The sequence below is a fragment of the Elaeis guineensis genome, chromosome 15 (assembly GCF_000442705.2).
Source record: "Elaeis guineensis isolate ETL-2024a chromosome 15, EG11, whole genome shotgun sequence".
Taxonomy (NCBI): Eukaryota; Viridiplantae; Streptophyta; class Magnoliopsida; order Arecales; family Arecaceae; genus Elaeis; species Elaeis guineensis.
Window position 1 is genome coordinate 58,622,171 of NC_026007.2, and position 72,089 is coordinate 58,694,259.

At 38.9% G+C, this 72,089-nt stretch overlaps 1 protein-coding gene across 1 annotated transcript; it reads right to left on the reverse strand.

Annotated features, from left to right (window-relative positions):
* Positions 1–8,434: 8,434 nt before the first annotated feature.
* LOC105032255 (uncharacterized) lies at positions 8,435–18,414 on the reverse strand. Its single transcript, XM_010906651.4, has 10 exons — positions 18,190–18,414; positions 15,419–15,566; positions 12,113–12,184; positions 11,181–11,252; positions 9,673–9,744; positions 9,455–9,598; positions 9,208–9,288; positions 8,977–9,120; positions 8,783–8,854; positions 8,435–8,697 (listed from the first exon to the last, which is right to left on the reverse strand). Exons 1-10 carry the CDS (start codon positions 18,272–18,274, stop codon positions 8,607–8,609), a joined length of 981 nt encoding a protein of 326 aa, XP_010904953.1. The 5' UTR covers positions 18,275–18,414; the 3' UTR covers positions 8,435–8,606.
* Positions 18,415–72,089: the final 53,675 nt, after the last annotated feature.

Consider the following 72,089-nt stretch of genomic DNA (forward strand, 5'->3'; position numbering starts at 1 on the left):
TCCTTCGACTTGCAAAACTCAGCCAGTGCCCGAGAGTCTGCCTTCTGGGCCCGAGTCTTTACCACCGACAGGCTTTCCTTCAACTCCTTGGCGGCCTCCTCAGCTTCCTGCCGCTTGTCCTTTTCCTCGTTGAGGGTGCTCTCCACCGACTCTATTTTTTTTTGATAGTCGGCCTTCAGCTTCTCAAATTCCTCCCTCTCTTTCTAGGAGTCAGCCCTTAACTTCTCGAGCTACTCCTTATGTTTCTCGAACTGGACCACTGACAATGTTAACTCGGCCTAAAGCAGGGCAATCTTCTTTCAATTTTTTCTCTCCCACTCCTCAGTAGTGTGGAAAAGTTCTTCAGCAAATTCAGTCTGAGCGTGTGCAGTCTAAGCCTTGTCATCAAGCTGGGCATTGAGCCATGCAAAGCCGGTCAACACCTCATACAAAACTATCACATCGTGCATCATCTGTGAAAAAAAAAATTGATTAAGTTGTTTAGTCGACCTTGCACTATTCAGAGAATATATCAGAGAAAAATGGGTGGAGACTTACTAATAGCAATGACATGTAAGAGCCCGACAGAATCTCCATGATTGGGTGGGCTTTCCTGACTTATCAATCCATAGGTAGCATCACCATCTTCACCAGCTCCTCAGTAAGCCGGTGATTCTGGAGCACTTGATCGATTGCCTTGATGCGCAACCCCAGGGTGATGGTGGTCTCTCCGAAAGAAGTGTCTAGGCCATAGTTAGCCATGAAGGTAAGGGCCTTTCCCTCATCAACAGGGGCCTTCCTCTTATCGGTAGAGGCCTTGCCCTTGTTGGCTCCCACCCGACTAGGAGCCCGGTCTCCACTAGCTCTGGCTTGGGCCAGCGAGGCTTGAACGACAGTAGCTGGCCTTGATAGAGCCTCGATGATGACGACCTCATCATCCACAGGGGTGGCTGTGGGTCCCGAGATGGCAACTATGACGTTGGCGGTAGAAGGTGGTGGTGAAGATCGCTCCGATGGTGGTTGGGGCGGTGACGAAGGCTACGTACTCCTCAACATCTGAGGAGGAGATCCTTCTCTCGGCTTCTTCAGTGGTCGAGAAGAACCCCCAGGCTCGGATGCAATCTTCTTCTTCCTTTTGATGGCTTGTTAGAGGGATTCCGACATAACTCTCATGCCTGCAAAGCAACAATAGAAGTAGATTAGTTTATGAAGCACGCCTGAAAAGAAAGAAAACCATAGGAATTTTCAAGGAAAATTACCTAGGTGGCTGGTCGAGCTTATCCCAACATCGTATAACATTTGTTCCCCCAAGAGTTCCCACTGTGGAGAGACCAGGATGTCGAATAGTTTGTCGTACTACTCCCGATCTTCGGCTAAGACCATGTTATTTCTGTTCGGAGATAGACTGGGAGTAGTCCAACACCAGTCGAAGCCCCAAGGATGGTCGGCCGCTATATAGAAGAATTTGTTCTTCTATCTATGGATGGAAGAAGAAAGTCTGGTAATAAACTGATATTTAGGTCAGAGACAAAAGAACCACCATCTTTGTTTCTAAGGATGTTTTTTCAACATAAAAAGAGCTCGAAAAGTTGAGATTCGGGGCTCAAACCGAAGAAGATGACAAAGAACGATAAAAGAAGATAAAATCTTAAAGAAATTAGGGATGAGCTGGGTAGAAACTACGTCGTACAAGTTCAAGGCATTGACGAAGAATAAATAGATGAAGAGAAAATCAGAATCTCAAGCGAAGGAACTCCTCATAGATGGCAATATAGCCATCCGAAGGGCAGATGACCCGACCTTTTTCATCGGGCCCCGTCAATCGATACCGATCAGGGGTATGATAATAATCCCTTAGTTGGCAGATGGCTGTCTCCGACAACTCAGACCTCTCAATGAGAGGCCCAGGAAGGTTCTCGGGAGCTGGTTGATCATCCGACTCTTCAGGATCGGGATGATCCTATCGAGAAGAAACATATTCGGGATCATCTCGAGAAGTATCCTCAATCTCCCTCTGAGCAAACAAGATCCGAGAATTGTGGTCCCCCACCATGTTCTCACCCTCGGACTCTCTATCCAAAGCAGCCATGGAAGAGAAGCAAAACAAAAACCCAAAGAAGAGTGAAAGGGTAAAGGAGAAACCTTGCAAGAAGGGGATAATGACAAGAAGTCTGACAAGAATGAAGGACCGATGATGATGAAGGCCGACTGAGATGAAGACAACCGACTGTGATGGAACCTAACCTCCAGAAACCCTAGGCTCGCTGCTGGACGGCAAAGGATCAGGAGATCGGAGGAAGAGGCAAGAACTCTGGAATCAGAAGACGGCTTGAAGGTTGGGGGACCCCTATTTATAGACCTCCTCGACGGTCAGGATCAATGCAAAAAGTCATGCCTTGTGCGAAGATTTCAACACATGGCCGCAATCTCAGCTGACTACTTTTTTGGCTTTTCGATGCACCGCCGCTGAGATCATACCATGTCAGTTGGATCTGCGTGATCACAAACTGGACCAACCAATGATCAACACGTGAAAGGCTCGGGTACACCAACTCATTATTATTCTACCGTTCGATCTTCTGCCATGATTATGGAGAATCATTTCGAGCACCGCGGCATTTATTGCCGCACGACCTATGATGTGATAACACCATCGTACATACTGCGAAGCGATAAAACGATCGTTCATTTCACAAAAAGATAAAATGGCCAGATGCATCTTTCGAAATGTCATTAAATGGCAAGCCGACAAGAAAAGCAGCTCGAATTCAACAAAATACACAATTTGGATCCGTACGATGTCTAACTCTCTTCGTTCGATTAAAACTATGCATCTTTCGAAATGTCATTAAATGGCAAGCCGACAAGAAAAGCAGCTCAAATTTGACAAAATACGTAATTCGGATCCGTACGATGTCTAACTCCCTTCGTCCGATTAAAACTATGCAATCAGACTCGAGAGTTGGAGGACAGGTGTTGGGGTAAATTTTCATCGCTCAATCGACTAACCTACTTTTCTATCTCTCAACTGACTAGGTAGCTGTACCGACTAAGCTACTATGACTCAACCCGACTAAGATCAGCGAGTGCCACCCAGTCAGTTCTCCACCGATTTCTATCGACAACATCTAGCCAACTAAGGGTAGTAGACATAATCGAGTCGGCCTCAAGCCGACTAGGTTCGACATATCATATACGACGAATGACAAACGGCATATGGCCGACTATTTACTCGATGTTCGGTCGACTACGCCAATTGACGATAGGGTGCCACCCCTCGACAGACCCGCTCTACCCACTCCCATGGCAAGTACCTCGACTAACTAGCTGAGTAACAAACGTGGCCGCCATGCCATCCTGACAGGCTACATCGGGTCACGTCACTTAGACACCATATCCTAACCGGCTGGTTGTGCATCATAATATAATTCTAGGATTTAGTAATTGCACCCACAAGATTATTTATTATGCCCCATGTGTGGTAGCGTCTGTTGTCACAATTACGTGCGTGCCGAACAAAAGGCACACCCACTGTTAGAGCCATTTAAGGACGTCCATGCGGTGCCGTGCGGCTGACAGGAGATGATTGACATGATCGCCCACCCTCCCATCATCTATATTGCTCTCTCTATAAATCGAGATAAGTGGGGACCTATCCAAATACGCAACATTGGCTCCACGCTGAGACTTTGCTTCTCCTTCCATTGAGTTCCATCCTTAACTTGAGCATCGAAAGATCTTCGTTGGAGCCATCTCTGACGGGACTTGCCTTGCAGGTCTCGTTTTTCCCGACAGTTCAGCATTCCACCAAGATTCAGCCATCCCGACGTCGTGCGGAGATCGTCGCAGTGCATGCCTCCAGCTCTCGCTTTCTTCGTTGATCATTTCTGTTGTATCCTCTCTCTGGTAGATGAGTTTTTTTTTTGATTTTCTACCGCATAGTAATCCGGCATATTTACTCAGCATCAGGCCGACTATGGCCATAACAGTATCATATCACATGTTATTTGGTCCTGTGTGATACCTCTCTCTCACTTTAGTATTTTGGTGCTTTATTTTGATATGCTTCTTCTTACACTAATATATTTCAACATTTTGAGGACTTGATACATGCTGCTATCTGAGGTCAGCGTGATGGCAAATTTCATTGGGCCGCCGAAAGGAAAAAGTGCAGCTTCATAGAAAGGAATGATGCACAAAGACCTTTAATAGCCAAGACGAATACAATGGAACGGTATGGCATAGAGCTTCTCAAGGACAAGTAGCATATCTTTAATGATGTTATGCGCCAACTTTCTCATACTTTTGCTCATGAAGCCTTTGTTTTATGCTCTCCACGTCCAGGACTCCAAGCTACCACTCATGCATGATGACAATAGAAAGGGTAAAGGATCCTGGAGGCAATTATGGAACTGTTTGACTACAGCTGAAGTTTAACATGACATCGAAAGCATCCTAGGGTGATATAGGAGACAATTAAAAATACCAGAGCAAGAGAAGTTCCATAGCCACAAGATCCAACGGGGACCCAAGACTAAACCAGTTTGTAGTAAGGAGAAAAAAAGGCCGGCTTCATCCTATAAAAAGTCTAAAAAGATTAATGAATGGAAAATAGTACCTTAAAACATAGTAATTTTTTGTGCACTGCATGCGGTGCAATAGGAGTGCACCATCCAATAATAATAGGGCATGTAGCGTATTTATATGAGACAGATATTTAATACCGTTCATTTTTTTTTCCTCCAATTTTTAGTGAAGAAAATGCTTTTCTCTCTGTAAAATAAAGAAAGAACTGTATTATTACTTCCTGATGCTTTATATGATTTTCTATGAATATATATGATATCCTGAACAATATATATGACTTCTCATATCTCTATAACATCCTAAACAATATATATAACTTTTTGAAGTCTTGTATGACTTCTTGCAAATATATATGATATTTTGAATAATATATATAGCTTCCTAACGACTTTCTGTAAATAAATATGATATCCTGAATAATATATATGACTTTTTATGAATATATATATATGATATTATGAATAATATACATGACTTCCTAACATCTTATATGATTTTCTGTGAATATATATGATATCCTAATACCTTACAAGACTTCCTGTGAATATATAAGGTATATAAGGCATCAAAAAGTCATATATATTATTCAGAATATCATATATATTCATAAGAAGTCATATATATTATTTAGGATGTCATATATATTGACAGAAAGTCATATATGATATTAGGAAGCTCTATATATTATTCAGAATATCATATATATATTCACAGAAAGTCATATATATATCACCCAAGATGTTATATATATTCATAGAAAGTCATATAAGGCATTAAGAAACTATATATATTATTCAGAATGTCAAGTATATTCATAAAAAGACATATATATATTATTTATAATGTCATATATATTCACATACAAGATATTAAAAAGTCATATATATTGTTCAGAATGTCATAAATATATAGATAGTTATATATATGGTTCAGGACATCATATCTATTCACGAAAAATTATACAAAGCATCAGAAAATAATAATGATGTTCCTTCTTTGCTTTACGAAGAAAAAAATATTTTCATTACTGAAAATTGGAGAAAAAAAAATCGAACAGTATTAAATTCTGTCCTATGGTTAAGTACGCTATATGCTCCAATATAATTGGACGGTATGTTTCAGTCAATTTGAGAAATACTTTGTACACCGTGGGCGGTGCAGCTCCTCGCGTACTACCCGCGGTGATTGGCTCCCGCACGAGATCGGCGAAAAAATTTTTTTCCCCACGTTGCACTTGACCCCGCACGTGAGCTAATCACCACGGGCGGTGCGTGCGAGCTGCACCATCCGCGGTGCACAAAATATTTCTCCGTCAATTTTATTGCACTGCACGTGGTGCACAAAGACTTTCTCCTTGATACAAGGGTTAGAAATAGGCCTAGGTGGCCCAATAACTATTGGGTTGGGCCAGCAACTAAAATTAGAAATGGACCCGAGCTAGCTCAAGGCCTTTTGGAACGGGTTAGATTTCATATTAGGCTTTCGGCCAAGCCCCGTATCAAGTCAGGCTCGTTCCAAGAAGTAGGATCCAAATAAAATATAGGACGACGGATCGAGCTAATGCTAGGCCCCAAACCCGAGCTCAATGACTAGACCAATCCAAGCCCGAACAAATCTCTCTCCCATATCTCTTCTCTCCCTCTTCATTCTTTCTCCTCTCTTCTCTCTCTTCCTCTGAATCTCTCGCACCCGTCTCTTCCATCCGATCACTCTCTCCTCTCTCTTTAAAGTACTCCCACTCTCTCACTTGATCTCCTCTCTCCCTTCCTATCTTTCTCTGACCTCTCCCTTCCAATCTCTCTCTCTCCTCTCTCTTCTCTCCCCATGCTCTGTCTTTCCCCTCTCACTTGTTTTGCACCAGAGCCCGAGGAGAAGCCCAAGTCTGGAATCAAGCCGGCCTAATCGGGCTTTTGACCGGGCTTAACTCAAATTTTAAAGGAAATTCTGACCTTAGCCTGGCCTAGAGCCCTAATATTTTGGTTTGGGCCTATGTTGAGTAAAAACTCCACTCGACTCAACCTCATCCAAACCCTACTTGCAACATGTGGGCTTCAACTTATGAACAAGAATTTAAATATTTGAGCCACTACAAGATAATGGCATTCACAAAATTATTAAATTCATCTTTTATTGTGAGAAATGTAAGGGAGTAGTACATTCTTTTAATATTGCGCTGGATGTCTATCATTGGTGTTGCTTGCTTATGAAGCCCTCATACAACATTTTTTTTTTTTTGGTAAAGTAGAGTACTCATACATTCAGGGTATGAATACAACCAAAAAATTGAACAGAGGAATATCATGGAGTACATGCGGCACTTTAGCTGGCTTAGTCTACACAACTCCTCCAAAGTACTCAACCACAAAGGTGGCCATCCAATTTGCCATACTACTGGCCTCATGATAAATGTGTTTAAAGTAAGTCGAAGAGCAATCTCATACAACACATTTGGAAGGAAGGAAAAATATGCTTGCATTGCAATAATGATTTGTATATTATCCAAAGCCATGTTTTCTTTAAGTTTTATTTAGATACTTGTTATTTATTGGTTAAGGTTGAGTTCACAATTTAAGATCCCAAACACATGCCAAAAAGTGAGGGTTAAAGTTATTCCGTTAATCTTCTAAAAGTCACTTAGTCTGGTTAACTTTATTTCATGAAGTAGGAAGAAAAAATACCACAAAAGCTTTCTCTTCTCTCTCTTTACATTTTTACTTCTCCAATAAAGTTTTCACTGCAGGAATATCAACCAAATTGAAAATAACTTTAACTACTAGTTAGCTGGTTTGGGGTTGTTTTAAATGCTTAAATCTGTCTATCCCTAGTTAGATATTAAGTATCTGAACATAGACTAAGCAGACATGTATTGCACTCTTTGCTATCACCATTGTCATATGTTTGTCATGAAAACAGGAGCACATATCCATTTCGTTCCCACCCGTAGCTTCATGTCTATCCTAAAAGACAATTTAATACTTACATCCCAAATACTTAATACTTACAATGTTTATGGCCTAATGTTGTGATCCATATTCCATCTCCTTCTTCCTTTGCTATTAGAAATAGATAGCATGAAAAACCAAAAACATGGCTTAACAATCTTATTATTGTTGTTGTTCTTGTTGTTACTGCTGCTACTTTTATTCCCACTACTACACAAACAAAAGCGAAAGATATACCACCAGAATTCATTAAGAGAAGAAATAATTACAAAAGAAGGGGGGAAGGGGCGTTAAAAAAGGGAGAAAAAGAACGATAACCATGCTTGAAATAGAACCTCAACAAGTTAACTATCTCACATCATACCAAAACTTAGAAAGCCTTAGTATTTGCTTTTTATTACCTAGGACAAACCAGTCATTGGAGAGCCTGATGCTTCTAGAACCCCCCTTTCCTAAGCAAATTTGATTAAAAAGATTTTGGTTTTTTTTTTTCCTTCCAACTTGATAATAATTACAACACAAATTTGATTATATACACATCGGTTCTCTTCTGATATACAAGATCTTTTTTACAACCTGTAATGTTATTATGCTTTATGCTACAGACTGTCTTCCTTTTTCTCTCCTCTCTCTATTCGCGGGAAGGACAAAAAGAAACTCTTGAGATAAAATTGCTGAAAATGCATAAATGGGAACAGGATTAATGTCTAAAGACAGCATCTGATGAACATACCACAAGCTCGAGTGAAAATATAATCTTCATATTATCCTGCATTTTTCCTTTCTTCCTGGTTTCTCCCTTGTATAAATTTACTGATAGAAGGCTTAGCCTAGTAACCAGTCTTATCCGGGCAGGCTCTTTTTTGACATGAATTATTTAGGATTCAGTGTAATCAAGCACAAAATATCAATTGGAATTGGCAATCTGCAGACCACTCATAAAAGTTGCATGCTCCTTGAACATAATAACTCTCTATTGAATATCAGATTTATTTGGCTATATACTACAAAACATAGCTAACCATATACACAGTTTGCAGGGCTCCGGCAAAATAGTAGTGATAATCCCTCAAGAAATAAAGGATTATGTGGGGTTCATTAGAACACAAACTCGGTGTCAGCGACTTCAAGAACCTTATGAGCGCCCTTTGGCTTTGCCCCAGGCTTGAACTGGTTACCTTCAATGTACCTGCATCAAATTTACTTCTGAGAAAAAATTCATTGCATCATACAATACATACAGCACGAGAAACCCAAGACACTAAGAAGCTCACAGCTCTTTCAGGAAGGGGTGCTTATACAACCCAACAGGGATCCTCCCCGTGAATGCATTGTGGTCCAAGTACCTGATAAAATGTTTAAAAACAAGATACAGATGAGTGCCCAATGAGGAGGGAGCTATCAAAGATTTCCTTTAACCCAGATTGGACTAGAAGTTCCTAATTTAAAGTTCAGATGGCAGACTCACAAATATGTCAATCTTGGAATATCAACAAGCTTTGGAGTTACTGGTCCAGTCATCTTGTTGTATGATAGGTACAAAATTTCCAGGTTGGTCAAATTTGCAAGCTGATCCGGCAATCCACCACTCAATTGGTTATTGTTCAGGTATCTACATATCAGAGTTTCATATTTAGGAAGAAGACATAAACTCAAAAGAAATCATGATAATATTAAACATTAAGAGACATCCACTTACAAGTTGCGGAGGGATGGAAAGCAATCCCCGTTGCGGATGAGGTCTCTTAATGTTCCTGTTAAGTGGTTGTTACCCACATCACTGATGATTAAACGGTTAGCAAATTATAATAGTTTGCCAGCATAATATTGTTAGAGAATAATAAAGAGGGAAGAATCAAGGAATCTGTGGTTAGTCAGAACTTCAGATCAGTGACTGATACTTTCAGAGGGTCATATGAGAGAGAGAGAGAGAGAGAGAGAGTTACAGGTGGCGTAGGTTTTTGAGACTTCCCAACTCTGGAGGAATTCTTCCAGTAAAACGGTTCTCATGAAGATAGAGATAACGAAGTTCTGGTAAGTTTGCAAGCTCTACAGGAATTTCACCTTTAAAATTATTGAAGCTCAGGTACCTGCAGAAATATCATATAACAAACCTCAAAGAAGGAAACTAAGTCCAAGGAATGGGAATCTCTAGCATGCTTACAAGTGTGTTAGTTTCTTTAGTTCACCAATTTCAGGAGGAAGAACATCTTGTAGCTTATTCCATCTCAGGTTCCTGAGAAGCACACAATAAAACAATATTGCAGAAAAGAGTTTATTACTTGCTTAGATAGTAGTTGCTTCCTTTCAAAAAAGATATTATTAATTGCTTAGATAACAACATGTCTATTTACATTGGCTTTTCTTAATCACAATAACAATAATATTTAACAAGGCAGGTATAGTTATTTCTTGCATAAAAAAATAAAATTGTGCAAGTGTAATTTATATTACAACACAGAAATGTGAATATAAAAACATGTGTCAAAGGCTGACTTTTTTATTTGACATAGAGCCTGATGGTAATCTGAGCAGTTGGACTCACAGACTTGATTGCCCTACATTGCATGCATTACACAATTAACTTTCAATGGGAATTATGATTCAAATCAAATACTGATAGTTTAAGAAGATCATGTGGAAATTATGAAATAAAATTTTCAAAAATACTAAGGGTGATGAACAATTTTTTTACATTCTAATTAGAAATTTTTGGACTAGCTGGTTTGCAAGATGCATTTCCATGTCATGTAACTTATTAACCGGAAACATGGATATGGGATTTGGCTGTCTACCAATAATATATTCTGGCTAACATCCAGTTGAAAAGACCAGTAAACTCCGAGACTTGTTAGTTGCAAGGCTATATTTCTCAATTTTAGTGGAAGGAAAGAACCAAATCAATCTACTCAATACATTCATAAAAAGCCTATCGGCTTGATATTCTTTCTAACCATTTTTTTCACCACTGACTGCTCCTACTTGTGTTCATACTTCATTGCTTTTTCTAGCCTAGAGATAGTTTCCATGCCAATATAGCAAGAAAAAAGTCCAAGTCCAAATAGTTTTCAACAGTGGATTTCTCTTACGATTTATATTAGAATTCTTGAAAATGGTGGTAAGTATTAGCCAGGTTACTTTCATGAAATTAATACATCAGCATGTTGTTAGCTATCAAAGTGAAGAAAGAATTGAAGCGAGCAACAAAAGATTGCAGAGAAGATTTCAGATGAACAACTGCTTCGGCTTTAACATCATACTTTCACTATTGTAGCATCAATATCATGTGGAAACAAATAATTATGAACAAATCATAAAGCCAAATCTGAAACAGATGGAAACATCTTGTATTTCATTAATTTTGCTATAACATTGCTGGCGATGTTTCATCAAAATTGATAACTCCATAAAAAAAGGGTATCCTAAAAATAAGCACCAAAGATAATAACTGACTATAATTTTTCATGAAAAATAGTCTTTAACTGAAAATCCTGCAACCTGTATTAGTATTTATATAATGGAAGATGTTAAAGACAAAATCTGTATAATGTGTTTAAGGTTAATGAAATAACATGAGAAAATTCTCAAATATTTGAATGTAGAAGTATAGCACATAGAAAATAAAATAATGCAAAATGTGAATATTAGCCAAGAAAATCTGAAGAAGCATACAATATCTTGAGGTGTTTCAGCCGCCCGATTTGAGGAGGAATGGGCCCAGTCAACTTGTTATTATGGAGATCCCTGTAGTTTGAAGATGTCAAGTTGTGCAGCTGCAATGCATAGTTACACAGAATTTGAATTGAAAAAAAGAATATAGATAAACATGCTTCCACAGGAACCATCCAGAGGTGAATTTGTTGTGCTAGTATAAATTGATTATGCCCATCAGGCCCATAAACAATTCAGACATGCTCCACCATTCTTTTACCCCATCAAAGGAGGGAAATCTCATATGCCTAGAGAACCACAATGACTCATCTTAAATGACTAAGAATAAAACATTTGATATATTGAATATATTGGTAGCATAGCAATTACATTTGTGTTCATCTATTAGACTTCAACAACCCCACATGATTGAGCTTAGCATTTGAAGAGATTAACAAATTTTCAACATACAATTGAAGAGTATCAGATGTCAGCAGTACAAGCCATCCAAATTCATAGAAACAAGCAAATACCGAAAATCCATGGCTTCAGATCTATAATACAACATGAGCATGTTTATGCTTGTCACTGTTTCATTGTAGACTGATTCACTAAGCTGTCTAAACATGCTATGCCTGTGGTTATTTCAAAATCAAATTACCATTGGTGATAGGCCCAAGCTGATGCAGAAACTGCTATAGATAACTAGGAGTCTAGGACAACAGACAGACATCAATAAAATTATTTTTCTATGTTCAACTGCAGAATTGACTTATCAAAGCTCCAAGGATCAAGCATACATTCAATGTGAATTTGCACAATGCAAGTATTTATCTTATTGAAACACAGAGTCTAGCAAAGCATTACAAACAAAGAGTCATCATTAGATAACAGGCTTAGGATTTGGAGATTTCATGAACATGACTTTGATGACAAGAGGAGAGAATTCTTACAGCCTCGTCAGATCCAGTAGATTTGTCACAGCAGTAGGAAAAGGACCAACAATTGATACTGCATACACTTCCCTGCAAGTGAAATAGGATCATTATAATATAAGTTATATATTAAAAGGGAAGTTCAACATGATCATCACTTCTACTTTCTCGATCAATATCTATATCCTCAAATTTGAAACCAATATCCTTTTTAGAAAGGTGAAGTTCTCTAAGGGGGAAGTTTAAAAGAAAATTCACATCCAAAGCAACATTTCAGCTATCAATTCTCAGCAGGAGAATTAATTGCCAACATTCTCCAATGCTAAGATTATGCACATGCAGAAAGGAGAGGCAACCAGTGATCTCTTATCATGATAAATTATTTCTATGATGCTACAATGACCAAAGCTGCCAGTCAACAATGACATATAAAATCTTAAATCAAATATGTAATTCAAACCGAAAACTTCTAAGTGATGCAATACTATCATGCAAAAGATGCTCTTGGAATTGCTATATCAGCAATATACTCATTTCAAAGCATGGCTAATATATACCAGGCAATAATGGAGTACATTTTCATTCTTCCTATGGCATACCAGACCAAGAACATGTCCTATGCATGTGAGTGTGCATAAGAACACATTGCTTTTAGGTATACCGACACTGATACATGCATTGATTGCAGCAGAGATGCTAAATATGGGCATGAAAGAAAATATGGTATATTTAGGTGTCTAAGATCATCAATAGACTTCTAGCACATACAAGCTACTATTAACCAAACGTACATAAATTGAACTACAGATGTAAGACTTTCATCAAGATTTTCAGCTTCCTTTTATGATGCTTAGGCTTATCAATAGGTTAAATAAGCAGTTTAACATTCTGATACGAAAACAAGAATTGTGCATACATTAAAATGTCAGATAACCAATAACAAGTTGAATAAAATAAAGTTATTCTATTATGACAAATATGGACTTTAGTACTACGACTCATGATATTTATGTACATAATAGGCAATAGCATTGGATCTCATCTTTCTAAAGGAAATGCATGTTAGCAACATTGAACGATGTTTTAGATTGGACACTTTTCAAAAGTTCTCTTATACATATTCATATTCATAGGATGTGACTATAGTTTTACACTAGTCATCAATCTTCCCCAAACATCCTCCTCTATAGGGATTTCATAGGATATGCTCTAAGTCCTTACCTTTTTGCACTAGTTATGAATGAACTTGCAAAGCATATTCAGGACAATATTCCTCTATACATGTTATATGTGAATGGTACAATCTTAGTGGATGAAACTAAGGCCGGAGTTGATTGTAAGTTGAAATTATGGAGGAGTGACTTGGAATCTAAGGGTTTTAGGTTCAAGATGGAACACAGAGAATGTAATTTTAATGAAATTAGAAATAGCAATGAAGATAGTATGAAAAATGAGGATCATGAAGTTCTTTAGTATGATTATTTTGGTATTTATGATTGTTTATTTATAAGAAAGACAAGCTTAAAAAGGATGTTATCCATGGGATTAATGAAGCTAGGATAAGTGGAGAGGTACAACTGGGATATTATGTGATCATAGAATACCTACCAAGTATAAGGAAAAATTTTGAAGGATGACCAGCTATGCTTTATGGTACAAAATGCTGGGCAGTTAAAACCATGTGCACATGATGAGGTGTGGCTAAAATAAAAATGTTGAAATTGATATGTAGTAATACAAGGAAAGATAAAATAAGAGATGAAGTCACTCGTAAAAAGATAGAGGTAACACCAATTGAGGACAAATTTAGAGGACAGGTTACATGGTTGGAACATGTATAATATAGGTTGACAGATGCACCAGTATAACATGATTCGATACGTGTAGAAAAGGAAGGAGGATAGATGTAGGCCGAAAAGCACATGGGATGAAGTAGTATGGGAAGTTTTGATATCTCTACATTTTATAGAAATTGTGGGCTTAAACAGAGGGTAATGGAGGAAAAGGATTCATGTATCTGACCCCAACTAGTTTGGGTTAGTTGAATCGAGTAAAATTTTTCAAAGTTACTTAAAGTATCTACTCCAAGAAAAATTCAATGCTAACCAAAAATGAAAAATCATTTAAATAAATTAGATTACTTTGCTTTAATCTTGCAAATCTAGTAAACCACTCTAAGAGCCTCTTCTTTCGTTTAGGTGGATATATGACAAGTTCATCCATAAATCACATGTCTTTCATAAGATTTAAAATTGTATGTTGGTTTGGAATTGTTGAAAACATATTTGAGTGCTAAAAACATAAGTATATCCTAGTTGTAAGCAAATTAATCCTATATGCCACCCCGGGGGGGGAGCGGGGGGGGGGGTCGGTGGCACGGCGGGGGTGTGAGGGTTGGGGAAGAGTGGGGGGGTGGGAGGGGGCGCTAGAAGAAAAAAAAAGGTATTGGCATGTTAGTGTATCAGCTGCATACCAAATGGTAATCTTACATGTCATGTTCATGATGCATGCTGAATGCCAACACACTGCAGTATGTGGTTTGTGCAAACACCTAGCGAGGATAACCATAGTAGCAATATGTCACTCCTTGGTATAGAGAAATACATACCCCAGAATATAATCCTGTATTTGAATATCAATCTGCACAATCATATCTTCATATCTTTCTTATATCAAGTAAATATCTGTAATTGTTTGAGGGTACCATTAGAACCATTTTCTAGTTATATCAGTCATATCCTTCTTATATCAAGTAAATATCTGAACAGCACATTATTCACACTATAAATTAATTATTACATTTTATGTTTAATATTGCAAATTAACTTCCCTGAACCATATTTGTTTGAATGCTCAACACATAGCTAAAAGCCTTGCTTTGCCTTATAAGTTTTAGTTCAGAAGTTCCCACAAAGGGAAGGTATCTTTTACAAATTGCTCAACTTCACGTTCATATATGATCTACTTTGAAAGATCAAAGGATGTAAACTGGGCTATTGAGGGCTTTTCGTTGTGGCTCCTATATTAGCAGCTACATGAGATATAAAATAAAAGATCATATGAAATTAAAAATTCATTCTTCCATATGTCTTAATAAGAAGTGCCTTTTACTGTTTCTTCAATAATGCACTATTTTATTTTTCTATTTCATCTAAGTATAAGATGAATTCTACGATACATCTCCTTTAATATGACAAATTTAGTACTGGCATTGGCTGATATCAATAAAACTAATGACTCTGAAACTCTGGGCACTACAAACTAATGACAACACACCAATGAGAGAACAAGCAAAGGATGGAAGAGAATAGATTGCTTTCTTACAATTCGGTCACAACCCTGTAATCTCCCTGTTGAGAACATGTAACACCAGACCAAGGGGGAAGGTCACCATCTCCACAAGGATCATCTCCAACCCAAGCATAAACCACTCTCCATCCAAGTGAAGCCTTGATTTCATTTAATGCTTTTACTGCAAGAAAGCCAACTTTTAAGCCTATAAGAGAGCACAAGAAGGTCTTCCATCCTTAATTAAGATCAAATATATGAATCTCCTTATTATACTACAATAATAACAAGGCATTATGAATTCAACAATGATAATACAATGCATCGTCGGCAAGAATTCTAATCTAGTTAAGTAATATAAGTTTTCCATATATCTAATTAAGGTAATTTTGAGATATATGAAGTTTAGTTCACAGTAACAGTATTATCATCAACTAGTATGAGGTGTCCATTTCTAATGAATGACATACTTTAGATAGACCATATTTTTGTGGTCAAATTCGAGAAAGGAGAAGAGAGATATATAAGAAAGGAGAAAACATAAAGCAAAGTGACCTGTGGCTTCCTTGTTGTCCAGAACTTAGACACAGAGGTAAATTAAGAGGACACAAATAAATAACGCCTTCCATTTGGTTATTGGTGGTGTCATGGTGAATAGCATACTTTAGAGTTTAGATAGACCATATTTTTGTGGACAAATTTCAAAAAGGAGAAGAGAGACATATAAGAAAGGCTAAAAATTATAGCATAGTAACCTATGGGTTCCTTTTGTCCAGAATTTAGACACAGAAGTAAAATAACAGGACACAAATATATAACACCATCCATTTGGTTATTGCTGATGTCATGGTGTAACAACATCTGAGGTGGTACATGGAGGAAATGGTGACATGGTGAAACCAGCAACATCGCTGGTTGTCAGATGCAACGAGGGCTACATTATCTGGCACTGTGCTGAAATTACCCCACATCAATCTTGACATATGAGATGAAAGATGCATATTACAGTGCCCTACTAATCTTGATACACTTTGAGTGATTTAGGAAATATGATTCTAAGTGGACCATCAAGAAAGTTGATGACATGTCAATTTAAGAAGATGATCCCCATGATAAAGCACAAAGACCACATTGTCACTTTGCAAGTACGGGTGGTCCTACTACAAACCAGCCTCCTTCACCACCTCGGGTTTTAAATCTATAAAAGACCCATGGTTAAGAGGAATTACCTCAACTTTCCTCTTTCCTCTTCATCTTAGTTAGTATTCCTTCACAACAATATATTCTAGAAATATGATAAGGTCAAGATTAAGCTTTTGCAATGATAACAGACAAACAGAAGTGTGGTAACTATATTACAACTACTCTAGTAAGGATGGCAAAAGGGCCAATATGCCATTATCTTCACCCGCCCTACAATGGGAGACACATACCGATCCTGTGGGTATACTTAAATCCCTGAACCCATTCCACCCTACAATGCCTAGAGTTAGATAGCGCGTCCTAGGATGGATCGGGTCATAAACTACAAAAATCATCTCTTTTTATTTTTCAGTATACAAAAAAAAAAAGAATATAATAAAGATTCTAACATATAGAATTTTAACAAACCAAAAGTTCCACAATAACATGAATAACAGATAGAAATATTGTTCTTTAGAAAATCAAAGATGCCTTAAACAAACAAAAGTGAACAACTAAAAAGGTTATGTTAGTAAATACACTGGGTCAGGTTCAGGGCAAGCATACCATCACCTGCCGCTGCCCCAATCATGCAATGGGTTTTACTAAAATACTCATCCCCACCCATAAGTCTAAATAGGTCAGGTAAAACCCACCTCATTAGGGTCGGATAGGGTTAAGTACCTGAGAAGGAAGTGTAAATTGCTACCCCTACATGACTAGGCATTTCCCTGTCCTCAAGGTAATATCTTGTCACTTAAGCCTTCAAATAACCATGTTCTCAACAAAAAGGATCCCATTTCTTCTAAGAATTTATCCTCCCAGTTGGATATTTTGTCATGTCAAGGGCTTGTCAGGGGGAAAAAACTGGTACCACATCTCAAACTTCCTGCTAAAAGGTCAGCTTACAACTTTCTCTGAATTAAAGGAAAGGATCGAGCATACACTGGATGACTGGACAAAGAAACCATGTTGTAGAGGCAGCAGTCATCCAAAAGTACCGAGATAAGTTTCAGTAAATCAACTAAATCGAGGTGCAATCCTAGACTACACTGACCCTCCACGAAAGCCTAGCATTCAGACAGCAATTCAGAAAATATTTTCTGATGTAGATAACAGATAACACAAAATGTTGAATTTCTGGGGGAAAAGTGACGTTTGTTTATTAAACTGCAGCTTGTGAAGTCAACTAAATTTCCCAATGATGAGCAAACATCAAATCTCATCGCCACTTTAGCCCACAGAAATAGAAATAGTAACAACAAAATTTTATTTTTCCCATTAAAAATTGACGAAGAATTTACAGCAAAAACTGCAGCCTGATCTAAAGCGAGCAATCTATATCTACTAAACAGAAGAATAAAGTTCAGATTCGGTTAAAATTATTCATAAATAATAAACTAAAATGAGGTTCACTACCAAGGAAAACCTCAAATCCAATTTCACACTAATGTACTCCATCTCACTAACATGAACAAAAGATTAAAGAAAAACTACATATTTCTAAAATCCGACAGTATCCAAAGAAAATCTTCCCATTTCAGTACAAAATTACATGATCCAGACAAAGTAACGCAACCTTAATCTCAGAACGATTTAGAGATTGGAGTGGAGGAAAGAAGTACCGTCTCTCTTCACGGTTTTACAGCAGGTGGGACCGAGGAGAAGAAGAAAGCAGCAGATCGAAACCAAGGTCGACGAGCTCCCCATCGGAGATCTCGATCCGAAAGCGAGGGCGTAGAGATCACCTCGCGTTGCCGCGTTCCAGAAACCCCATTTTTAGCGATGCGAGCAGCGAAGAAGAGCACGAGTTAGTGGGAGGATAATTAATTAATTAAATTAATCTCTGGTCAATTATAGTTTGTAGACCTCCAATTTCTACTGGTTTAGCTCTAAATCCACTAAGTTCATTGCTTGCGACTGGGGCTAGGCGAGGAATCACAGCCATTAAAATAGAAGAATTCTCTAATTCAGATGTATCGCAGCCATCCGTGCCTTATCTCACGTGCATTGCACTGACAACTATGGAAATCGGCCAAACTCTACCTGAAAGTCGGCTGTGAGCTACCGACACCAACTACATCACCTTTTAGCCTCGTAGGGGTGAAAAATTTAGAAAGAGGAGTGCAATTATATAAACTAAATAAAATTTGGTATCTTAAAAAAAAATCTCATTAAATTAATAAGGACTACATGCACCCTAGCTTTCATGTATGCATCAATGTGGTTGTGCACCATGTCAATCACCAAGATGTATTATTTATGCGTCAATCGCTGAACAAGCGCCTGATAAATAGAATTTATTGGGACAAATCAACCGACCCCTGACTCCGACTCTACATCGACTGACTGAACATATTGCACCGACTCACGATCGGTTGACCGAACGATAGTCGACTATTATCGAACAATAAATGACTTGAACAACCTCCGACCTATGATCGTTGGCATATCAGAACTACTTACCGATAGTCGCTCGGACCTTCTACCGACATATCAATATTACCGACATATAGTCGGCCTATCTGCTCAACATATCCTAACCGTTATGAACGGTTGTCAACTATATGTCACGGTAATTAGTGAAATTAACGATCCACTAACTTCATAATTATGGTCCGATAATTTAGCATCATAAAAAGTAGGACCACGTGCTCAACGGTTACATCAGAATTATCTATAAAAAGAGGGTAAGGAAACAGCACCGGAAAGGCAATTCTGGGCCAAAGCTCTGCTACTCTAAACATTCAAATCTACTATTCACCAATTCTCTCTCTGACTTAGGCATCGGAGGATCTCCGTTGGACACAAATTCGGTCTGTGAGGATGTTATTTTTCAGGTGCTTTTCACAGACGACAGACGACACGGAGTTGGCCGCAACAGATTGATGCACCAAGAAGGGGAAGACTACAGTCAACCATGCCGAAAATCAGAACCCAACATTCAACCGGATCGGCGAGACACTCTTCCTGCTGAGAAGATGCTCCTCCCCCACCTCCAGTAGCAGAGCCCAGTTTCTCGCATCCTGTGGTCACCACAAATGCTCAGATCACTGCACTCATGCAGCAGATGAACATTTTGACAGAGACAGTCAAAAGCCTCCAACAGCAACAAATCCAGCAGCAGCAGCAGCCGCTAACGGAGCAACCGGTGGCACAGTCGGTGCCATCCAGGCACAGCCGTCATCCTCTGCAACGATCACCTTCCTCTTCTCCGAAACGATCATCTTGATGCTCCCATCGAGACGGACAACCGCAATCTCGACACTCTCACCGTGCCACCCATCATTCATGGCGTTCCCCCTCTCTTTCCCATTTACATAGTATTAAGAAGGGAAAATAGCCACGGACACCTTCTGCCTCCCCTTCGAGCTCTTTCAAGGGTTCCACCCTCGGAGTTTCTCAGCAGCGGCGGCTGGACGACTATGAACGCAAGTTTCAGAAAATTGATCGTGAGCTAGCTCGACTTTCAGGTGGGAGGTCGGAAGTCTTCCAACGACTACGACTTCCATACTGCCTAGCCTCTCTCTCGACGCATCCTCGATGAATCAATTTTTTCTCGATTCAAGATGCCGCAGATGGAGTCATACGATGGCTCCACCGACCCCATCGACTACTTAGAAAGCTATAAAGCTCTCATGATGATCCAGGAGGCAACCGACACCCTCTTATGTATTGGCTTCCCGATGATTCTTCGGAAGGCTGCTCGAGCCTGATATTTCGAGCTCCAGTCGGGAAGCATCAATTCTTTCGAGTAGCTCGAATATTCTTTCGTGATCCATTTTAGCACAAGCTGAAGGCCGTCACGAACATCCGACAGTCTCTTCTCAATTAAGCAAGGTGAGATAGAGATACTGAGAGACTTTGTGGCTCATTTTAATAAAGCCACACTTGAGGTCAGGGACCTCAACGAAGATATGGCTATATCGGCCATAAAAAGGGATCTGAGTGGATCCAGATTTACTTATTCTCTTGACAAAACTCTTTCTCAGACCTATGTTGAACTTCTAGAGTGCACGTACAAATACATTCATACAGATGAAGCTACTTCTGACTGATGCCAAACAAGTGGAAAAGGTCAGAAGAAGAAACAAAAAAAAATGAAGCTCCGACCGAATCAAGCGGACTACTGTCAATAAACGAGCTTCACCTCGACGAAGGAGTCTGAAGTCGAGTTATGGTAGGTATGACTCCTACACTCCTCTTTTTGTTCCTCATGCACAGATCCTGATGAAGATCGAAGGAGCTAACTATTTACGACAACCTCCATCGATGAAAGTACCATCGAGGAGTCGAGACAGAAAGAAGTACTGTCAGTTCCATCGTGACCACGGTCATGATACCGAACAATGCATCTAGCTTAGGAACGAGATAGAGGTCCTGATCCGATGAGACTACCTCAAAAAATATCGAAGGGATCAACTGACTCAACCTCCTGCTGATCGACGACTTCAGCCACAAACAGAGGAGATTATCATTAATCAGCCGACTGCAGAGGTGATCAACATGATCTCTAGGCGACCAAGCTGGGGGGCAACTTTCGAAGAAGAGTCGACGAAGAGGTGATGACTCGACAATGTAATAACTTTTTCAGAAGAAGATGTTCAGAGAATTCAAACTCTCCATGATGATGCTGTTATTGTTTCAGCAATAATAACTAATTATGATGTAAAGAGAATCCTTGTAGATAATAAAAGTTCGACTGATATTTTATTTTACTCGACTTTCTTCCGAATGTGATTACCGACTGATCGACTCAGAAGAGTTTCAACGCCATTGGTCAGTTTCACTAGGAATGCTGTTACTGTAGAAGGAAAAATCTCTCTCTCCTTAATTGCAAAAACTGAACTACAATAGAGTACTGTTCTTGTAACATTCATGGTTGTTCGAGTTTCTTCGACTTATAATGTCATACTCGGACGATCTAGTCTTAATGCTTTAAAAGTAGTGGTGTCGACATACCATCTACTAGTTTGATTTCTGACAAGAAATGAAGTTGGAAAAATATGTGGAGATCAACAGCTCGCCCGATGCTGCTTCTTAGTCTCCATACAAAATAATAAATCTGAAGACTCTCTATCTGTCGATAAATTGGATCAAAGAAAGAATCAGGAGAGGGGTGAACCAGCTGAACAATTAGTTTCCATCTCATTAAAAGAAGAAGATCCTGAGAAGACAGTTTAAATTGGATCGCAGCTGTCTGATCTGGAACGACAGTAATTAATAAATCTACTAAGAGCAAACATTGATATTTTTGCTTGGTCGGCTACCAACATGTCAGATATTCTTTCGGAGGTAATAACTCATCGGCTCAACATCGATCCAAAGGTCAAGCCGGTAAGATAAAAGAAAAGGCCTTTTGCTCCTGAAAGGCAGAAGGTCATCAACGAAGAAGTTGACAAGCTCCTCGTAGCTGACTTCATTAGGAAAGCTACTTATCTCGATTAGCTCGCTAATATCGTAATGATGAAAAAGTCAATAAAAATAGAGAATCTGCATCGACTACATAAATCTGAACGAAGTTTGTCCAAAGGATAATTTCTCTTTATCGAAGATTGATCAACTAGTTGATGCGACTTCGAATTACCGACTCTTGAGCTTCATAGATACCTTCATCGGATACAATCAGATTTGAATGGCACCTAAAAATGAGGAGCACACAGCCTTCGTAACCGACAAAGGCATATATTGTTATAAAGTGATGCCTTTCGGTCTGAAAAATATCAGAGCCAAACTACCAACTATATCTCGGTACAGAATCTACCTCAATTTTTTATTGTAAAAACTGACACCAATTATACTAATTTTCACTGTAAAATCCACAATACCGACTATGTCTCGATACCAAATATTTTTTGATTTTTCACTGTAAAAGTTGATCATAGTCGAAGGACTATTATACCGACTTAGTCCTAACTAAGCAGAATATTATGTCAATACGATCAAGATCGAATTGAAATCACACCGACTTAGCTATGGTCAGTCGAAGGATATTCGGCTTGTCACCGATTATCAGATGACTTGACGTACAAACCTGACTAAAAATTGAATGCAGGATATTCGACTTATTATCGTTTATCCTAATTCTTATAAGTATGTCAAATGAATATGTGACTAACGGATGATCCTACAAGTACTATTGAATGTTCGGTTCGTCGATTGATGTTTGATAGCTAAATAATTACTCTACATTACAGACATACAAAAGAAAGAGTTTATATTTAGAAAAAAAAATTCTTTCCATTCATTATCAAAAAGAGATTACAAAATTAGATCGAAGTCCAATTACAAGTATTTGATTACAAAAAGAAAAACAAAAATATTACACCGCTCATGATTCATCGTCGTCCTTATCTCTTTGCCCCGATGTAGCATCAGAGACTTAGACAACTTTTGGCACGATCGGTGTTCCAGCTTTGATCAGTGCGGTTTCTTCTTCAGCAGCTCTATCTTCCGGTACTAGAGGAATGACGCTGCTCAAGTCAAGGTTCGGATATAATTTTTCGACCGCATCTCGACCGTCTTCATACCTGACGCAGTAGAAGGAAAATCGGCCTTCGAGGTCTCTTCTTTGAATTCTTTCGAATTCTTAAAATTTTTGATTGCCCGATCCAAGGCCTCCCTCACCGACTCTGCTTCCGCTCTTACCAACTCTACATCAGCTCACGCAGAAGATGACTCCTCATCGGTCAGTGCCAACCTTTTCAGGCTGGCCCGATGTCGCCCACGTTCGGCTTCAAGCTCAAGGATACATCCGTCTCTTTCCCATCGAAGCTGGTGGATGGAATGTTTCTTATTCTTGATCTTTTACTCAAGAGTCAAGATGTTTTGATGAGCCGACTCAAGCTCGGCTCCAGAAGATTGAAGGTCGTCAGACAAGTGAGAGACTTCTTCCTGAAGCTTTGCCTCCCACTCGGCCGCCATCCGAAGTTGTTCGAGAGTAGCTGCCTTCTCAGCATCGACGGCCGCCACCTTATTCATCCATGTCCGATGGAAGTCGGCAACCTTCCCATAGCCGGCTTTCAGATCGAACATATCATGTACTAACTGCAAGCAGAAGATGAGTTAGATCAAAAAAAAAGAGGAAAGAGAGTAAAAGAAACTTACTCCAAGTATCGTCAGATAAAAGAATGAGAATATTTCGGCCACTATCTGGTTTCTTCTATTCTCCCGATCGATCAGGAGAAGAGTGGCTTGGATGAGCCGCCTGGCCAATGTCGGATTGGCCAAAGCCAACTCATCTCCAGGCACCCTGATGTCGAAGTGGACCGTGTGACCCTCCGATGCTGCATCCTCTGTCGAAACCGTTGGTGCCTTCTCCCGATCTTCTGTCGGCAATCCCGCATTGGAGAACGCAGGAAAATTGGAGCTTGACTACGCCTGAGAAAGCCCTGCTCGAGGAGCGACTGGCATAGCCATTGACTATTTGGGTTTGACCGCGGCCTCCATCTCTGCCCGAACCTCAGTCGATGGAGCTGTCGATGGTACTGTGGCAGCTCCATCTTCACCTGCCACCCCTTCTTCAGTTGACGGCACGTTGGGGAGCACTGTTGGGGCTGACAGCATCAAAATCGACTCAGGAACCGATGTAGATGGTACATCGGGTTCCCTAGTCGGTGTAGAAACAGAAGTCTGACCTTTCTTCAGTGGTCGGGAAGGTCCAGCCTCAAATGCTACCCTCTTTTTAACAGCATGTTGATGGATGTCGGCCTCGATACTTGCACCCTCGGCTGTATGGCTACAGTCAGAATGAGTCAGTACCATTCAGAAACAAACAAAAAAAAAATAAAAAATGAAAGTGACTGACTACACTATACCTAAGTTGGTGACTGAACTGAGGCTGGCATCGTAGAGAGCCTGTTCGATCATAAGCTCCCTCTGTGGTAGGATCGTCATATCCTTCAACTGATGGAAGTCTTCTTGATTGCCGACCTCCACCCGACTGTTATTGTTAGGGTCGGTCCTTGGATCGCCTCAGCATAAAGGAAAGCCCCAAGAAAGCAAGGAAGAAGTAAAAAAGAATTGGTTCTTCCATCTATGGATAGACGATAAAAGATTGGTAATGAAAGAAAGGCCTTTTCGTAGGTTGAAGAACTACTAACCCTTCGCCTTTGGATGAGGTCGGAGAACAAAAAAGGCACGAAAGAGGGAAGGACGAGGTTCAATCGGTAGTCACCAACACAATAAAACAAAGCTGATTATTAGTCAGACCGAATTTGGTGCCAGCTGGGTAGGACAAAGACCATAATAATTCAAAATATTTCGAACAAACTCCAGAATCAAAAATCGAAGATCCGTCCGAAGATCTTCAATATAAAAAGCCACCTGATCCGAAAGAGGAGAGTTCACCCGACTGTCGACACCAAGTGCGAAGAGTTGATACTACTCCAGGATGCGAAATTGCTCCTGGAGCTGCTCAACGTTTGGTTCTGAAAGTGAAGAAGACTCCACTTACGGATCTGACGGGGAGTCGTCAGTCAGATTCTCCAACCGACTATCCCGAGAGGAAGAAGCCATAGCCATGAGAGAAGAAGACTAAAGAGAACAAAAAAAAGACCCAAGAAGGAAAGACAAAAAGACTTAACCTAAAATTCAAAGAAGAAGATAAAGAAAGAAGTCTTCGAGCGCTGGGACGATCCTTCGACAGAGTTTCTACAGTAGAAAAGACAAAATGAAAAGTAAAGGCTAGTCGAAAGTGACCCAATATATATAGGATCCCCCAACGGCCAGGATGAAAGTGATCAAATCAGGGTCTCATCAGATGACGATACGTGGTAGCATCCTAACCGACCATTGGTCAGACAGTTTGACGCACCTGCTCCTGATCGTGCCACCTCACCATCATCTGTGTGAGCAGCTCCGATCTAATGTCGTTCTGACACATGGATGAAATCTACTTATCAGAATCGTACCAACTGACACCGAATCATATTCCTGAAATGACATCCGATACGGATATCCGATACGATTGTCCTATCAACATGACAGTTTAATGATATTCTGTAGCTACTGAAATGATAAAATGGTTGACTTTCGTACTCCAAAAAGACTAGCAGTCAAGTCGAGGTTCGAGGTGACACATGATGACTCCCTTCGTCTAATGTGACAGATCACATGATGATATGCATATCGGATCATCTTGAACTTGGGAGTGGGGGGTAACTATTGGAGCAAATCAACCGACCCCCGACTTTGACTCTACATTGACCGACTGAACGTATTGCACCAACTCACAATTGATTGACCGAACGATAGTCGGCTATTATCGAACAACAGATGACTTGAACAACCTCCGACCTATGATCGTTGGCATATTAGAACTACTTATCGATGGTTACTCGGACCTTCTACTGACATATCAGTATTACCGACATATAGTCGCCCTATCTGCTCAACATATCCTAATCATTATGAGTGGTTGTCAACTACGTATTATGGCAATTAGTAAAAATTAACGATCCACTAACTCCATAATTATGGTCTGATAATTTAGCATCATAAAAAGTGAAATCACGTGCTCGACGGTTACATCAGAATTATCTATAAAAAGAGGATAAAGGTATAGTACCAGAAAAATAATTTTGAGCTAAAGCTCTGCTACTCTAAACATTTAAATCTATTGTTCATCAATTTTCTCTCTGACTTAGGCATCGGAGGGTTCCTGCTGAACACAAATCCGATTTGTGAGGATATTGTTTTGCAGGTGCTCTTCACCGGTGATAGGGAGTTGGCCGCAACAGAACTGATAAAAATATATTTGGATATTGATATGATACAAGGCCATATAGTGCATATGGTGTAGAATATAATTTTTTTTAAGTATAGCTGGTCAAGCCTCTATGCATCGGTCACATAAACAAATGAAGTGATTTTTACAATGTCAAATATGGATAAGTAAGATGAAGTATAATATGTATCATACTATTTAAAGTAATTAACAATAAGTATGACACTCCATCCACTCCTATATGATGTGCAAGCAAATAATAAAATAATAAAATTAGTATATTAAATAATTAATTAAAAATAAAAGTTGATATAAACAAATCGTATGTAAATTACATTGAATAATTAATTGAATCCAAAAATATCATAATTTTTTTAAAAGGGATGGCAAAAGAATAATTATTAATTTAATTGATAAAGGAGGGGAAAAGGCCCTCATCCAGCCTTATATGATCATATTTGGGATCTCTATCATTATATTATGTATTTGGTTGAACTCCAACCTAAACTTGATCAATTTAACTAAACATGCATGGATTACACAAAGGTAAAGGAAGAAATTGGAACCTAGAAAAATTGGGGGGTACCATATGTCTTGCTTGCAGGTTGATTATAGTTACTCTTGTACTAGTGAGACTCATGGTCTGCACTCCGACCAACTAATACAGTCCTCTATTGATTGTAATTTTTCAGCAGAAAATAGAATTGGCAACCTCTATCTAGCATGCTAGATATTCAAGCATTCCCATTAGTGTCAGTTTTTCTCTTATCATATGCAATTTCTTGTCAGGTTTGGATCCTATAAGGCACAAAATTTGCACCGTAGGATGTTGTGTGTATTATTTTGGATTCAATGGCTCTGAGAAGACCAATCTCTTGAAGCTTCAAATGGTGTCACCTTAGCCCATCCTAGCCTCTTCCATCTCCTTCCATCATAATACCTCTTTCTTCCCCCAGCCCCCCATCCCATTCCCTCTGCTCCTCTCTCTCCCACGCCCTCTTCCTCTTCCCTATCCTCACTGGCCACCTCTCCACCATCCCGATGATCGCATCATCATCTCCTACAATGATGCCGGTGCAGACTTCTCCCACATCGTCGGCCATCTCTCATCCTCTCCCTCCTCCTTCCCAACTCATCCAACATTCCGCACCTATCAAATTGTTGTTCTCCTTTGATGGTTCCATTAGCTACTAGGGCCCTTCCGACTTCTCGTTGCCTTCTAGGTCACTGAACTTGGTAATGGCTTCTTTTGGAACTTCTTCAATATATGAGCAAAGCTCTACTGCAGCAGTGCATCGTAGTCGTCGGACTTCCGTCAAAACTTCTTTGGCGACTCCATAATGGTGCTCTGATTCGCAGATGGTACTGGCCTGGAGGTGACCTTCCTAGTGGATGCTCTGCTTTGAAAGCAAATCTTCCATTTCGATTAGGAAGCGGTTTGAGATCTCAAACTAAAGGCCAATCATAAGGGCCATATTTCTATGATCACAATGTATGGGAAGTAGATCCACAATGAATAAAGCGATGACAATGGCCACGGCAACGGCGGGGGAGGAGACCTCATCCGACTCGAACTTTGTTGATATGGTGGTAAACATGGCAAATGATGGTGTGGAAGGATTGTAGCACCTCCTCTATGAACACCATATTGTGAGAGAGAGATCAAATAGGAGGAGAGAAGTGAGAAGATCCACTCAGACTTTCATTGAGAAAGATGGGATTGGGATCCACTCGATCTTTCTTACTATAAAAGAGTCTTGCTTAGACTTTTTTTTTTGTGGTAAGGGAGTGCTCGGACATAAAGAGGGGGAGGACAGAGGCACTATGATAGGAGAGAATAGAGGTGTTGTGATGGAAGAGCCAAGATAGATTAAGTTGATGTTGCTTGAAGCTTTAAGTGAATAGTTTTATGAGAATTGTTGGAACCAAAATAATACATATGGATCCAATCCGTATAACATAGCACCTTATGGTGCAAATTTGGGACCGGAAGGGATCTATGCCCTTTCTTGTCTCTAACAAATACTTTACTCTTTGTGAGCATAAACAGATTGCAACAATAAAAGAAAAGAAAAAAAGAAAGTAAACAAGTGTTAGTACATTAAACTAGCCTCAAGATATATGGTATCATCATACGAGATCAAAGAGATATCAATCTGAAAGCATCAGATCTCAGCAGACTAATTTATCGATTAGCAGATTCAGCTCGATATTTTATCGATCTGAATAAAGGGTGCCCTTGCATTCTGTCCGGATGATGTCTTAGCTAACAAAGAAATGTTTATATCAGATATTTATTGACATGAACCCCGGTACCTCATTCGGGATGAATGTTATGACATCTCTATTTTACTTCGATCATCTATTGATGTGAGCTATTATAGTGATAGACTTAATTGTTCTGTGAACGCTCGCGGTGGTTTCCTCAACCAAGCCACAGCTGGCCATATTCTCATATCCAGCTCATATGCATAGCTGTCCGTCAGCTCACTTATAGGTGACTCTCTAACTGTCTAACAGACTCCTCTAATAGTCTAACAATTCTGGAATGACCTCTTCAATCTTCCTATAAATAGAGGGTCAGAGATCTTTTATCGGTAAGTTCTGCTCTTTGAAATCAAAAAGACTCTGTCGATAGAAAATTAGGCCATACTTGGCTTCCACCCAGTTCTCCTCCAGTTTCACTCAATCTCTCATGCTCTTCTACTCTATTTCATTCATATTCTCAAGGCTCGAACTGACTTAAGCATCAGAGGATCAAGAACTAGAGGATCTCCATCCAGTTTTTTGATTGATTTTGTAGATTGGAGGAGTTTTTGCCAGATCGCAAGGATCATTCCAGCACAATCTCACTTAAGTTGATTCATCCTACTTTAGATTTTGAGCTCTACAGTAATAGATTGGTGCTAGAAGGAGGGCCCCTAATTTTTTTTATGGAAAAGATAGTTAAAGCACGAGCTCAGCACCCCTCTTCCTCCACTCCAGAAGAATGAGCACCTGAGGTGCCACTAGAGCAACCAATTGCTATTGATCTTCAACAATTCAGCCTCCTTGTTCAGCAAGTTCAAGTTCTGACAGCAGTTTTTCAACAGCTTCAAAAGAAGGAGCAACCGTCGAAAGAAACTCCTTCAAATATTTTATTTCAACATAGCCCTCAACCAGCTCATCAAGATGAATACCACATTAATGAGGCGGACAGCAAATTTGCCCTCAGTACTCTGAAAGTTGAAAGAGAGGACGACCTGGAGCATAAGATCTTGGATCTTGAAAGGCATCTGATAGAGCTCCAGATAGGAGATCGATCTCAGAATAAAGATAGTTTCAATCTTCAATCTCTATTCTCTCACAAGATCTAGAGTGAAACAGTTTTGAATCGGTTCAACATGCCCGCCATCGAGTCTTTTGATGGCTCTACTAATTCGATAGATCATATCGAGGGTTATAGGCCCTCATAATTTTACAAGGGGCTTCTGATGCTCTATTGTGCATTATTTTTCTTGCAACCCTCAAGAAGGCAGCGAGGGTTTATTTTTCGAACTCTCACAATGATCCATCTCTTCTTTCGAGCAGCTTGAAAGACTGTTCATCACTTATTTTGGTACTAGCAAATCTTATTTGAGACATGTGGATAGTCTTTTCTCTGTTCAGCAATAGGAAGGAGAAGATCTCTAGAAGTATGTGGCTCGTTTCAATGCGGCCATCTTGAAAGTAAAAAATTTTAACGAATCTATTGCCATGTCTACTTTGAAGAGGGGACTCCGGAGCAACCATCTGATTTTTTCTCTGAATAAAAACTTTTTGGATACCTACAATGAGATGCTTGATCGGATGCATAAGTACATCCAGGTCGAGGAGGAGGAGACTATCTTTAGACAGGCAAAGAAGGATAAAAATAGTAAAAAACAGTCGAGGGAGAATGATGAGCAGATTGAAAATTTAAATCGATCTCGAAAAAATTCGAGGTCAGGAAGCCCACCTCGGCGCTTTAATTCTTATGCCTATCTATCCACTCCTCGAGCTTAGTTCTGATGAAAATTGAAGGAAAAAGATATCTTTGAAGGTCTGATCCCTTGAAGGCTCCTTCAGAGAAGAGAGACAAGCGAAAGTATTGCCACTTCTATAGAGATCATGGCTATGACATCGAGAAATGCAGGCAGCTACGGGATGAGATAAAAATCTTGGTGCATTGGAGTTATCTTGGCAAATATGTTAGACCAGTCAAAATTGGAGAATACAGGCCTCCAGTAGAAAAAATTTCTGATGATCACAATCGACCAACTACTGGTGTTATCAATATGATATTTGGCGTCTTACCTACCACTGATGACCCACTCCCCAAGAGGTAGAAAACTAAAGGCATTATTTTTTTTTCTACAAATGATGTAAAGGAGATTCAAACCCCTCATAATGATGCTATCGTCATCTCTTTAATGATAGCAAAATATGATGTAAAATAACTTCTTGTTGATAATGAAAATTCTGCTGATGTATTGTTTTATGATGCTTTCTCAAAAATAAACCTGATCAAACAACTCAAGTGGATCAGTACTCCCCTCATTGGGTTCTCAAAAAATTCGATGGCAGCTGAGGGAGAAATTACTCTATCGATTACAATGGGATAAAAACCAAGGTAGTCAATGGTGTAGCTCACTTTTTTGATAGTTAGAGTTCCATCTGTTTATAATGCTATCCTCGATCGATCTGATCTTAATACTCTCAAGGCCATTATCTCTACTTACCATTTGCTGGTGCATTTTTTGACTAAAAATGGCATTGGTGAAATATGTGACGACCAGACGGTGGCTCGATAATATTTTATGATTTTTGCTAAAATAAACTAACTGACAGAAGCTGTGTCAGTTGACATATCGAATGCATTAGATGAGATTGAAAGAATCTGAGGTGAACCAGTAGAAAAGCTTGAAGCCATTCCTTTAGGAGATGATTCAAAAAAAATGATCCAGATCGGTGTAAACCTTAAGCCTGATTTAAAAAAGAGAATGATCAAGTTTTTACGAGCAAATACTGACATCTTTACTTGATCAGCTTCTGATATGTCTGGCATCCCTGTCGATGCGATTATTCATAAACTAAATATGGATCCGAATTTCAAGCTGGTTCAATAGAAGAAAAGAAGTTTCATCCCAAAAAGGCAAAAAGCCATCGATAAAGAAGTTGACAAGCTTTTAAAAGCAAAATTCATAAGGAAAGCTCATTATCCAAAATGGATAGTTAATATTATTATAGTCAAGAAAGCCAATGGTAAATGGAGGATATGCATCAATTATAAAGATCTCAATAAAGCTTGCTCGAAGGATAATTTTTTTCTATCGAGAATTGATCAGCTCATAGTTGCTACCTTTGATCACAAGCTCCTCAGCTTTGTGGATACTTTCTCAGGCTATAATTAGATCCAAATAGCTCCAGAAGATGAAGAAAATACTATCTTTATCACTGAAAGATATTTGTATTATTACAAAATGATACCTTTTGATCTTAAAAATGTAGGTGCTACATTCCAATACCTCGTTAATAAAATTTTTAAATAACAAATTGATCAAAATATGAAGGTTTATGTTGATGACATGATAGTAAAGAGCACTGAAGAAGATCGGCATTTTACCAACCTGAAGGAAGCATTTGGAACAGATGAAGCTCAATTCTAACAAATGTGTCTTCAAAGTTGGCTTAGATAAGTTTTTTGGCTTTCTCATTAATCAAAGAGAAATAAAATCTAGTCTTAAAAATATTAGAGCATTATTGAAAATAAAGTGCCCGACCTGTATTAAAGAAATCTAGCAGCTCACCGGATGAGTGGCAATCCTCAGTCGATTTATTTTCAGATCAGCTGAAAGATGCCTCTCTTTCTTCAAAATATTAAGAAATATCAAAAATTTCAACTGGACAGAAGAATGTCAGACTATTTTTGAGGATCTTAAGAAGTATCTTGGCTCTCTGTCTCTTCTTTCTAAGTCAGTCGAAGGTGAAGAACTATACGTCTATATTTTTATTTCACCTTATGTAGTTAGCTCAGTTCTTATCCAGAAAGAAATGAACATTTAAAAGTCTATCTATTACACTAGTAAATTGCTGCGAGATGCAGAGATCCGATATAAGAAGGTTGAAAAGATGATATATACTTTGATCATGGCAGTCCGGAGACTCAGACCTTACTTTCAAGCTCATACTATTATAGTATTGACGGACTAGCCACTCAGATCAATATTACAAAAGATTGATACTTCAGATTGAATCACCAAATGGACTATTGAACTCAATAAATTTGATATCCACTTTCGATCTCGAACTATAGTTAAAGGCTAGATATTAGCTAATTTTATTGCAGAATGCACTATCCCAGATGATGGGTCAATCCCAGCAAATCCTAAAAGTGATGATTCATTCTGGATTCTACATGTGGATGGAGCTTCAAATTCTTAGGAAAGTGGTGCCAGTTTGATTTTGGCTAGTCCTGAAGGACTTGTGACTGAAGAGGCCCTGAAGTTCAATTTTAAACACTTCTAACAATGGCACTGAATATGAAGTCCTAATGGAGGATCTCAGAATGGCGAAAGAGCTCGGAGTTAGAAAATTAAAGGTATTTACAGATTCATAACTTATCATCAGCCAAGTTCGAGATCAATTTGAAGCCAAGATTTTCACGATGGTCCGTTACTTGCAGAATGTCAAAAAGCTATTCGAAGATTTTGAAGAGCTTGAAGTGCTACAGATTCTTAGATCGAAAAATGCCCGTGCTAATGCTCTATCTCACCTCACCATTTTGGGTTTTTTTGAACTGAATCTGAAGGTACTGATGGAATAGTTGGACAGGCCTAGTATTGAGGTGCTTTCTGTATTTCAGGTCGGTCATGAGCTGAGTTGGATTGATCCCCTCGTAGATTATATATTTAAAGGAGTTCTGCCTAATGACCCAACCAAGATCAGAAGCATTAGAAGACAAACTCCATAGTGTGTTCTTCAAGAAGGCCACTTATATAAAAAATCTTATTCTCTTCCTCTACTTCGATACTTGACACTATATGAAGCTAACTATGTATTTCGAGAAGTACATGAGGTGATATGTGGAAACTATCTGGGAAGTAGGTCACTTGCTTATAAAGTAATCCGACAAGATTACTACTGACCGATTATTCAAAAAGATGCAACTCATCTTGTCAATAAGTGCGACCAATGCCAGAGGTACGCTAATATCCAACATCAACCTACTGCTGAGTTTATTTCTATTACCGTCCCTTAGTCCTTTACAATTTGAGGGATGGATATACTAGGACCTTTTCCAATAGCGACAGACCAAAAAAAATTTTTGATAGTAACCATTGATTATTTCATAAAATGTGTAGAGACAGAATCTTTAGCCTAGATCATAGAGAAAAAGATACAAGATTTTGTCTAAAAATTTATAATATACCAATTTGGTCTATCTCAGATCATCATCACTGATAATGATCAGCAGTTTGACAATCCCAAGTTTACTGAATTCTACTCCAAGTTTCATATTGATTACCAACTCGCTTCAGTTGGACATGCACAGTCAATGGTGAGGCTGAAGTAATCAATAGAACTATCCTTCAAAGTTTAAAAATAAGGCTCACTAATGCAAAAGGGTCGTGGGCTAAAGAGCTCTAAAGTATATGTGGATATACCGAACCACGTATCGAATTTCGACAAGAGAGACTCTTTTCAGACTCATCTATGGGATTGAAGTGGTAATTTTTGTTGAAATTGGCCTATTATCTGATCGAATCAGAAATTTTCATGAGGCAACCAATTCTGACTGGTTGAGAATCGATCTGAATCGTCTTAATGAAGTAAGAGAACAAGTCCATATCATAATGGCGACCTATAAGTAGAGAATTGCCAAATATTACAATGTCCGTGTAAAACTGAAGTTATTTCAGAAGGGTGACCTCATTTTGAGACGAGCTGAAATCTCCAAGCCTACTGAACAAAGTAAACTAGCTCTCAATTGAGAAAAACCCTATCAGATCACTGATGTAGTTCGTCCAAGGGCTTATAGAATTGAAAATTTAGACGGATCTGTTATTTTTTGCATTTGAAATTATGAAAATCTCAAAAAATATTATCAATAAAAATGCTCTAATGAGTCATATCTTATGTCATGTTTTTTCTTTTATCAAAATTCGGATTCCAGTCCAGTAAAGCCCTAAAGGGCATACTCACTAATCTGGATTCCAGTCCGATAAAGCCTTGAAGGGTATACATATCAATCCGAATTTCAATCCGATAAAGCCCCGAAGGGCATACACACTAATCCAAATTTTAATTTGATAAAGTCATGAAGGGCATACATATCAATCCGGATTCAAGTTCGGTAAATCCCTGAAGGGTATGCATATCAATCCAAATTTCGATTTGGTGAAACCCCAAAGGGCATACACATGAATCTGGATTTCAGTTCGATAAAGTCCCGAAGGGCACACATATCAATCCGAATTTCAGTCCGATAAAGCCTCGAAGGTCATAAATGTTAATTCGAATTTCAGTTCGGTAAAGTCCTGAAGGGCAAACATATTAATCCAGATTCCATTCTGATAAAACCTTGAAGGCATACATATTAATCAGGATTTCGATCCGATAAAGCCTCAAAAAGCATACATGTTAACCCAAATTTCAATCCGATAAAGCTCTGAAGGGCTTGATCCCCCCATCAACCAACAAGTCTTATTCCGAATACAAGACCGAGAGGGTCTTATGTCAGTTTTGAGGGAACCAGATCTAGGGTTTCAGGATTAGATCTTGAAACTTTTTCAAGATCAGGCAGCGAAAGACTAAAATAAATCAAAATTTATCTTATAAAATCAGAAAATTTTTAGATCTAAGATTCTATTATATGATTATTACATGACATTAAATCAAAAATTAAAATATAAAGAGCAAGAACTACATATTGATCATATCAACATGTTTCTATGCTACATCTAATGTATGTAAAATATAATAGATCAGATCTATTACCTTACAAGTTAGATGTTCTAACTTTGCTGATCCAGACTTGAGGATGATGTTGTGAGCCGCACATGCATCCGACCTCTAGGAGTCGTCCACACGAGCCCACGAATCACGATTAGAAATTCTGATCCAAAAAATCAGCACAGTATGCTAGTATTGTGCTGATCTTTCTTCGATGGTCGATCAGATGCCTCCTTCTTCTTGATTTGGACTCTTCCAAAGATAAAAAGTAAGAGAAAGAGTTTTAAATATGAGACACTCTCAGAAAACTCATAGATGGAGGAAGAGAAGAGGTGAACACAGCAACCCTAGAAGAAGACCCTCTTCTTCTTCTCTTTGCTCTCACCTAGATACTTAGTTTTGTGTCTATTATATCTCCACGCCCCAACACTCTTTCTCCCTGATTTTCACACACCCAAAAGGTATCTCAATGCTCTATAATCCACAAAAATATCAAGAAGAAATTTATCTTAAATAAAGAGATATGAAGAATCCTTATCTAGGTCAAATACCTAGTCAAGAAAAATCCAAACAGGGCAAGACAAGGGGTGCCCAACTCTTGGGCACACCCTCCTTCTTTTTCTACCATGGACCACTAGAAAAGGGTGCATAATATGTGTCATAAAAGCCACAAAAATCTCAAAAAAAATTTGAGTAAAATCAGTGCCATAAAAAAAGAGTTTTGATTTCCTAAAATTCTATCTCATAGAATTTGAAATCCAAACTAATTCCTACTTTGACTTGGTCTGCAACCACATTCCATGTAAGAGAGAAAGAGTGGAAAGCTTTGAGCATGCATGAAGGCCTGGGAGAGAAGGTTTTATCGCACAAAATAAGAGAGAGTGGGTGTGGGGGGCTAAGGTGATGCAAGATGGAATCTTAGTCTTACTAGGATTCAATCTATCACTTGTTGAAATTTGGTTTCTCAAACCAAATTAAACCAAAACCAAATCAACCTAATAAAAATAGATTTTAATCCAATTAAGAATCTAATTTAATCAGATTAAATTAGATTTAAATCTGATTTAATTTTCTAGTCGAATTAAAAATTAGGTTGATCCAAGTCCTAATTGAACTAGGACTAGTTTTTTCTTGCACTTGGCTTACCTAATAAATCAATTGGACTTGATCCAATCAAGCCCAAATCAAATCTAATTAAATTATATTTAATTAGACTTAATCTCAACCCATTGGCTTAATCAAATTAAGTCAATTAGCAATCAAATTGCTAATCGATCCTCCTGCAACACTTGCACTAGGTTAAATGTCAATCGTATTGATCGTTTAACCCTAGAACGATTTTTAATCGTTGATCAACCATCCGATCAGATCGTGAACTCTAATGTGTGTGACCTCATAGGTCTGAACCTAAGTTGATAGTATAGGAATAAATTTCTACACCAATCGAAGTGACCATCTAGCAATGGTACCCGACGGCCGAATAGATCGAATGTGTAGAACAACATCCTTAGAATCCATGCGAATATAGTTTTCATATAATTCATCCCCTTCATCAAAATGCTCATAGGATACCTCAGAGTTCAACTGTCAACACTGATCAAGTTATCCACATTGTATTTTAAAATATCAAATCCATCTGATGGATTATCCTGACCAAAATTTTGCTAAATTTAAATACAGCGACTCATTCTTCTCCAACTCTTGAAGTGGTCAATCCCATCTTGATCACACTCTGACTTCGCAAGTACTTGACTGTGCCCAGAAGCCTTCCGTCACTGAATTAAAAATTTAGTTAGTCCAGTACCAAAGCACAGTAAGTTGCTTGCAAGTCATTGAGGCGATCTCAGGTCTAAGGGACACTTATACCTATATCCCATCAAAGACATTCTTGACATTAGAATACTCTGGAGTTGGTCACGTTCAATGATGATGTACCCTTATATCTCACCTATATGTCATACCAGTATCTCCACACTCCTTGGTTAAGAGGACAACCAACCCATATGGGCTACAGCGACCTATGCTCGATAGAAGCTGTCGTCCTTATTAACAGTCCATCATTTGGTCGTGAACAGTTTTAAGGACTAATCAATAAATCCTCTTTTTATCGAACCTAAATAGTCCTAAAGACTTCATCACAACAATGGAGTTCATTAGAAGATAAAAACTTATGATGAAAATATCAAAAATATATTTTATTTATTAACAAATCAATTACAATACAAGGTTGCTCAACCGTCAACAGGTTGATGATTGACTTTTGAGACATATTTTTCAACAACTCTCACTTATCCTAAAGCCACTCGACACAGTATCTAATACTCATCTTCGACTTGCAGTTGTCGAACTCCTTTATCGTCAGGGCTTTAGTGAAGAGGTCAGCCAGGTTCTCCTTTCCATCGATGTTCTGAAGGTCGACTGATAAGTGATATATTTTTATATTTATTGAAAGTATTTTTGATAATTTATGATGCTAATATCTTCTCAAAAATCTAATTTTATTAATAAATTAACTTTTTTTATAAAATTAAATAATTTTAAAAAAAATAAAATTAGAGCATATTTATAAAAAAAATAGATATTAATTTAATTGAGTAATTTAAGCATCAAAATAAAGAAAAATTTTTGAAGAATTAAATGCATATTTTTTTTTTAATTTTTTAGATAAAAATTGAAAAAAAAATGGAGCTAAAATATCCTAAAAAATAAAGAAAATAGCCTTCGGTGTACGGTGGACCGGTCGATCGGTCCATAGAGCCAAGGCGTGGTCCACAAAAAATTTCGTGCAGTCCATAAGCGTGGCTCACAGCGAGAGAAAGATTCTGGATGCGATCCAATGATTGAAATTCATCTCGGTCCAGATCCGACGGTCAGCATCCATTGTCGATTTATAAAGAAGAATTTTTGCACGATCTGACGGTCCAGAAGTGATCCATCATGCAATCGAACGGTTGAGAATGCTCCCAACTATGTTAAGGATTTAAATTGCATGATCCGATGGCCATAACTTCATCAGAACCTAGATCCAATGGCTAACATTCGATCTGACTTTGATAAGGATTAAAACTATGGATTTTGGGCAGATCTGGGCGGTTCAAGCTCCATCCGACGGTTAGGAATATTCCTAAGAAGATTAATATGATTTCTAAGGATTTTAGGATTCTTTTTCCTACCAAAAAATTATAAAAAATTTATCTATAAATAGAGGGTCCCAGAATAAGCTTTTAGAGTAGAAAAATTGAGTAGAAAGGGTAGAAAAAAATAAAAAAAAAATAAAATAGCTTTAGGGACCCAAGAAAAAAAAGGAGAGAAGTCAGTTTGCTCTACGGAGTACGACGGAAGATGGAAAGGTCATCAACCATCTTTTCGATGAGACTTGGCTAATCAACTTTAGATCCTTGTTATAATTTTATTTTTATTTTATTTTATTATTTTTTTAAAATTTTTTGTACTTGAATTTCAATTTCAATTAATACAAAATTTATTTTTCTGTACTTTAAATTTTTGTCTTTTATTTTTTGTACATAGATGCTAGGATCTAATTAGTAGATCTTAGTATCAATTTATTTTTATATTTTTTTAAATTTTTATTATTTATTTTTATTGTAAGTAGATGCTAAGATCTAGTTAGTAGATCTTAGTGTCCAATTTAGTTTTCATACTTTTAATTTTTATTTTCCAACTTAAATTACTTTCTTCAAAATTTTATTTTCTTTTTATAACATTAAATATTTTAAATCAAAATCCTATCTTCTTTGTGGATTCGACCTAACTCACTACTTTTTACATATTTTTAATTTTTATTGAAGTCAAAATTTGATTGATAATCACGGTGTCCTATTGACAGCATCGTGATCGTATCAATTTTTGGCGCCGTTGCCGGGGAAGGCACCAATTTTAATGTTTAACTTCTTTAGTTTTTTTGTGACTATTACTTACTAATTTTTTTTTTATCTTTTTACAAAAAAAAATTAAAAATTTAAAAAAAAATGGAGATAGAAAGCTTCCAAATTTATGAGATCAATCCTAACCCTAGCCTTAACTATTTTTTTTAGTATTAATTATTATTTTTTTAATTAATCTAAAATTCATCCACATAAATCTAATAAAAATTGCATGACAATAGTAGAAACTTAATTTTTAGGAGCATTCATCATTGTAGATTTATTTTTGGTGATCGCTGGAGATAAGATAAGCTTTCAAGTTTTATTAGTTTCATACATCTAATTTAGTTGCATAGAACCTCTTGTTTGAAATTGGTTGTGCATATTCATCTCAAATCAATTTAAGGGCAACACCTATAACAAGATAAGGTGAGAATTTCATCACCCTCTCTTGACCCAAAAACAACCAACCAGCATCCCACATTAATCCTAGCCTAACTAAAATCAAGTAGACATGGGCCCCTAGGATCAATTGAGTTCAGTTTGAGTATTGTGGTCCAGTCAAGTACAAAGTAAGTTTGGACTCACCCCTGAAACTAGTGTCTAAGGCTAGAGATTACAAAGGCTTTGCCTAAGTGGACTCGTGGTTATTTAATTGGTTCCGTTAGCTTACCTGTCTAAGGCAAGCAACAGGAGGACCCCCACGACCTCACCTCTTACCTGACTAGTTGAAGGAAGTGAGACTAAACCTAATTCGTATTTAGGCTAAACCACTCTACATCGAACTGTTAGGTTTAAAAAATCTATAGGTATCTAGATTTAACTGTTTGCTAACTTGATTGCAATAATACTTAACCACAACTAATTCTTCTCATCTTACATCATTAGGTCTAAGACTTTTCTTAAAAATCTCACCTTTAGAACTTTTCTCTTTCTTTCTTTTCTCTTCTTTTTCTCCTCCTTCTTCTTAAAAAAAAAAAATCTCAACAACACACATATTAGGGTTTGCACTAATACATACATGGTATAATTTTTTTTGACCTAGTTGAACTTAATCTTGAAATTGAATGACTGATCCATGCTAAACATGATAATCAAATGGTTAGAAATTCTAAGAATCACCTAGGCAGATGAAGAAATATTTTATTCCTTCCATCTATAACCCATCGATGTTTTCATCATTCTATGGGATCAAATATTTTGACTCTAGTCCTAAGGTCGATCTGAACCTAATAGCTCGAAGATTAGATAAAGTCGACCTTCTTGCCCAAAAATTTGATCAGTTCCTAGCATTAGGTCAACAATCTCCTGCACAATACATACCACCACCTAATTATCAGGAGATTTATTCTACCTGTGCTAGTCCAGTCCATCATGTGAGCGAATATCCAACAGCTGCACAGTTTTCATCTTTCATCCAAGAACATGTTCAAACTGCTCAAGGTTACTCTAATCCTGTCAATGACCCATTCTTAAATGCATATAACTAAGATTGGAGGAACCATCCTAATTTTTCTTGAAGACCCCAACCGACTCAGGCTCAGACCCAAATTCTTTCTTTGTAAAATTTTCAAAGTAGGCCCCAATATCAAAACTATGCTTATAATAGTGGTCAGCCTAGTCAGCCTACTCAGTCATCTTATTACAATCAGCCATTATATCCACCTCCTCAACAGACCAATCTGGCCAACGATAGATTTAGCCAACTTCAACAAATGATTATGATCCAACAGCAATCTCAAGTCAGGTTAGAAGCACAAATAGATTAATTAACTGAGTCTACCATGAAGAGAGAACTAGGTCAATTGTCAAACGAACTAATACTGAATTTTGAAAATGACCCACCCATCCATCAATCATCTGGACCTAGTCATCAATTCAATGTCCCACCTAAGAATCCCCAATTTGAAAGTGATAGTGCAATTTCTGAGCTTAAAAGTGATAGGATTTTTAAGGACCCATATCAAGTCCAAGTGAGTGAGGCTAGTACTGATGCTAGTCAAAGTGTGAATTTAGAAGAGGAGGTTAGTACTGAGGCTAACCCAATAGAAGAATCTGAGCCCGAAACTGATACTGAGAAGAGAGCTGATGAGTTACCCGAGATATATTCACCAAAAGTTTCATTCCCTTCAGCCTTAGAAGCCAGTTCTTCCACTTTAAAATCACCTCCTCCAGAACTGCAGTCATCTTTGATCACACTTGAAAATACATGTTTAAAATCAAAAGATATCCTTCTAGTGCCTATTTCTGCAAACTTAGCTCCTAACCCAAAAACTCAATTCATGAGCATTTTAGAAGAACAAATAGGAGAAATTTTCGATAAACAAGGGTCTATGAATGGGTTTGTAAACTATCTTTCTATAATTAAAAATGAAGATGTGAAATACTTTTTGAAGATTGATAATAAAATATTAAAATTTATCAAAGGCCATCTTCTTAAGATTGACAATCTAAAATCATTGAAATTTGTCAATCCAATATTCGACATGGGATAGGTGAGAGAATCAGCATGGTCTGGCTGAAGACGGTAAACTTAGCGCTTCCTGGGAGGCAACCTAGTTTTCAAATTTTTAATTTTTGCTTTTTCCTTTGCTTTCTTTTGCATTTTGTTTAGGATAATCGAGTCTTGCTTTGTATCTTTTGTAGGGATCTGAAAATAATCTTGGCTAAGTTGGGGGGAGAATCAATTTTGAAAAGACTTATGGATCAGGTGATATCTCTCCTTTTCTTTCTCTTTACATGCACTATTCATTTTTCCTACTCTATTGAGGACAATGTTGATTAAGTTGGGGGAGAGAATAAATTTTTTTTTTAGTCCTCAAGTAAGTTAGTATTTAGTATTTAAGCATTTGATTACACTTAAGAATCGAGTTAAACCAAGTATTTTTTAAAAAAAAATTGATGCACAGATCAGAGAGTTTGTGAGATATTGAGGGATCAAGTATTAAGAAAACTCAATAAAGAGTTAAGTTTAGAACTTAAATAGTTTTTTTTGAGCATTTTTAAATCTTTCTACCAGCATCAAAGAAGAGTTTACTTCTTATGGGTTTGTGTAAAGTAACTATACATTTCTTCATATGTTCAAAAAAAAAAAATTTTCAAGTACTTCATGCTGAGTAACCGGGTCTCTTTGCCTAAGCAAGCATTGAGTTTCGTGTCAAAAGGTATGAAGGGCAAAGAAGCTTTGTTGTAAAGCTAATTTTAACTCGTAGCCTATTTGATTCGAGTAAGTATGTTCGAGGGATATTTTATACCTAGTGCCCTAAAGCCATCTGGTTTGGGAGTCATTGACTGAAAACTCGCTACATGAGTCAAATAGAAAGCTTAAGGGGTTAAGACACTCAATAGCAGTACAATATTAAAAAAAAAATCAATCAATAAATGAAGGACGGAAGTAATAATATACTTGTCCATGTGAAGGTAAATGATTTGGAGATAAAGGTAGAAATAATTTAAAAAAGTTCAGAAAAAATTTAGTGTTCTTAGTTTAACTCTCATATTGATTAGTATTAATATCCCAATGACATACCTCATTCACGCTCTATTGAATATCAGTGGTCCTTTTGAAAATTGTTTGGTAAAATTTGAGATTTTAAGTTAAACGGTACTTGATTCTAAATTCTTTTTTTACTCGAAGACGAGCAAAGTTCAAGTTAGGGAGTGTGATAAGTAGTATATTTTTGCATTTATTGAAGGTATTTTTGATGATTTATGGTGCTAACATCTTCTCAAAAATCTAATTTTATTAATAAATTAATTTTTTTTACAAAATTAAATAATTTTAGAAAAATATAAAATTAGAGCATATTTATAAAAAAATAGATGTCAATTTAATTGAACAATTTAAGCACCAAAATGAAGAAAAATTTTTGAAAAATTTAATGCATATTTTTTTTAATTTTTCAGATAAAAATTGGAGCAAAAATGAAACTAAAATATTCTAAAAAATAAAAAAAATAGTCTTCGGTGTACGGTGGACTGGTCGGTCGGTCCACAGAGCCAGAGTGCGGTCCACAGACATGGCTCACAGTGAGAGAAGGATTCTGGATGCAATCCAATGACTGAAATTCATCCCGACCCAGATCCGATGGTCAGCATCCATTGTCGATTTATAAAGAGGGGTTTTTGCACGATCTGACGGCCCAGAAGTGATCCATCATGCGATCAGATGGCTGGGAATGCTCCCGACTGTGTTAAAGATTTAAATTGCACAATCTGACAGTCAGAACTTCATCAAAACCCAGATCCAATGACTGACATTCGATCTGACTTTGATAAGGATTAAAACTATGGTTTTTGGGCAGATCTAGGTGGTTCAAGCTCCATCTGATGGCTAGAAATATTCCTAAGGAGATTAATATGATTTCTAAGGATTTTAGGACTCCTTTTTCTATCAAAAAATTATGAAAAATTTATCTATAAATAGGAAGTCCTAGAATAAGCTTTTAGAGTAGAAAAATTAAGTAGAAAATATAAAAAAAAATAGAAAAAAAATAAAATAGCTTTAGGGATCCAAGAAAAAGAAGGAGAGAAGTAAGTTCACTCTATGGAGTACGACGGAAGATAGAGAGATCATTAACCATCTTTTCGATGAGGCTTGACTGATCAACTTCAGATCCTTATTACAGTTTTATTTTTATTTTATTTTATTATTATTTTTAAAGTTTTTATACTTAAATTTTAATTTTAATTAATGCAAAATTTATTTTTCTACACTTTAAATTTTTGTCTTTTATTTTTTGCACGTAGATGCTAGGATCTAATTAGTAGATCTTAGTACCAATTTATTTTTATACTTTTTTAAATTTTTATTATTTATTTTTATTGTATGTAGATGCTAGGATCTAGTTAGTAGATCTTAGTATCCAATTTATTTTTCATACTTTTAATTTTTATTTTCCAACTTAAATTATTTTCTTCAAAATTTTATTTTTTTTGTAAAATCAAAGATTTTAAATTAAAATTCTGCCTTCTTTGTGGATTTGACCCGATTCACTACTTTCTACATATTTTTAATTTTTATTGAAGTCGGAATTTGATTGATAATCACGGTATCCTAACGACAGCATCGTGATCGTATCATCGACGTCACCTCGATCCACAATCTCTCAGACCAGGTGGAAGCTATGCAAAATATGCTTCGTCCACTGGTGTGCTTTGGGTTCTTTCACCTGAGCTATGGCACCAGTGCTGTCGCAGTAGAGCAGGATCGGACCATCGAGGGAGGGTGCTACTTTGAGCTCGATGATGAATTTCCTCAGCCACACAGTTTTCTTCGCGGCATCCGATGCTGCGATGTACTCCGCCTCACAAACAGAGTCTGTCATAGTATGCTGCTTGGAACTCTTCCAGCAGATGGCTCCACCATTCAGAGTAAAGATATAATCCGACACGCTTCTGCTGTCATTATGGTCAGATTAAAAGCTCGAGTCTGTGAACTCCACAAGTTTCAGATCTGACTCGCCATAAACCAACCATTGATCCTTAGTATTTCTCAAATACTTAAGGATGGCTTTAACCACTTTTCAGTAATTTTCTCCAGGATCAGATTGATATCTACTCACTACTCTTAGTGAGTATGCCACATCTGACCTTGTACATATTATGGCGTACATGATAGATCCCACGGTCGAAGTATATGGGACTCTATTCATACGCTCTCTCTCTTCAAGAGTTATCGGACAATCTTTTTTAGAGAGAGAAATTCCATGGCCTATCGGTAGATAGCCCTTCTTGAAATTCTCCATGCTGAACCTCTTCATCATAGTGTCTATGTACGTAGACTGGGATAACCCAAGCATCCTTTTAGATCTATCCCTATAGATCTTCATCTCTAGGATGTAGGATGCTTCACTTAAGTCCTTCATGGAGAATTGCGATGACAACCAAACTTTTATTCCCTGTAGTGCGGGGTATCATTTTCGATTAAGAGAATATCATCCACGTACAAGATAAGGAATACCACAACTGGACCATTTGTCAATTTATAGATGCAGGGCTCTTTTCCGTTCTCAATGAAGCCATACGTTTTGATCACCTTATCAAAACGCATGTTCCAACTCCGAGAAGCTTGCTTCAATCCATAAATGGATCTCTGAAGCTTGCACACCTTGGACTCATCTGTGGATGTAAATCCCTCAGGTTGTATCATATACACCTCTTCGGTCAGCTCTCCATTCAGGAAAGCTGTCTTTACATCCATCTGCTAGATCTCAAAATCCAGATAGACAGCTATTGCAAGCATTATCCGAATGGATTTGAGCATTGCCACAGGGGAGAATATCTCGTTATAGTCAATACCATAATGTTGACAATATCCCTTGACAACCAGACGAACTTTATAGGTCTCCACTTTTTCGTCTGCGTCTCTCTTCTTTTTGAAGACCCATTTACACCCAATGGGTTTAACCCCTTCAGGTGGGTCAAGCAATGTCCATACATCATTGACCTTCATGGACTCCATTTCGAATTTCATGGCTTCAAACCATTTCTCGGAATCAGGTCTCTGCATTGCATCTATATAGGTGATCGGATCCTCATCGTTCTCATCGAGTTCGATGGGATCACCATTTCGGATCAAAAAATCATAGTATCTGTCCAGCTGATGCGGTACTCTATCGGATCGTCTTAATGGTATAGGTACATTGGGCTCCGGATCTGATCTAATCAAATCTGACTCAGGTTCAGCTATTTGAGCCACTTCCAGAAGATCCTCACCGACCTTCTCAGCGTTGGTGAGAATGTTGAGGAAAAGACCAGGGCGCTGGTTTTGCTGGCGTCGCTTCCCCCTTCGTACGAGTTCTTGGTGACTGCTCTTCTAGTGGGGAAGAGCACTATCAAGATGGATGAGGTCACTGCGGCGATACTCCAGAATGAGGTTCTCAGGAGGGAGAACCCAGCTTCGAGCTCAGGTGGCGGTAGCTCAGCTTTGATGGCTTCTGGAGGAGCAGGAGGCGATAGACGGAGTGACAGGAGATCGCAACGAGGGCGGTCTAAGTCCAGGGGGGACTTGAGCAAAACCAGGTGTTACCGGTGTGAGGAGTTGGGGCATCTAGCCAGAGATTGCACTCAACTTAAAAATCGGACGGTGGCTGCTGTAGCGACGGCCGGCAGCGATTCAGATGGAGATGTCCTGGAGATATCTGACGAGGTATCTACATCTTCCCAGCAGTGGATATTAGATTCTGTATGCCCCTATCATGTATGTTGCAGAGAGGAGCAATTTGACTCCCTGGAGAACAGTGAGGGCACTGTATATCTGTCGGATGGATCGAGCTGTGCGATCAGAGGCATTGGGACGGTCAGCTGGAGGACACATGATGGTGCAGTGAGGAGATTGGGGGAGGTCCGATACATACCCGATTTCAAGCGAAATCTTATCTCACTTAGCTGACTGGATTTGAGAGGCTATAGGACGGTAGCTGGTGGAGGAATCCTGAGGGTGCTACGCGGCGATAGGATTGTGCTGGAGGGGAAGAAGAGGAGCAGAGGACATTATTACCTGGTAGGGAGCCCTGTGCGAGGTGGAGCTTCGGGAGCCAGGTGGAGCCCAGAGCGAGGTGGAGCTCCAAGAGGTGGATCAGGCACGAGACAGGAGACTCGGGAGGACGAGAGGCGACGTCGCAAGGTCAGATTCCTATTGCCGCAGAACGATGCCCCGAGCAGGTCTCAGGTCAGGAGGAGCACAGCATACGATGGAGATGGGATCGAGCAGCCAGGCTCGACTCTTATGTTTGCCCATCCATGATCAGCAGGCAATTGCCCCAGGGCATGGGGGCGAGGAGATCCAGAAGCTCTCAGAGTTTGGAAGAGGCCGAATATCGAGTCGAGGTGGAGATTGTTAGGATTTGATGCCTCGAGATTCAGCCCACATTGAGCCCACAGCGAGGTTCACGGTGAAAAATGGAGTCCAACGAGATCAAGATCACCTGAAACGGAGGTCGGATGGAGGAGATACGAGCTTTTGAAGTCGGCACGAGATTCGAGGTGAAGGAGGACTGCCGGCGACCGGTGGCGGGCGGCAGCGGCGCGGTCGCAGGCGGCGGCGTGCGGGATGCGCGACCTAGGCCCGCGCGGGATGTGCGACCCATGCGGGCGGGCGGCCCAGCCGGGCGCACGGCCCAGGCGGGCCCGCGGCCCAGGCGGGCGTGCGGCCCAGCCGGGCGCGCAGCCTAGGCGTGCGCGAGAGCAGGCCGGCTCAGGCGGCCTGCTGGCCTTGTTCTCCAGTCCACCGTGGACCGGGCGGTCCACGGCTGGGCCTGTGGACCGTGCGGGCATTTCCCACGTGTTTCGCGCGGTCCACGGCACTATTTCGTGGACCGATCACGATCGGACGGTCCAGGGAGTTTTCGGTGACGATCCGACGATTTAGGAGGTTGATTTGGCTTGTTTAGGACTCTTAAACCTAATCTAATTAGGTTTAAACCCTGTTTTAACCCTTTAAATGGCCTGTGGACGAACAGTAAAGGGGGTGGTTCGATTTTTTGCGCTGTACGAAGCCCGTACGGAACCCAAGAGAAGAGAGAGGTGGAAGCGCTGAGAGAGAAGGAGCAGGAGGCTCCTGGACAGCGGTCGCCAGTCACTTCAGGGGTTCAGGGGGTCTTCCAAGAGAGAGAGAGCTTTTGTGAGGAGAACTTTTAGTGAGATAGAATTGAGTGTACAAGGATTGAGGGTGAGGTCTCCTCTTATAATTTTTTTTTTCATAGTGAAGTTTGCATGCCCCGTAGAGGCGAGCCCTTTTGTGACTGATCTACGTATTTTGATTATTTTTCTTTTGTTTTGTTTCTTCTTTCTTCCTGCTGCATCGTGTGGTGTTGGAAAGATCTTGGGAGGTGGTGTCCTGGCCAGACATCCATCCAATATGAACTTCATCAAGTTCAACCTTAGAGACAACGGTTCCTTCATCAAGGAACTCTTTTTCTAATAAGGTTGCCTTAAGGCTGACGAACACCTTTTGTTCATCATCATGATAGAAAAAATATCTTTTAATCTCTTTGGGGTACCCTATGAATGTGCATTTGTCAGACCTAGGTACAAGTTTATCTGTAACTAACCGTTTGACATAGGTTTGGCACCCCCAGACCCTAAGGTGTGAAAGTGCTGGCTTACGTCCTGTCCATATCCCATACGGAGTCTTAATTACAAACTTACTTGGAATCCTATTTAATAGATAACAGGCCGATTCAAGTGCATATCCCCAAAAGGATATCGGCAAGCTGGCAAAATCCATCATGGATCAGATCATGTCTAACAGAGTTCAATTTCACCTTTCAGACACACCATTATATTGTGATGTTCCTGGAGGAGTCCATTGGGAGAGAATCCCATTCTCTCCTAAATATGTGAGAAACTCATCAGAAACATATTTTCCTCCTCGATCGGACTGAAGAGTTTTAATACTCTTTCCAGTTTATTTTTCTACTTCACTTTGGAATCGTTTGAACATTTCAAATGAATCCGACTTATGTTTCATCAGATAGACATATCCATATCTAGATAGATCATCCGTGAAAGTGATGAAGTAGAAATATCCACCTCTAGTACTTGTGCTCATGAGCCCACATACATCAGTATGTACTAGGCCCAAGAGCTCAGTAGCTCTCTCACCTTTTCTAGTAAAAGGTGACTTAATCATTTTACCAAGAAGACATGACTCACAGATTGGAAGTGATTCACGATCACTGACTTTGAGGATTTCCTCTTGAGTCAACCTATTTTTTTGTTCTTGTTTATATGACCTAGCATACAGTGCCATAAGTAGATATCTGATACACTATCTAATCTAGGGTGCTTGTCAGTAGAATAGACTACGTTAATAGGTTGTGATAACATATACATATCATTGTTCAAATGTTCACAAAAAATAGTAACACCATTCATAATGATATTACAAACTTATTTCTTTATTGAAATTTTATAATCATTTTTGGCCAAAAGGCCTACAGAAATAACATTTAAAAAGAAACTGGGACAGAAATGACAATCATTAAGAACAACGGTATGGGATTCAAATACAAGTTTCAAGATTTTTAATGCTAGAACTGGAACTGATCTTCCATCTTCAACATTCAGGAACCTCTCGCCTTGCTCGAATCTCCTACTGACCTGCAATTCCTACAATGAATTGCAAATATGGTAAGGGCTACCGGTATCCAATACCCAGTCAGTTATATCACAAATAGAGAAATTACAAGGAGTTATCATATAAATACCTTGCCCAGCAACAGCTTGCTTCTTTCTCTGCCTGTTCGGGTCCAGGGAGGTATTGTACTAAGGACAGTTCCTCTTCCAGTGCCCCCGCTTCTTGCAAAAGAAGTATTCAGTTTGACTCTTATCGGGCTTGATCTTTCTAGTCTGGCCCTGCATTGATATCCTAGCCTGAACTTGCACCTTCTTCACTTTCTTCTTCTTGTTCTTCTTCCCTTTCTTAAAGAGTCGAGAACAAGAAGACGAACCTCCCACTAAGTTCACCGACTCCTTGTGGAGTTGGTGATCCTTCTCAAAGTTCTGAAGCAACCCTAGTAACCCGTGGTAGTTTACTTCAGGCTTTGTCATTCTATAATGAGTAAGGAATGGGAGATAAGACTTGGACAGCGAGTTCAGTATTGTATCTTTCCCAAGCTGCTCATGCAAGGAAAAGCCGAACTTGCTCAAATGCTCCATTAGCTCGATCATATATAATATATGATCAGTGACAGAGACACCATCTCGTATTTTGGCATTAAAGATGGCACAACTAGTTTTGTGCCTCTCCACATCATCGGGTGTGCCAAAGGCATCCTCCAACACTTCAAGCATGTCCTTTGGTTGAGCCGTCTCAAATCTGCGACTGAACTCGTTGCTCATTGCAGCCAGCATGATGCAATGCACCGTGGTCCGGTCACTAAGCCACTTCTGGTAAGTATCTCTGACTGTTCCACGTGCATTGGCAGCTGGCTCCTCAAGTGCAGGATCCGTTATCACATATAGGATCCGTTCATGCTCCAGGACTATCTTCAACTTTCGGTACCAGCTACCGAAGTTGAGTCCCACCAAATTTTTATTGTCCAACAATGATCAGAGCGATAGGAAAGTGGCCATATCTACACAAAAGAAAATCATAATCTAATTAATAATTGATTCATTAAACCTAAAGATTTGGACTTTAATCAAAAGATTTCTCCCACTATTTTATTCGAATTGGTAGCCTCCACCTCCAATTCGAGGAATTACCCTAATTCCTTAGTGGATACTAGAATCTACTTAGACTGCACACAAGCCCAACTTTGGTTGGCCAATCTATGTACATCTAAGGGTAGGTTCCTAACCAATTATTTCTCTAAATAATTTTTAGTAATTTTAATTTTGTCCTGGTCCCTAATCAATAGGCTTTGGCCTCCATTGAAAAGGTCTGGTTAGGTCCAACCATTAACATGACCATACTTGGCCTATCTAGCCAATGAATGATTAGGCCCAACTTTAGTTGGCTAACCTAACCACCATTTAGAAAGATGCAGTCAAGAAATAATATTATGAATGACAATTTCATCAGCTGATAAGCACCAGAGCTTTGGGCCTCCAATGATTATCCAACTGATGGACCCATTATCATCCACTTAATGGGAGGCTATGATCTAGTTATCATCATAACTATTTCATTTTAAGAACCTAATAATTTTAGAAGATTTAATTGATTTAGAGGAGGAGGTTAGATGAACCAGCTTATCATGATCCTCCCACTGGCTTCACCAAGTCAGCTTAAGGGAGACTATTAAAAGGGCTGGTCTAGGAGCATCTAAATCAGTCACACTAATTTACCTAGCTGACATGGATCAGCTCAAATAGTCAAGTGATCCGATTAAAATATAATTTCACCAAGAGGCCAGGTAAGTTCGATCGATGGGAGGGTCTGCCAAAGTTTGCCTTAGACACCATAAAAAATGGTCAGATAAGCGGGCTGCCAATTAAAAACCATCGGTCTGATTTACCTTAGACACCAACTGATTTAATTAGTTTCGATTAGATCAACTTAACAGTTCGTGCTAGACCGCTTAGCCAAAAATCAAGTTCATTTGGTTCCCGTTAAAGATATGGACTTGACCAACTACAACTATTGTAATTAATCGAAAGAATTTTTGACCTAATCTAAGACAACAATTGATTAGATTTAGTCAATTCTCTAATTAAGTCCATCTTTAATCTAACCTTAAGTCTAACCCAATTAATGGACCTAATTCCTACTAACCCATTAACCCAATGCGTTATGGTTTGTGTCTTATGTTCTTCAATTCACAATCCTAGAACTTAATCAAACAACTTCTTAATTCTCAATTAAGTTTTGGACTGAGGGTTGGGGTTCGACTTTTCGAAAATAATTTTCATATTTGTAAAATATTTTTACAACATGGTTATACCAACCAAGTTGCATGTTTGATTCATAATCAAAATACAAGTGAAATAAGCATGAAACTACTTTAGATCTAATCTAAACAGGTTCATATAATTGAAACAATTTCAACTTTAAACTGCACAAATTTTTCAGATAAATATATGATGGTTCTTTACGTGAAAATTATTAACAAAGAGATTTTATTTTAGATTTAAATATCTTTTAAATCTAATAAATCATAAATTTAATCTAGATCACATCTAACAAATTTATGATTAAAGATAGATCTGCACGAACTAGGACAACCTTTGCACTGTAAGGGATAAACCTTGCAGCAGGACAACCTACAGTTCGTGATTGATCTAAAAATTTTAATTTCAGATTTAACATTCAGATTATAAATTAGATCTAATCTAAGAAATAATCTAAGCATGTATTAATAATTATATAATAAACAACCTAGGCTCTGATACCAATTGAAGAAACCAGATCTAGGGTTTCAGAGTTAGATCTTGAAACTTTTTCAAGATCAAGCAACGGAAGACCAAAATAAATCAAAATTTATCTTATAAAATCAAAAAATCCCTAGATTTAAGATTCTATTATATGATTATTATATGGTATTAAATCAGAAATTAAAATATAAAGAGCAAGAACTACATGTTGATCATATCAATATATTTTTATGCTACATCTAATGTATGTAAAATATAATAGATCAGATCTATTACCTTGCAAGTTAGACGTTCTAACTTTGTTGATCCGGATTTGAGGATGATGTTATGAGCTGCACATGTGTCTGACCTCTTGGAGTCATCCACACGAGCTCACGAATCACGATCAAAAGTTCTGGTCCAGGAAATCAGCACAGTATGCTAGTACTGTGCTGATCCTTCTTCGATGGTCGATCAGATATCTCCTTCTTGATTTGGACTCTTTCAAAGATGAGAAGTAGGAGAAGAAGTTTTAGATATGAGATACTCTCAGAAAACTCACAGATGGAGGAAGGGAAGAGGTGAACACAGCAACCCTAGAAGAAGACCCTCTTCTTCTTCTCTTTGCTCTCACCTAGACACTTAGTTTTGTGTCTATTATATCTCCACGTCCCAACACTCTTTCTCCTTAATTTCACATGCCCCAAAGGTCTCTCAATGCTCTGTAGTTCATAAAAATTTCAAAAAAAAATTCATCTTAAATAAAGAGATATGAAGAATCCTTGTCTAGGTCAAATACCTAGTCAAGAAAAATCCAAACAGGGCAAGATAAGGGGTGCCCAACTCTTGGGCGCCCCCTCCTTCTTTTTCTGTCATAGACTACCAGCAAAGGGTGCACAATATATGCCATAAAAGCCATAAAAATCTCAAAAAAAATCTGAGTAAAATCAGTGCCATAAAAAAATAGTTTTGGTTTCCTAAAATTCTATCTCATAGAATTTGAAATCCAAACTAATTCTTACTTTGACTTGGTCCACAACCATATTTCATGTAAGAGAGAAAGAATGGAAAGCTTTGGGCATGTGTGAAGGCCTGGGAAAGAAGGTTTTGTCACACAAAATAAGAGAGAGTGGGCGTCGGGGGCTAAGGTGGCGCTAGGTGGATTCCTACTCTTACTAGGATTCAATCTATGACTTGCTCAAATTTGGTTTCACAAATCAAATCAAACCAAAATCAAATCAACCCAATAAAAATAGATCTTAACTCAATTAAAAATTTAATTTAATCATATTAAATTAAATTTAAATTTGATTTAATTTTTTAATTGAATTAGAAATTAGGTTAACCCAAGTCCTAATTGAACTAGGACTAGTTTTTTCTTGTACTTGACTTATCTAATAAATCAATTGAACTTGATCCAATCAAGTCTAAATCAAATCTAATTAAATCATATTCAATTAGACTTAATCTCAGCTCATTGACTTAATCAAATTAAGTCAATTAGCAATCGAATTACTAATCGATCCTCCTGCAACACTTGCACTAGGTTAAATATCAATCGTATTGATCGTTTAACCCTAGAATGATTTTTAATCGTTGATCAACCATCTGATCGGATCGTGAACTCTAATGTATGTGACCTCATAGGTCCGAAACTAAGTCGGTAGCATAAGAATAAATTTTTACACCAATCGAAGTGACCATCTAGCAGTGGTACCCAACGATCGGATAGGTCGAATGTGTAGAACAACATCCTTAGAACCCATGCGGATATAGTTTCCATATAATTCATCCTCTTGACCAAAATACTTATAGGATACCTCAGAGTTTAACTGTCAACTCTGATCAGGTTGTCTACATTGTATTTCAAAATATCAAATCCATCTGATAGATTATCCTGGCCAAGATTTTGTTAAATTAAAATACAGCGACTCATTCTTCTCCAACTCTTGGAGTGGTCAATCCCATCTTGATCACACTCTGACTTCACAAGTACTTGACTGTGTCCAGAAGCCTTCCGTCACTGAATTAGAAATTCAGTTAGTCCAGTACCAAAGCACAGTGAGTTGCTTGCAAGTCACTGAGGCAATCTCAGGTCTAAAGGACACTTATACCTATATCCTATCAAAGACATTCTCGATAGCAGAATACTCTGGAGTTTATCATGTTCAATGATGATGTACCCTTATATCTCACCTGTATGCCATACCAGTGTCTCCACACTCCTTGGTTAAGAGGACAACCAATCCATATGACCTTCAGCGACCTATGCTCGATAGAAGCTGCCGTCCTTATTAACAGCCCATCATTTGATCGTGAACAGTTTTAAGGACTAATCTATAAATCTTCTCTTTATCGAACCTAAATAGTCCTAAGGACTTCATCACAACAATGGAGTTCATTAGAAGATGAAAACTTATGATGAAAATATCAAAAATATATTTTATTTATTAACAAATCAATTACAATACAAGATTGCTCAACCGTCAACAGATTGACGATTGGCTTTTGGGACATATTTTCTAACAGATTTCGAACCGATGTGATACTATATTGATCTCTAAAATGAGACTGTCTTTGAATTTTTTTAAAAATATCAATCTCCAAATCAAATCTCAAAATCGATCCATTTATGATCGTATAAATAAAAGTACATCCGAACCTTGATTTTCAATTAATTAATGATGGATGAATTTAAAGTTACCAATTTTTGGTTCTATCGAATTATAAAGATATGTGTGATTATTTTATCCTGACAAGCAATGAAATTTATTAGAACACAAATTAAATCATGACATTTGGAAAAATATTTCTGACATTGATATGAAAAGAAATTACGGAAGAAGAAATCCGCATTGGGTTTATATGTTCCAAAAAGAAAGAAAAAAGAAAAAAAGAAGAGGACCTGTATCAAGTCAGTACATCTTAAGAAGAAAGAAAACTTTTTACTGGATGATTACCAGTGCATTGGAGCTCTTCTTGGTTGGTTCTTTTTTAGTTTGCTCCAGCTTCCCAGTGGTATCAGTGGTAGCAAGATCTGCGGTTGGGGTGGACTCCGGCTTCTTATCGGTCTCGAGGACTTCGATCTCTACTGGAGGCACCACAGATATAGGCTCCACAGAGATGGCTTCAGTTGTGTTCACCCTGGTAGGAGACCGACCAAATTCTTTCACTGGCTCCTCTGCCACTTCAGTGGGTGACTCAAGATTCCTCTTTATGCCCATCTCGATGGCCACCTTCGGAGTGACCTTGGAGTTATCTACCTCGGGATATAATTTTTTGATCAGGTTGTCGCATTGACTGAAGATATAATCTTATGCACTCTCAAAGCTCTCGAATACTTCATCCTCGAACTCCTCGGAGGCTTTGTATATCTCCACCGCCTTAGTCGTCTTATCCTGCTCCTTCTTAATTTACTTCTTCAAGGCCTCTATGGCCTTTTCATGAGCCTCATTGGCCTTCTCCATCTCTCTAAGCCTCGGCTCTAGTTTTTTATTCCTCTTGACAATAGTATACAGATCAAAAAAAAATTTCTCCTGTTCGTTGACATTTTGCTGAAGATCCAGTAGGTTTTGATTCTTCTCCTTCAGTACCTTTAACTTTTCTTCAAGTTGATGTTTGAGTCCCGTAGTGAGTTTGGACTTCTTTTTCTTCTCCTCCTGAAGAATGATCAGATTAGCATCCATGGTCTCTTTATTCTTCAACAATGAGGTCATGTTCTCATACATGACCTTGAAGTCGACAGCGACCTGCAAGACCAAGGTTCAGGTCGATCATTCACCAAAGTGAAAAAGAAAGAAAGAAAGAAAGAAAAAAAAACTCATATGCATGAGCTGTTCGAATCCGTGGTTGGCGATCTCCTCTGGTTTATTCTTTCGATGCACCTTTAGATCGACAGTTGGCATTACTGACTCGAGAAGATCACGGCCCAATCAAGGCCGCTCCAAAAGTGACATCCTAGTCACGGCATCTCCCTCGAACGAACTCAACGGGGCCACAAAAGTTGCGGTTAGTTTGCATCTAGTCTCTTTGGAAGGCGGCATAGGTCGGGCAGTGTTATTCTTGATCCTCACCATAGTGGATTGGCGAGGTGGGGGTTCTAGTGATAAGGCCCGGAAAGAATTTTGTGGTCCTTGAGAGACTTCACTTCTCTTCGAGTTAGCCAGAGAAGGGGTCATCGAAAAAGATTGAGACGTCGCCTGGGCAGGAGGAGGCACCGCATCTTTGATTCTCTTCGATGTGGGATCAGCAGCAGATGGCTTTGGTTGATCCTTCCTCTTCCTGTCCTCCATCTTCATCCGATTGAACCTCATTTCTGTATTAAACAAGTATTTCAGAATAGTGAAGATAGAAAAGAAATGATAAAATTGAAGAGTAAAATATTTTGATCTTATTCCGAGGAGAGTATAGGCTGATACCAACATCATACAATGCTTGATCATTTACTAGAGAAGATAACTTGAGTGTTTTGATGATAATCAAGGTTGAATGAGTTACCTCATCTTCAGGGAGAATTTCATCATTGGAGTTATGTTTGGTGTTCGGATGCCTCTAAGAAATCCTAAAATCCCATGAAATAGGAGCCCGAATGAAGAAAAAATGGCCTTTTCAGCCGTGAATTGAAAAGGAAAGACTAGGTCTAAATTTACGATTTTTCCAATGTGAGAAGTATCACTAATCTTTCTCACTCGGATGTCTTTTCAAAAGGACCAAAGACCTAAATAGAGAGATCCTAAGATCTATGTGAAGGAAATTAGACATGATTATGAATACTATAATCATCCTAATTACATTTGGAGTTATTTGAGTAGGATAGATCCTATAAAAATCAAAGACGTTGCTGAAAAAGGAGTGCAATGGGAACCGCAGGCTGAATCAAAGGAACTCGTCGTAGAAAGCTATACAACCCTCGAAAGGCTCAGATATCTGATCTTTTGGACCCAATATTATCATTTCATACTCGTCAGGTATATCATATTTTTTTCTAAGGGTTAGGAGGTTCTCCTCAATCAAAATAGATCTTTCTGTCTCTGAACCGAGGTAGTCCATGGGATCAAGCACAAAAAATTCTACGCTATGATTTGAACTCCCCTTACTTATAGGATCAATTTCAGGATCCTCTCGGGATGGATTTCCTATCTCAATGGCCAGTAAGGGTTGGATCGACCTAATCTGTGAATCACCTACGGTCTCTTTCCCCTCTCTACCTCTCTTGGATATATTTTTCGAGAGAAAATATAAGAAAAAAATAAAAAAAATCAAAAGAGAAAAAAGGACTATCCTATGGTTGAAAGAGAACAAATGAGGGAGGACCGGTACCTAAGAGACAGATGAAATCCTCCTAAGAGATGGAGAATGAACTCTTTTTCCTCCCACTCCGATGAAGCTTCTCGCCATCTTCGATGATCGTTCAATGCAGGAAAGCTTCAGAAAATAATTTGATAGTACCTTCGCACGATAACAGCAGAAATAAATAATGATCGGGGGGCAAAATTCTTTTATAAACAAACTGACGGTCTGGATTAACTGATCTCCTTATCGATTTGTGACATCTGACATTAATCCAACCCTCGATCAGACGGCAGTTAGGCACATTTCCCCCTACATTCTGTCATGACGGACCGATCCGTGCCCAAGCTGATAAGCCAATCAAATATTAACAGATGTCGCACTCTTATTTAATATTTTCAAATTGTCTGTCCAACTAATGATGATAGAAGATCGGACGAATCATTTTCTGAAAGGTCAAGTCTCTTCATTTTCAATCAAGTAATTAATTTTTATGCTCTCGAGGTGCGGTGTATTTATTTCAGACAGCGGCAACACCAGCCCGAAAAATTTTAAGGTACAACATGGAGATAAGATCTCCTGATCGGTGAACGATCAAGCTAAAATTTAAGTGTGGAGATAAGATCCCTTGATCGATAAAAATTAGATCAAAAATTTATACACAGAGATAAGATCTCCTGGTCGATGAACGATCGAACCAAAATTCAAGTGTGAAGATAAAAATTCCTTATCAGTGAAAATCAGATTGGAAATTCAAGCATGGAGATAAGATCTTCTGGTCGGTGAATGATCGAACCAAAATTTAAGTATGAAAATAAGATCTCCTGATCGGTGAAAATTGAATCAAAAATTCAAGCACGAAGATAAGATCTCCTGGTCGGTCAACGGCCGAGCCAAAATTCAAGTGTGGAGATAAGATCTCCTGATCGGTGAAAATCGGATCGAAAAGTCAAATGTGGAGATAAGATCTCCTGGTCAGTAAGAAATCGGATTAAAAATTATAACTCGAAAATAAGATATCTTGACCGATAAAATCTGGTCTCCATGACAAATGCCTCCTAAATTGGTGAAAGCCCAATCTTATAAAGATACTTCTACTTCCTAGTCTGATCAGAGGATTATCACCTTGGACATAGAAAGTGGAGGTAAAGTGTTGGTGCATTAAATCAGCCTTAAGACATGTGGTATCATCATACGAGATCAAAAAGATATCAATCTGAAAGCACCAAATCCCAACAGACTAATTTACCGAGTAGCAAATTCAGCTCGGTATTTTATCGATCTGAATAAAGGGCGCCCTTGTATTTTGTCCGGATGACGTCTCAGCTAACAAAGAAATATTCAGATTGGATATTACCGACATGAACCCTGGTACCTCATCCGAGATGAATGTTATGATATCTCTATTTCACCTCGATCATCTACCAAGGTGAGCTATTATAGTGACGGACTTAATCGTTCTGCGAACGCTTGCGGTGATTTTCTCAACCAAGCCACGGCTAGCTACGATCTCATATCCAGCTCATATGCACAGCTGTCCACTAGTTCACTTACAGGTGGCTCCTCAATAGACTCCTTTAACGGTCTAACAAATTCTGGAACTGCCTTCTCAATTTCTCTATAAATAGAGGGTCAGGGATCTTTCATCAGTAAGTTCTACTCTCTAAAACTAGGGGAGACTCTGCTAGTAAGAAATTAGGCCAGACACTTAGCTTCCACCCAGTTCTCCTCGAGTTTCACTTAATTTCTCTTGCTCTTCCACTCTTTTTCACTACTGTTTTCAAGGCTCGAACTAACTTAAGCATCGGAGGGTCAAGAACCGGAGGATCCTCACATGATTTTTTGACTGGTTTTGCAGATTGAAGGAGCTTTCATCAAGTTGCAAGGATCGTTCTAGCCCAATCTCACCTAAGTAGATCCACCCTACTCCAAATTTTGAGTCTTGCATCAATAACAAGAAAAGGCAAGCAACTATTCATCAAAGGAAGACAGAGGGAGCAAGAAAAAGCAAGCAACTGTGCTAGGGCTGAACTGGGATGATCACAATACCTTAAAGGCATCTTCAACTAGAGAACCAGTGGGGGAGAAGAGCACGCATAATTAATATAGCATAACATTTTCAGAAGCCACCTACCATTCACAGCAAGAATTCTTGTCCAAATCTATGTTTATTCATTAGTGCATTGTGGTTAAATGCTTTCTGCTGTGTGTGATATGAATGCCAAGGCTTTAAGTTGCTAGCAACCGCATTGGTTTCCAGTTCGCCATTAAGTGATTCACTCATCTAGGTACGTGACAGTTAATGGATGGCCTTGAGGAAGAACCACTAATAAGGCATTCATGAACCCTCATTCATTGTAAGCACTAGAAGCATTTAGTTTGGGCAGGTGTTCCATCAGTGTATCTTTCTTTCATATTATCTGGCCTCTGTTTTAAAATACAACAAATTAGAAGGACCTTGATGCTGACAGTTGATAGAGCTCCAACTTTCCATCTGATGATACGGAGTATATTGCTAACAATGAGGCAGGTAAGCCTTCCTATTCTGTTATTGCTCTACTGTAACTTCAGTCTGGAGTTACTAGGATTGAAGTTACAGAAGAGCAATATTAGAATAGAGAAGGTTTACTTGCCTCAATGTTAGCAATATACTCCATATTTTATCAAATGGGAAAGTTGTAGCTCTCTCAACTTCCATGGCAGTACGAAGGATAAAAAAGTAAGAGGTGGAGCTGCCTATGTCATTAGGGACCCAAACTTGGACTTTATTGTAGAAGGAAGTTGCCGTCTATATGATGTCATGGTTCGAGATGTAAAGTTGAATACAGGAGGGTCCGATGTATGCCATGTTGTGCTTCGAGCTTTAAATCATGTCATCCTTGAGGGGGACTTAGCTATTATCATAAGATGGGTGCCGAGGCTGTCTATCCACGGGGAGACCATCCACTTCTTAGCAACATTTGGAGCATGATTTGTGGACTTGATAACTTTTAGGCGGTTTATGTCTACTGTGAGATAAACTGTGTGTCTGACTAGGTTGCTTCTTATGTGGCTGAGTATTTTGAAGATGTCAGATTGGGGACTCATGGTGCCCTCCGATCTCGGTTTTGTGATATTTTGTTTGTTTTTTTTTTTTTTTTTTGACTTTATTGGATGTGTCCGTAGTGGAATTGTATGATCCATCCGATCCAACCAAAAAAAAAAAAGGCAAAAAGATCCTAGTAACTCAAAACTCTCTTTTCTTGCATCCTTCATATGTAAATTTTTATTGTGTTGGCTGAGCTGATTCTTTTTACTTTATGATCATTTTTTTGTGTTTTTTCTTTTGGCTGAACATGGATTTCAGAATGTTTGCTTTATCATGCTACTCTGTTTCTCCTGATATATCTGCAAAATGCAAAATTATTGCTGTAGTTCTGGAATCATGCCTGCACATCATAGCAGAAGAGCATGCTAACAAATTTACGACCCCGAGTTATGATTCCAAGGTGGCCACCGTAAGTGATCATCACCTTAATATTTATGTGCCAGTTTGTTGGCTGAATTGAATGAGATTTCATATTAAGGATCCAAATTAAGGTTTTACGTAGTCAAATGCTGGATTTCTGCTTGAGTCTTGTGTAAGTAGAAGTCTCGGACACCATGTCCCACATTATTTTGATCATTGTTAGATTTGTACCTACGCCTCGATTCTGCTTTGATCTGAACTTTTTATTTGATTCCATGCTTATGTATAAGATACTGGTAGTATAAAGCTTTGGATCTTCACCCTGTTGCTGTGATTTTTTTTTTTCTCATTTGATTGAAAAAACTTTTTTTGATTATGTAACTTAATAAATGCTCTTAAACTATTGAACGGTGCACTTCTCTTGAATCCATCCCTTGAGAAAAGTGAAGCTTGTTTGATGAACGTAGTTTTTGGTAGTTGCTATAGAAACGTCGTTACAAAGACGAAGACAGTGTGGGGAAGGTCCCTAAAGTATTATATTACGTAACAATTAATTATAATTGCCTCACTGATGGCTTGCACGCTATGGGCCTTATGGCTTTTTCAAGGATATAGCTCAACGTGGTTTGCCCTGTAATAGCTGAAACTTGAATAGCGTACACTGGATTCTTGAAGGTGAAAAAGTGTATCTCTCTGCTCTAATAGTTTGATTTTCCTCCAGCAGTTATAGTCCAGCCCTAAGATTAATATGGCGGAATTAAAGACCATTATTGTCACTGCCCATATAAAAAAGATAGTCCGAATTAAACTGAACGTAAAAATATACTGATAACTATTCTCGATAAAAATGCATATTGATAAACTTCGTATAACTAGAATCTTAATTAAAATATCTACAAATGAATTGTAATGGTGATTTCTAGTTCTTTAGTATCAGTTTCATTCCATACATAGCAATTCTGGCTATCAAAGAGAAAAGGACTTCGTAATCAGCTAATTAAATGGGTCAAAGGAGCATTTTAGCTTCATAATTCAGCTCTCTGATCACTCTGTAGGAGTTCTCTGTGAGCTTAAATACTATCTTGATAAACTCACAAGCTTGAAAGATTTCCTTATATTTCTTTTTAATACTAATTTCTTTAAAAACCAATGAGAAATATTACTGCATGAAACCCTTAATCAAGGTGCAATAATAAAAAGTTCTAATAAAGGCCAAAATTTCTGAACTGCTAAAATTTAGACTTCACATAGAAGAAAGCACCATATCCAGCTACCAGATGCATAATAAAAGAAAAGTAAAGAGTAGAAAGAGGATAGGAAATACCCATTAAGTTAAGGAATAGATAGAGGAGAAGGCAAGAAAAAAGGCAAACCATATCCAAACCATCAAAGAAAACACAAGCACATGAATACTTTAATTGTGGTTGGAAGTTGGCTGCCTCTCCCAAAAGGTGGTGTGCATTGATTTCCTCTACACCTTCGAATAAATGAACTCATGGGCTTCTGCTGAGCTCATTATCGATCGATCCATCAAGGAAAAAACCATACTAGGACCAGAAAATTTAAAGATACTATAGGTAACAATCAAAGAGAACATTAAGATGCATTTAGAATGAAGCCACATCCTCCATTGTAAGTCCTTCCCATTCAAAACTATTACAACCTTCAAAGATCTCTCATCCTTCCAAGATAAACAAAGAAACACTCAAGACATGGAAAGAAAGTACAAGAAAGGATGAAATGCCAACCAAGTTCAGAAGATCATGGGTGTAGCGAGCTATATAAGGTGCAAGAATTCATGGATGAAGAAACTAGCATGTAGTAGATGATCGAGCTCTTCAGTTATGGAGAGGGTTGGGCCCGGTGGGGACGAGCCGCTTGCCAACATCGTACCTTGAATCGATTTCCTTCAGCGGCGTTGGTTGTGGCGGTGGTTCGAACCGACTTCTTGGGATGTGAAGGCACCAAGAAGGTAGGCGGTGCACTGACGAGAGAGAATTCCATTCATGTTGTTGGTGTTGGTGGTGGTGGAAGAAGTGATAGTGCTTGCAGAGGTGGGCCCATGGAGCTTCATGTGCTGATGATGCCATGAAGAGTGGAATCCTAGATGTCAATAAGAAGAGGATGGCAGCATAGATGAGAAGTCGAGAAGTAGAGATGGTGGTAATAGTGGAGGGAGAATTCTCCATGCCTTCACTTGGAGTGTGCAAGAAGAGAACTCCAAGAGATGAAAGGGAGGGTGGGGGGATGAGGGGATGAAAGAAGTTGGTGATGGCTTTTAAAGTCCAAGGCAAGAGACCCATGAAAGCAATTGACAAGTTGGTGTCTCCTTCTAGGCCTCATGTACAAATGTAGCAAAATCTTTTTGGTGTACAAAGTGGGATGGTGTGGAGTAAGGAAAAAGTGGTAGGTGGTGTGGACCCAATGGACCACTGATCACTGATCTCATGGCTGGGAGATGGGAACTGGACTGGGTAGGGAAAAAGGTATTCTGGACTGGCCTTCTAATTAAAGCTGGGGACTGAGCCAAGTGCAACAGATGACACTTGTGAAAGAGAGCCTTTCCAATAATATAGAAATGGATACTAATTGTACTGGGGTCTATGAGGGGACCATTGAGAAGGTGAGGGTGCAAGTTACCAGTTCCAGAAGGAAGAGCTCGGGGGTTTGTTTGGATTTAAAGGATGAGGGCATGAGAAAGTTATTCACCACCTAGTTAATTACTAGTACTTAATAGGAAACTGAAGCATGAAAGGGTGGCAGAAATGGAGGACCACAAAGGCATTCTATTCCTTGTATTTTGCTGAAATAATGTAGTGTTAAGATACATTTTGGGATGTTCTTAATTAAGGCCTTTCTGCATTGGTATTTTTGGTGACAGTGTAGACTGTTGAAGGTATGTCTGGTCCCATGAACATGACTCTTTGCTGTCATCCACTCCACTCAGATATGGATATGTTTGATGACCACTTAAGGTTTATAAATGGTAAGAGCCCATTGAAGACAAGAAATAGGTTCAGAGACAGGAAACTACAGCCATAGGTTCAGAGACAAGAAACTACATGCAGCCGCCGCTACAGCCAAGTTGTAAGGTATGCATGGCTTTCTTACATGGTGGGTGTATATGTACGTGCCTGCATGCATGCTTGCATGTGTACGTGAGAGAGACTGAATTTAAACTGTCTTCTTATTTTTGAAGGAAAAAAATATATCCTTTCTTCTTTATCAGCAATTAAGGACTCAATTCCGATAGACTATTCTATGGGATACCGAGATGGAATACCAGCCTTAGCATTAGGACAGGACTATCTTAGTAATGTCCTAGCATTTCAATCGATCGGCATATTTTGAGACATCTCCCATCTATGAAAAAACTGGAGTTGTTGGTTCCATCCAACAGAATTTAAAACCTAATTAGATGGTATTAAAGTCCTCTCTTAATTAGTCAAACATCCCATCAATTTGGAAGCCTAATTACACTGGGTGGCTCAAACTACATAAAAATAGAGACATCTATATATGCATCAGAATACAAAGTATTTCTAGGAGTTAGGGGGGGAATGAATGGTGGAATTCCATAAAATGCTACCTGTGTGGTTTGCCATGCAGGATGCAGTCCAATCGTTTGCACTGTTGCTCTCCTGATGCACATGGCTAACTTGGTATATGCAAGAAAAGAGTACTCATGGTCCAGATATCCACTAGCAGTGTCTAATTCAAACCAATATAATTGCACCAAACAAATTTAATTAGAAGTGTATCTATCGCCTGCAATGATCTTTCTCCTACATGCATCATATGTGTCATGCACTAAAAAATTTATCAAGTTTTCTCCCAAAAAAAAAAAAAAATATCAAGTTTAGTCTGTGGGTGAACAGAATTCTTCTCTTAGATGGTAACGAGAAATTAAGTTACTTGTGCGTCGGCAAGGTGGATTATTTTTGATTAAAAGTTGCAGTTAAGATCTAAGCTATAAGAGGCAAATTAATAGCCTCTACAAAGTATAGCATCTAGCCACTGTCGTCATTTGCTAAATTGATGAGACAATTAGTAGATATATAAACATATATATGAGATTTATGGTAAAAAGAAATTACAAATGTGTGTCATATAAACATGTTGGTGCAGGTATCGCTCATTTTGTCAGGCCTACTACATTCTTCTTCCGTTGGACCCACAAGGCATGCACTCAAAATAAAAACCCATGATCTCAATATCATTTATTCCACTACACAATCATGCATGTTCTACCATTCACCTCTCTACCTCTTTCCCAAGTGCAATGGTGGTTGTCCATCTTTTCCATACGTGGCACTCTTCTTGTTCCATCCACAAATTTGAGTTTCCTGCTACTTTATGTTCCTAAGTGCTAGGTTGTACATGGAGTGACCGAATCTTTTTCTGAACTCTACTTCTAATATAAAAAAATAATTATTGCATCAAGACTTCGGCAGGAGCTAATGTGGTTACGGATGAGCCGTCAGTCCAAAAATCAGGATGGCACAAGAGATCTGCAAAAGAAGTCTACACTCGTCAAGGTTTTTTAGTGAGAGATCCTCCAATGCTTAAGTTTGAGAACAATAAAAAGGAGAGAGGAAGAAGGGCGAGAGTGCAAAGGACGTCTTTTCTCTCTGGAGTTGAGCTTCCCTTGAGAGTCCCTAAGTTACCTCTTTATATAAAGACGGAGTTGTAGACTGTCATACCTGAATCTGATAGACTGTCCCACTAGGCCATGATCTACCAGGCCATTAGGATCAAAAATCTATAAATAAGAAATTGTTAGTCATGGGTAGTGGCCATATTTTGACAATCCATTAAAAAATTCTTAGTAGTAGCCCATATGGCTGAGTAAGCTGGTGACCTAAGGTCGGCACACGCTGAGGCCTTGGTCCAGATGTGTTATCATCGGTGTTGGCTGTAGAAAATCATCCTATATGGTCAATGAGATTCTGACCTTGAGGTTGGTATGCATCCGAATCGAGGGATCGGACAAGAGCCAATGGGATCATTCCATCTTGGCTCTCCATAGCGGTCTTGACGAGTCATCGACTGTAGTCATCGATGGTATGTTGATATCCTCGACATGTGGCCGAGGATGACATCCGAAAAAAGTCCAATGAAATTGTCCGCTCCATTTACCAAGACATTCGGATGATGTTTGACGTTTGGAGTCCACCTTGATCTTCAATCGATTCGAAGAGTATGTTTGAGGATGAGTCTTGAGGATAATGACAGAGGTAGTTTGATCCTGTAACACTTACCTTCTACTTTCAAGTTTGAGGTATTCACCTCGAACAAAGAAAGTAGCAGATCCTCGGAATATATCCTTGATGCATGTTTGAGCTGGTGAATTCGGATTGTCTGGTCTTCAGATAAGCTGTCGTATTGCTTCACAAAATCCGAGGCCAAAATCAACAAGTTGCTTCATAAATTGCACCTTAATTATTTGGAGAGATCCGATACTTCATAGATCCTGAAGCATTTAAAAGGGATGGGTGGCTCAAGATAAATCATTATTTTAGCCTTGAAGGCTGAAAATCGATAGTTATAGTCCAGCCAATCAGAGGCTGCCATCTATCTTATGTCGATTGGTCCGATGTCATTTCACGTGGATTAGCTTATGTGGTCAGATCAGAATGGTGGTGCATCGAAGAGTCGTCTAGTCGGATGGTCCTAATTTGTACCATGTGACCGACATTCGATGGCTCGAGGGGTCGATCTAGACCATCGATGGATATTATATAAAAGCATGCTCTCCCACCATGCTCATCTTTTATGATCGTTGTCTGCTCCCAGTGTCCTAGTTTCCAATCCGTTGGAGGTTTCTTTGCCGTCATATGCTTCATCTCTTTCTCTAGCGTCGATGGTGCTTTTCTGGTTGAGCCCTCCATTTTTTTGATTGGTTTTCTTTTTCCTTCCCCCACTTCAGTTGCTTTCCATCTTTCCTTTGTCGGTCTTCTTCTTCTTTTCTTTTGGTTCTTCTCTTATTTCTAAATATCTTTCAATGGTGAGGATTGGGGCAAAAGTCATCAAGGCTACCAGGGTCCTCGACTGCCTTCTCTTCGGTCCAGGTCTGAGGAGAGTCTTCAGACCACTATTGAGGTTGTTTCTTCGTCTGGGCATCGGGGTTCCGAATTGCATGGGCTGGAGAGTCCTATGTGGGGATTCGGAGACTTCTTCGATTCTAGGAGTGAGGAGTCATCTATTACTAAGGCGAACCTCTAAAGGATTTGATCTCAGTACTCTCTTCCTTCTACTTTCTAGCTTGAAGCCCGGAGTTCGGAAGATCGCATTTCAAGTACTCCAAAAGGTCGAGTCATCATGTACGCGGAGACTCACTGAGCTGATCTTTGATTACCTTTCCATTCTTTCACTCCCAATATTCTTGACTTCTTTTGAATTCTTTCGATGTACATCACTCTGAACTCCATTTGGATGATCACTATTTTTATCATCATGTGTGATTGTCTTCATGTCCAACTGAGAACTCCACTTGTTAGATCATTGTTCACCCTAAAGAAGCACCCACACAAAAGAGGGTGGTGGCACTTTAGTCCTTGGTAAAGGTGTAAGTTTATCACCGACCTTCTTTCCTCTATTCATAATTAGAAAGGCTGGTTCTTTTTTGTTTCTTGGGATATTCTTTAGGCCTTCAGTTAGATCTAGAGCGATCCTCGGTTCTCTCCAAATAAGGAGAAGTCAGTCTTCCTTAAGATGAGAAGGATTACTAGAAGTTGCTCAACATCGAGGTGCTAAAATTAAGTGAACTGATGGCCGAGCAGACACTCTACGATGCTGACCTTATTCTGGCTCTTCATCGAGATATGTCTGAGTCCTTTTATTTTATTAGTTTATTTGATTTCTTTTGATATTTTATATTAACTTGGATCTTCGGTTTCACAGCAATGAGGCCTGATTTCAAGTTGATCAAGTCGGCTTTCCTAAAGAAAAGGTCGAGTACTGGCTTGGGAGAGGATTTATCAAGGAAGAAGATGAAGCTGGCAACTTCCTCCACTCTAATCCCATTAGCTCCACTAGCCCCTAATAGATCGGTCGGGACTTCCAGCATGGACTCGATTGAGATCGACAACATGCAAGGGGTTGTCATCGCACTACCCTTGAGGGCAGCTCTCCCAGCTGCTTTGGAACCTGCTCGAGTAGTAACTCCATCATCCCTTTTTAGACCTCGTCGTCGGCTTGGTCTAATTCCTTTCGGATTTCTCCAATAGCTTGAGCCCTTGAAGTTCATCATGGAGCTGGACCCTCCTCATCCATGACCAAGGAGAAATCTATCACCTTGGCAGTGAGGTTTCAGAGAGGTGACTTGGCTCTCTGCAACCAGCAGCCTACCTAGGAGATCATTAAGGCGATGTTGCTACTATCGGAATGGGCTATGGCAAAGGCTTGACCTATGGACAAGGCTTTATCCTCTTCCTTCGGAGAACTTTTGAAGATAAGTCCCTGACTTAGCCAGTTTTGTTGCTTACCTTCAAGGTTTTCTGACTTCATTTTTTTCTTGCAATTGATGTAGTTCCTCCCTCCTAGCAAGTTAGCTTTTTGGCCCTCCTTGAAGAAATATTTGGGAGATAGGCGGGTTCCTGAGAAGGCATCTGCTATTCCATCCCTAATGTCCCCTTTCGAGGACCGACGACCATCGAAAGGGAAGGTCTTTATGCATGGAGATTGCCAAGGACCTCGCTGAGCATAGTTTAGCTTTGCGCCCAAGGAAGATAGCTGAGCCTGAGGATGTAGACCAAGCTTATATTTTTTCTTTCTTTCGCTATAATGAATCTTATCCAAATGAAGTCATCTTGCAATAAGCTTCTTCTGGGATATATATAAATCTTTTGAATAAAAATATTCTTTCATTATCTCTTTTTTTTTTGTGTGTGCCTTACATGAATGTCGGCCTAAGGTTAGTGTCAAGTTTATTGTCGCTTCTTCGATTCAACTCTTATAGGGATATCTCAGAGGAAACATACAAGGAGTCATTTAAGGTCGATCCAAAGTCGATCGACGATGATCTTTGTCATCATCCTCGACCTCCATCCGACTTGTCGAGGGGCACCATGTGGGATCTCCAGAAGATTAGCCCCTTCATCATCGTCCTTGGTCTCCATCTGACTTGTCAAAGGATGCTAGGTGGCTGTGTGGGGTCCTTAGAAGTTAGCCCTTTCATCATCGTCCTCAGCTTCCTCTTGACTTATCGAGGGGCACCGTGTGGAGTCTCCAGAGGATTAGCCTTTTCATCATCATCCTCAGCCCCCACCCAACTTGTTGAAGGATGTCAGATAGCTAGGTGAAGAGACGAGGCTTGACCTAATTATCTTGAGCTTATGTTTTAGCTATCCCCTTGAGACGTGTTCGGTTAGTTTCGATGATTTTTATTTGTGGTAAGATATACCCGATTTTAGTTGGGCCTTCAGTTGGTCACTTTAACAAGAAATCTATACAAAAGCTCAATTTTTATTGATGTAATTAATTGACATGCAACTTATTGATAAGGCATCCATAAGTTCTCGATATTCCATGTCTGAGGAATGGAGGTCCCGTCGAAGCCTTCAATTTGCTATAATCATTGATATGGCGACAACATCGTCATGGACAGTTTGAGCTCATCGAAGATCAACAACATCACTCAGTCATTCTCTTCATCTTTTCTGACTTTCGGTGTGGTCTTCTACCCTCCTGCCGTGTCTGAAGCTCGAGATCACATTGATCACACTAGCTATAGGTCGGTTGTTGTTGTTCTCCTTGTCAAGCTAGTGCTGGGGTGGTTCCTCAGATGCTCGATTCTGTCATTTCCAAACATATTTTCTGAAGTAGCCTCTTCAGATGAGAGCCTTGATCTTGTCCTTCAGTTGGAGGCACTTCTTGATGTCGTGATCAAGGTCATGATGGAAATGAAATACATTTTCATTGATTCTACTGGATCGATGGGGACCTTATTGGCAGAGATCGATGGAGGTATCCTTGACTCTCGATCTCCACCAAAATTTGAGCATGAGGGGTGGTCAGTGGAGCATAGTTGTAATGCCGAGGTGCATTCCTCGATCGAGGGGCTTTTGTCGATTGGGAGGATCTGGCTTCAGACTGGTACGGGCATGTGTCCTCTCGTGCAAGCTTCTTCTTGTTTGAAGTCTGACTTTTTTCTTGCCAATGTGCAATCTGACTCTTTTCGGCTTGCATGTACTTATGAGCTCAAGCTGGAAGATTGATATAATTCTTTAAAAATATCTTATCGAGGGAGTAGATGAGGCGCTCATCACAGAGGCCTCACTTCAAGGCCAACATAGCGACAGCCTCATTAAGATTACAGACTTCTAACATGGCCACGTTGAAATACACTACGTAGTGCTGTAAAAAAGGTGATCATGAGCCCCATGGTGGGAACCTCGATGAGAAGATGGTCATCGGTTGATGGTGCCTATCCAGCATGCACTCTAGGGAGCATGGTCAGAAAGCGGAGAACAGTTCCAATGGCTATGCAGAGATTGCACAAGTTGGGGAACAAGATTTGGAGGTTATTGTTACTCCATAGTTTGCTATAGATACTAGACGATGTCAGTCAGTGCTTGGACCTAGCAGATCAGATGGTTGAATTGTTATAGATCCACCATCATGGGTGGTCACACTAACTACATGGGCTCGTGAGATGTAGTTGGTTGGATGACTCTACCTTGATTTCATTGGATAGACTATCGGTCAGAAGTGGTAGAATAGTTGTATCTTGCCAAACTCTCTCTCCTTCGTTGGATTATTGAGCCCTCCTTCTAGTACAAAACTGTTGCATCAAGACTCTGACGGATGCGAGTGTGGCCGAGGATGAGTTGCCAGTCTAGGAGCTAGGATGCCATAAGAGACCTACAAAAGAAGTCCATACTTGTCAGAGGTTTTCCGGTGGGGGATCCTTCAATGCTTAAGTCAGCTAGGATTTGAGAATAGTAAAAAAAAGAGAGAAAGCAGGACGAGAGTATAAAGGGCATGTTCTCTCTTTGAAATTGAGCCTCCCTCAAGGATCCTTAAGTTACCTCTTCATATAGAGGCGAAGTCGTAGACTGTCATGCCTGAACCCGATAGGCCATCTCACTAGGCAATGATCTTCCAGCCGTCAGGATCAGGAATCTGCAAATTGGAGATTGTTAATCATGGATAGTGGCCACGTTCTGACAGTCCATCGAAAGATTTTTAGTGATGACCCACATGGCTGAATAAATCGATGAACTAAAGTTGGTACACAACTGAGGTTTTGGTCTGGATGCATTATCATCGATGTGGATCATGAAAAATCATCCTGTGTAGTCGGTAAAGTTCCTACCTTGAGGTCGGTAGGTGCTCGAGTTGGGGGGTTGGACGAGAGCCAATGGGGTCATTTCATCCTGACTCTCTATGGAGGTCTTAATGAGTCATTGGCGGTGTGTTGATGTCCTCGGCATGTGGTTGAGAATGACGCTCGAGAACGAAGCCCGATGAAATGTCCACTACATTATCAAGATATTTGGATGATGTTCATCGTTTGAAGTCCGCTTCAGTACTTCGGTTGATCTGAAGAGTATATTCGAAGATGAGTCCCGAGGATAATGACCGAAATAGTTTGACCACGTAGCAGCAACTACTCCAATATATCCATTCAGGTAAGAGTTAATATTGTTCATGATTCTTTTCGATTCTCTTTTCAATATATAAAATGGGATATATAATTAAGGGCACATTTGGTTTATGATTAGAATTAGAATAGATTGAAATAGAAATTGAAATTGCCATATCTTCTAGTCTATTTGGTCAATGATCAGAATCAGAAACAAAATCAAAATGGAATTTGCACTACTATACGAGACTAGGGATTGAAATTTTTGGGGATTAGGATATTCTCGTTTCCTTAAAAATTAGAATGGAAATAGACCTTCCTTCAATTAAATAACTATGATAGGAGTCAATCATTCTGATTCTCATTTCAGACTCCAACTCTCCTCATCCAAACATACTCTAAATTCTTATAAAGCACCATGGTTACTTCTGTTTGTTTTAATCATCTAGGTCCTTTCGTTCATCCAAGATTCTCAGCGTTTGGAATTTGAATTGATCTTATTCCTTTAGTGAAAAAATGCACGCCAGTGCTACAGCCTAGTTTCCAATAACAGTTCCAAGATTTCATCTCCAAGATAAACAATAGCATCATACCTTGGCTGAAGAATCTTCAAGGCACAAGCAAAGTTGCCAACTTGCTACCTTTATGCAGCATAAGGGGGCATCCGAATGGCTCCCAAGGTTCAAGCTAGCTATAAAATAAGCATTCCACGCCAAAAGCTCCACCATGATGGCCAGATAGTGAAAAATAATTTGTTTAGTGCTGGATTAAAAATAAATAAATGGTAATAAAATAGAAAAGACAGATGCTCTAAAATTTTTGTTTCTTTTTTTTGA

Excerpts from the sequence above, each read along its gene's own strand:
- LOC105032255 (XM_010906651.4), bottom strand. The coding sequence starts at position 18,274 with ATGGGGAGCTCGTCGACCTTGGTTTCGATCTGCTGCTTTCTTCTTCTC. Across the intron at positions 11,253-12,112 it reads CTACTGGATCTGACGAGGCT|GGATCTCCATAATAACAAGT; the intron begins GTAAGAATTCTC and ends TTCAAACTACAG. Across the intron at positions 9,289-9,454 it reads CTCAAAAACCTACGCCACCT|TGATGTGGGTAACAACCACT; the intron begins GTAACTCTCTCT and ends TTTAATCATCAG.